At 51.7% G+C, this 54,539-nt stretch overlaps 1 protein-coding gene across 1 annotated transcript; it reads right to left on the bottom strand.

Moving 5' to 3' along the window:
• Nucleotides 1–999: 999 nt before the first annotated feature.
• Nucleotides 1,000–32,698, bottom strand: FAM83F (family with sequence similarity 83 member F). The gene is made up of 5 exons (XM_012741677.3): nucleotides 32,141–32,698; nucleotides 10,175–10,342; nucleotides 9,476–9,597; nucleotides 7,765–8,450; nucleotides 1,000–1,297 (listed from the first exon to the last, which is right to left on the bottom strand). Exons 1-5 carry the CDS (start codon nucleotides 32,630–32,632, stop codon nucleotides 1,251–1,253), a joined length of 1,515 nt encoding a protein of 504 aa, XP_012597131.2. The 5' UTR covers nucleotides 32,633–32,698; the 3' UTR covers nucleotides 1,000–1,250.
• Between the last annotated feature and the right edge of the window lie 21,841 nt (nucleotides 32,699–54,539).

Here is a 54,539-nt window from a genome sequence, read left to right on the forward strand (position 1 = left end):
CCTGCAGATGTTGGTGCCCCTCCCCCAGGTGCTGGTGGTGTCCCAGGGATTTTCAGAAGAAAATAAAGAGGACAAGAGTTTAGTTCAGAGGTCAGAGGCCAAGGCCCTTTCACGGGAGCTTCAGCCCTTTGCTTCCCGAGGCTCTGACCTGTCCTCACCCTGCCCACAGCCCCCCCCCCCAGTCTGCAGCTGGCGGTTTCTCTCCTCAGCCCGCTCCAGTCACGGGGTAGGCGGCAGTGTGGGAGCGTCTACTTGTCGGCCTGGGGAGGCCACGGCTCCTAAACATGGCTGACTTTTCACAGGAGCTAAAGCTAGTCTGTGGCTGAGATGTAACGGGGGATACCCTGGCTGGTGAAGGGGACTGAGGACCATCTGGGGGGGGGGAGGGCAACTGCCCTTGTCCCACAATCCCCCTTGGCCAAGCCCTCCGCTGCGTTGGGCTGCAAACCAAGACACGCTGAGGGAGGTGGTCCAGGTAAAGGCACTACGGGAGCCCACACGGGCTTGCAGCAGGCAAAGCCAAGAGGCCTGGGCTGCTCAGGCCGAGACTGCGAGGATGGCGCAGAGGGAAAGGAGACTTCAGTAGGAAGGCTCTCAGAACAGCAGTGTCAAATTCTGCCACTGGCAGCAGGAGGCTGAGGCCTAGTCCCCTCGTTCCATTCAGAGTCTAGTACAGGAGCCTGCAGGGACTGGGCCACAAAGGCCACAGCAACCAGTGCCCCCCGCTGTCCCAGCTGCCTCTTAGTTCAGAGGCTAGAGCAAGGATGGGACTCTGGCACCTGGCTCAGAGCCCTGTCCTCTTTCCTTTTATTTCACCAGTCTCTTGGGGGACCAGAAGCACCAGGAAGCTCAAGTAAGGAGAAGCCAGGGTGCTGGGGTTGCCCTCGAGACCCCCTCCTGATGAGGCACAGAGACATTCCCTCGCCCCATACGGGGACCTGTGGGACGAGGTTAGCCCAGTGGAGGGAGGGTCGGGCATAAAGGAGAACGGACACCAGGCAGGCTTCCGCGTCATGTAAACAAGGCAGCAGTGACCCTGCCCAGCCAGTGGCAGTCCGGTGTGATTATCTTGAGATGCTTCAGACCCTCCCATCTGGGATTCAGGGTCCCTGAGGCCAGGGTGGAGGCTGCAGGGCAGGAGGTCAGTGGAGTCTGATGTGCAAACTGGTACAGGGTGTGCGCTGTGCTCTAGACAGCCCAGGACAGGACAGGTAGGCATCCACAGGTCTTGCCCACCACCGTCCTGCGGCTCAGGAAATCACGCAGTTGCTGGGCTTGGCACCAGGACTTGTTTTACCTGTGGAGGCAAGGGACACCGGTGAAGAAGGAGGTGAGTGAAGCGCTGAGTGGATCTGCCTCCGGCCCCACCCTGTGCACCATCCATACCTCAGATTTGGGGGCTGGGGTTACTGTCTCCCTCCCAAGCTGCTGGTCTGGCAGCCGGGTCAACAGGGCATCCAGGAAAGCAAAAGGAAAGGCCTCGCCGTGCTGGAAGCCTCAGCTGGACCCCACTGGTTGGGACGAAAAGGGGTCTGCCTTCCCCTAACCAGAGGGGTGAGGCTGGGGGAGGATCCAGACTCCAGAATCAATGACAATCGGCGACTTAGTCTTGCCAAGAGGCCCTTCACTGGCAGCCAGTGTCACAGGCAGCATCACAGCTCACAAAGCGCAACCACAGTCCTCTCCCGTGCTCTGCACGGTGGCCATGCCCTGAGCCAGGTGCCATTTGCCCTTTTCCACACCCAGAGCGGTGGGGCCCGCAGCCCCCAGAGCCAGTGAGCGACAGTGCCAGAGCCGGTCTCCCCAACCCAGTTCCAGCTCCTTCTGTTCCAGCCCCTACGCTGGAAGAAGACAAGCCTGCGCCCCGGGAAGGGTGGGTGGCGCTGACCAGGAAGAGCCAGGCCCCAAGGGGGTGGGGGGAACCGCACAGCATAGGGGACGGTTTCAAGGGAGAGAGTGGAGAGGAGCACACTGCACGGAAAGGAGGGGCGGGGAGAGAGCTGCTCTCTTCCAGGCCTCCATTCCCACTTCCTGTATGACCCCAAAGTGAGGCCTTGACCCGACACCTCCCGCCCTGCCAGTTGGCTTGGCGTCCTCGACTGCCGCCTGCCTTCGCTGGGTGGGAGCCGCGCGGCGTGCTATTTCCCGCCAGTCGCCTCCGCACGGCAAGGCTGTCTCCCTGGCGCCTACACCACCTCCCACATGCCTTCAGGTGTGAGTTGAGTTAAGGTGTGGCGTGGGCCTCCTCTCCTGGGCTAAGAGCAAGAGAGACACGAACAGAGCCGGACCTGGAGCCAGGGTCCCGGCAGCACCTGGCCCGCTACGCCCCACTCGCGCCCTCGCTGGCGCTCAGTCCCCATGGCCTGGTCTGGGCCGGACTGATAACTCCTCAGGACAAGCCCAGCCCAGCCCTCGCTAGCGGTGCTGCCCCAGACCCGGGCAGGAGGCTGCCCAGGAGGCGGGAGGGGAGATGGATGACTGTGCCCTGAGGGCTTGGGGGACCCAGGATCTGGGGTTCGCCTTCCACAGTGCTGCTGAGGCCCTTTCCGGTGTGGCTCTGCTGACGTGACTAAATTCTGCCGTCCCAGAGCCCCCTCCCTGCTGCAGTGCTCACCTCTGTCCCTGTTTCCTCTCCTCGGGGGCCTGTTTTACTTGCTCGGCCTACTAAGCAGATGTCTGGTTCCTCCCCAGAGGCAGCGGCGTTTTGGAGCAGGTAAGCAAATCAGTCCCTGGATCTCAGCGCAGGAGGAGAAGCCGGGAAGCAGCACGGCTCTGGGGGGCGGAGGAGCCTACTTCCAAGGCCTGCACTGTGCTCGCCCCCTCCCTGGAGAGGCCTGGGTAGAGCCTGTCCTCACCAGGACGTGCTGCCGCTATTTTACAGGGCTAGATGAAAGCCGGGAGAGAGAACCTACACTCAGAATTCATCCCCATGCCTCTGACAGAGAACGTGGTTTGAGGAAAAATTCTTTGTGCTCCAACATTCCTTCAGTGCTCATGTACTGGGAGACTACCATGTGCAGGCGAATCAGGCCTGCTAAGATCAATGGGGAAAAAAACGTTAATAGCAAAAAAAAATATTTTTTTTTACAGAGTATGTGTGGCACATGGTGGTCTGAAGAAGGCTAATGAAGGAGTCAAGCTTCAAAGTGGAGTGACCAGCCTGGGCAATATTGAGACCCTGTCTCTATGAAAAAAATAACCCAATGTGGTGGTGTACACCTGTAGTCCCAGCTCCTCAGGAGGCTGGGGTGGGAGGATCTCGTGAGCCCAGGAGTTCAAGCCTGCAGTGAGTTACGATTCCACTAGCCTGGACAATGAAGTGAGACCCTGTCTCTAAAAACAAAAACCAAAGGGGGATAACTGGAACAACTGGAGGTGAGGCTGAAAACAGAGACACCAGTGGGAGGAGGGGGCCATGCAATGTAGTGGAGCAGCATGACGTAGGTGCCAGGCTGGAGGGGACAGCTTGGGGCACCCGGGACCTGCAGTTAGTCTGGTTTACTGGCCAGCAAAGTGGTACAGCCGAGAGGGGGGCAGGGGACACCCACACAGAAGGCCATGACCAGGACAATGGGTTCCATTTTCCCATAGGTTTTAGGGCTTCACATTCCCTTCATCTGGAAGATTCTCCCCTGATGTCCACATGGCACTGTCCCTCCATTCCAGTCTCTGCTGCAGTGCCCCTATGCCAGAGAGGCCTTCCTCGAGCGCCCTCCAGAAAACAGCCACTCCCTGCCTCTCCCGAGTGTAACATGCTCCACGGAGCAGGGACTTGTCCATTCTGTTCCTGCTGTACCAGGAACTTAGAACAGTGCCCAGCACAGAGCAGACACTGCACAAGTGTGTATTTGTTGAACAAAACGAATGAGTGGGCAATGGCAAAGTACTCAAGGGTTTGGAGCACTACCAATAACAACAGTACCAACGGCAGCAACGGCAGATGTGGGTCGGGTGACACACACACCCTCACTCACCCAGGACTCCCTGGGGTGGCGATGTGTGCCCTGGCCAGGCCCAAGAGAAACTAGAAGGACAGAGGGATTATGACGCCTGCCAGTAAGAATGAGCACAGCTGCCTCTTTCCTAGAGCTCGGTGGGACTGGTCCCTCAGAAGACACTCACTCTGCTCCCCTCGCCCACACTGTGAGCAGAACCCCCCGCCCCCTGCGGGGAAGGGTACTGGGTTCATCAGATCAGACTGCAGTCTCCAAACACCAGCTGGGGCCTGGCCCCTGCTTCTCAGGGCTGCACTGCATTTTGAAACCCTGCCTTGACAAGACAGCACCGAGCAGGCTGACCCTAGACCTGGAGTGTCCTTACGACACTCTGAAGCCAGGAAGCACTCCCCCAACATTCTATTCCTGACTGGGACCCAGATTTCCAGGAGAGAGATCTGAGTCCCCCAGCCCCCAGCGATGACACAGGAGAGCCTGAAGTCCCCAAATCGAGGAGCCCAGTGGTCACAGCTCTACAGAACATGCTAGAACATGCTGCCAGCCAGGGTAGCCCATCCACACATGAATGAGGGGAAGCCAGGAGAGTTCTGGAAAGGCACTGTGACCGCAGGTCACCTCACAGAACCATGGCCCAGGGGCTCTGGGTAAGGTAATGACCGAGAGGCACTCTGGAAGTTACTCCTCTCCTCTGCTTCTCAGCTGGAGAAGGGCCAGTGGCCCTTCCCAAAGTCTTTAAGGACGTAGGGAAATGGTGGCAATCCTAGCCTTCTGGAGACGGCCATGATGCTCTGCAGAAGGCCCTGGAGGCAGGAGACCACACTGCCCTGTCCTCACTGTGTGGCCATGGACACAGGGGTGTGCCTCTCCGTACCTCAGGGGTCTCGTGTGTGAGACGCTGTTATCGGGCAGGATGGCTGGGAGGACAACAGCACACAGTGAGGGCATCTCCCCGAGGGGACCGCGTGGGGTCTCAGGCACAGCGCCTGGGACCTCCTCCCCCGCCTGGTGTCACCTTGGGAGCAGGGTCTTGTCTGAGTGTCCTTCGCATCACCACAAAGTCTCTGGCCTGAGGACCCCTACATTGGAGAACTACACTGGAACGTCGGAGCCCGCGTCTAAGGTAAGGTAAGGACTGTATTCGTGGCCTTTTTAACGAAGCTCTCCACCGACTGCTGCTCCCAGGGGGTTGGGATCTCTGCCGCACAGAGCTGGGGCAGAGCTCCAGAGGGGCGCAGAGGCCAGCCCCGGGAAAGGCCGAGCGCAGGTGCGGAAAGGAGCAAGGCCCGGCTGAGGCGAGGCGCCCGGCTTCGGCCGCTAGAGGGGGCCGCGAGCCTGCAGACCACTGGGCAGCCCCCGCCCCGCTGCCTCCACGGCCCCACAGGTTCTCCCGAGGGCCACACCTGGGGCTGCAAAAATCTGCATGCCGTTTGACAACTCTATACTTCTTATCAAGCAATTTTACAGGCTGTCAGTTCTTAGCTTTTCCTATTTTTCTCTGCGATGACAGAATCTGTCACCAACCCAGGTTCTCCCTTGACAAGAGGGCAGCAGAGACAGAAAGAAGACTGGGAATCTGAACTCCAGGGGACCCCGGAAACCTCTCCTGGCTCACCCCTCCACTGGGAGATGAGGGGCGGCCCTGCGGGGAGGGGGCAGCATGTGCCCCGAAGCGGGCGGTGGTGGCTGTGCTGGGGGAAGGGGAGCCCCACTCTGTTGGGCGCCACCCCCTCACATGCCCGGTCCTAGCTGCTGAGCCGCTGTCACAGGAGGGGAGGCACTAAAACAGCCGCTCAGGCCAAGGTCGGGGGGCTGAAGGCCAGCAGCCCACCGCTGCCCCTGCCTTTGGGTGGGAGGAGAAGCAGGGAGACGAAAGGTCTCGCCAGAGAGCGTGGATTTCAGGGCCCAGGGTATGAGATGCCCAGCCAGGCGGGCAGGGGCTGGGCGGGAGGGGGCTGCTCTGTGTTTCTCCTGAAGGGTGGAGAGGGGGAGGGGATGGCTCCGGGCATCTGCCGCTCTGCGAGGAGCTTCCCAGGGGCACAGCCAGGGTCTGCCTGGCCTGCTGGGGCACTGTGTGCAAACACTAGAGAGCAGCAGCAGCAGCCACCGCAGGAGTCGTCCACGCAGGGGACCCCGCTGAAGGCAGAAGGAAGGGACAAGACAATGGGCCTTGCGTTTCCATGGAAACAACACCTTGGGGTGAGGGGCTGAAGGAAGGGAAAGCTCCCACTCCACTTCCAGTCAGGACCTGGGAAGCAGTCCTTGTTGCAGGCCTGCCCCTCCCCCCTTTCCTGCCAGGTGTTCGCCATGGCAACCCTCCTCCACACCAGAGGTGCAGAGCAGTAGCAGCATCTGGTGCTGGGGGGCCAGGCAGCCCAGAAAGAATGGGGACACGCCAGCCACCCTTCTGCTGACAAGAAATGGCCCCAGGCCCAGGCCTGGGTTTGAATCCTGTCTCTACTACCACTTCCTGTGCCCTGGGACCATTTAATTCACCTCTCTGAGCTTCCACCTGCCACTGCTGTGCTTCCGCCTGCTACTGCTGTGCTTGAAGGTTGCTGTGAGGGTGGAGGGCAAGAGAGCACCTACGCAGGACCCAGCAGGTGGAGGTCTTAGCTGGTGTTTCCAGGCCAAGTGGAGGTAAAGCCCTGGCGCCCCTGCTGTGCCCACAGTCACAGAGATGCCCAAGCCTGTTCTAACTCTAAAGAGCAAATTTATCTGACACCTCCTGAGCACAGACTGAGTGTGTCAGGGTCTGTAGCAGGTGCTGGGGAACCAGCAGAGGGGAAGACGGCTGTGGTCCCTGCTCTGAAGCTACTTGACATCGGGTCAAAGCTGGGGCTTCTGGGAACATGTGGGCCCCAGGAGCCCTCAGGCTGTGCAGGACGAGACCTCAGTCCCAGCCATCACCTACATCGCCAGCCAGGGAGCCTAGTTCTCACTGCTGCAAAGCCCCACAGCCACAGAGGGAGAAATCCACCACAGAAACCCCTCGGACTCAGGGGTGCCAAGATGAGAAAGGCACCACCACAGCCCTGGTTGTCACCACCAGCCTCCTGAAAGGCCACACAGAGACTGCTCCAGAGAAAAAGATAAAGACCAAGGCTCCTGGGGATCACAGAGAGACAGGCTTTCTAGAATGATCTCTCCCAGAGGGTGAGCAGCAGGGCAAATACCACTCATCAGATAGACACATGGATAAAACAAACCATTTACAACAGAGACAGGAAAGTGGGTCAGGGCACTGGTAGGCCACAGGTGAGGGTGGGGTGTGTTTAACCAGGTGAGATCCTGACAACAGGAGATCCGGCAGGGAATGAGGTTTGTAGAAACAGCCCTAGACTGCAAGCCAGGGGTGGAGCCTTAGCCCTGCCACCAGCTGTGCTGAGCCTCCATTTCTTCATTTATAAAGGAGAATCTTTCCAAGCTTACTTTATTTACTAGAGTTATCCTGAGTGTCCGATCTGAATATCCTCTAGGAGTAGTAATGAAAGCTCTCAGACTACTCCATGGCCAGCATTATACAGGGCACTTTATAGCCACAGAACAGCTGGGCAAGGCAGGCATCATTCTCCTCTTTCAGAGAAGAGGAAACAAACTCAGAACTGCAGTGACTGGCCCAAGGCCAGAAAGCAGACACAGGCCAGAGCCAGAATGGGAAGCAAGGCCCTCTGACCCCAGAGCTCCTGCTCTCCCTGTGCTGGCAGGTGGCCGGCTGCCCCTCTGCAGACACGAGGCCCTGCCCCTTGATGGGGCCAGATGCAGGGCTAGAGGCCTGGGGAGGCACTGGCCCCGAGGGAAGAGGGCTCACCTGGGACAATGGTGCTGGAAACCTCATTGGGCCTCCTTGGCATCACAATCTCCACTTCGGCAGAGGTCTCGGTGGAGAGGGAGCTGGCCACGCCATTGGGCGCTGCAGGCCTCTTGGCCCGTCGACTGTTGAAGAGCCTGCTGCCAAAGCGCTTGCCCTCCTTGGCTGGGGCAGCCTCCCTGTTGGCAGCTTCTCCCATGCCATTTCGGTTAAGTGGCTCTCGGGATTTGGGCTTCAGGTCTGTGTGCGTGTGAGAGACCATCCTGCCATCCTTCCGGCTCAGCTCTCCTGAGGGAAAGGGCTCCACGGGGGGCAGCACCTGCTCCAGGGTAGCCAGGTCATTCAGGAAGCTCTCCAGGCGCCGAGCTGACTCGCCACCTCCGCCACCCTCCTCCTGCCCATCTGTGTGGCCGCCAGCCTCCTGCCGTTGCCGGGCGGCCCAGCGCATCATCTCTCCCGGCGGGTGGCGGCTGCCTGACACCAAGGCGTACTTGGGGTTGATAAGCTTGCGAGCCACAGTGGACGAGTAGTGGCTAAGCCTGCCTGCCAGGCCCAGCTGCCGGTACAGGTCCACCTCCTCGGAGATGGCGTACAGCTCCCGGAACTCTACGTCGAAGGGCTCCACGTTCTGCCCTGTCAGGAGGAGGAGAAGGTTCCTGTCCACGTAGGAGGAGCTCCATGTAAACCTGGGAGCATGGGGACAGAAAAACAGGACACGTGTGCTCGAGCCTCTCTTGCCCTGCTAGTAGCCACCTCACACCCGCTTGCCCCACCCCAGCTTCATGTTGTGCTGTCGCCAGACCCCTTGCTGCCCAGTGGAAGGTGCATCTGGGCCTCCACGCTGGACTGTTCTCTCTCCACTGACCCAAACCCTTCCTTTCCTTTCTCCAGATCTTGGCCTCAGATGCAGAGAGCGAGCAGCAGGGGCAGGGAAAGGTTGAGACATCAGGCCTGGACTCACACCAGCTTACACCCTGGCGCGCCTTATAAAGCAGAGCTCACAGGACACTGCTCAGAGTTGTTGGGTGGCTCACATGAAATAACTTACATAAAACATTTAGGCACAAACACACATTTAATAAAAAGTAACTGCTCCTGCCACTGTTATTAATATCATCCCATTCTTTATTGGTCCTTCTCTGAATTTTTAGAGCACTTGAGTGTGTGCAAAAATCCATCCTTTAAAGAAAAAAACAAAAACAAAACTCATCCTTTAACCACATAAGAGAACTTACGCCATTTATTACTTGTTTCAGGTGCTTGGGTATCTCTTCTCCTCACCTAGATTTGAATTTACTTGAAGGGCAGAGACTGCACACACGTAGTCTCTCATGTTCCTGGTAATTCACTTTCAAATCAAAATTCTTGAGACGTTCCTGCCACACCGCACCCTCACATTTCTTTCCCAGGTCTGGTCCATTCTACTTCCTGCTTGTCCCACCCACCAACAAGCTTCAAAATGCAACTGGTTGCAACTGGACCATGAAAGGCAGGCAAGTGCTTAATGCCCAGGAAGAGTTGACTCTCTTTCTAAAATAACTCATCAACCAGAAAGTTTGAGGGAAGGGACTAGGCAGGAGGCTGTTTTTTGCCATTCAATCAGAGAGTACTTCTTAAAACTCATGACTATAGAGGCCCCAGTCTAGCACTTTTCTGAATGGTTACCAAGAATAAGGCCTCCTGGGCCCTTCTCTGACCTGGCCCAACTCACCTGTAAGATCCAGTGACTACTTTGTCACCATCCACCATCAGGAACCTTGATGACAGGGTCCCCTTGATCTTCCCCATGGGCATGTAGAAGCCGATGCCTGTCACGGAGCGGACACGGATGTTCTGTTGAGAAGAGGAGAAGGGCCCCGACACCCAGTTTGGGTGGGCCTAGGAGGCTCTGCGCCAAGTCTTTGCCTCGGCCGGGGAAGAGCCAGCCAGCTTGTCCACGGACCACCTGCTGGCTCCTGCTGCCTTTACGAGAGTCTCTGCTTCCTACAGCCTTACACATGAACCCCTCTTTGGAGAGCAGGAGGAAGTCCCCAAGTCTCGCTTTGGGCATGAACAAGCCCAGAATGGATCCTACCCATTCCCATAGCTGACCAGGAGAGAACCACTGCCCTCACTTTGAATCTGACAGTGAGCCAGTGATTCTGCAGGCTGAGCACCCCAGGACTGGGCCAGAGCTGCCTTCTACAGCCTCAGCAGCCTTGGGATAACATTTAAGCTGGGCATGCAATTTAGTGGTTATCAGTTCATGAGTCAAGGCTTTAGACAGAAGGGAAGGAGTTGCGATCTTGAAGTTCACCTGAGTGTCTGAACTGGGGAAGAGACAGAAACGGAGCCAGAGGAAGGGGCAGAGGGCATCTCTGACTCCTTCCTGCCCACCCTCCTACACCCCCGCTCCAGTGGCACAACTCACCCGAATACGGAAGTCAGCTAGTTGCAGGCCCTGGCACATCTCCAGGAAATACTTCACTCCTGCCTCGTCCAGGATGATGTACACGGGGACGCAGCGCTTAGAGGCGGCATCCACAATGTCTTGGAAGATATCACCGTCAGTGAAGAGGTCCATGACCACAGCAATAACCTGGACAGGGAAGGGCACTGGTGAGACACACTGTGACTAAACACCTACAGACACACACCGCACCACAAAGGACCGGCGCACCCTGGGATAACAGCAGCAAGGAGTCAAAAACTCCATCACTCCTGGGTCTCCATGCCCCCACCCACCTCTGAGCAGATCTGAGCCCAGGAGATGGGCCTGGGGGTGCAGGCCATGTAGCTTGCACTTCGTCCGGGACAAATCCCCACCCCCCACCCTGGGGATTTTCCAGCAGCTCTTCAGAAGCCCTATCAGGGGAGATCTAGAAGGCTGAGTAAAGTTGCTCCTGGTGCCCTAGGGAAACAAACAAGGGTAAGGAGATGCCATCCGCTGAGATGCAAGGCATGGGCTCGTTTCCACAAGTTACAGATCTGCTCAGACATCACTTTCTCAGCAGGCCTGGGTGCTTTGATCTCCCTGCAGCTGTGCGAAGCCCTGTGCTTCCCCAAGCACAGATCTCGGCAGAGCTCCAGTCAGCTTGGATTCCCTGGCCTCCAGGTGTCCATCCCAACCCACCCTGTCCTCAAATCGAGGTCACTGCTCAGGACCCCTCATGTACAAAGGTCAGTCCTGATCACCCAACCTGGAAGGTGAGGCTTTTTGCAGCCTGGGACAGATCCACCTTTCTGACCATAGCTGCCTCCGATTTCCTACACACACCACCCTCTGCTCCAGCCACAAGGGCTTTCTCATCGGCCCCAAACATTGTGCACATGATACAGAGGAAAGGGCCTTGGCTTGGGGTCAGATCCGGTTTTAACCCTGGATCCACCACTTTCTATTTACGTGACCTTAGGCAAGTCACTGAACTATAATGAGCCCCTGTTTCCTCATCTGGAAAGTGGGGATACTGGGACTTTGCTGTGAGCGTTAGGGACAACATCTGTAACGCACTAAACACAATGCCTGGAGTGTGATAAGTCCTCAGTAAATGGTGGCTGTTTGCATAGTTCAGGGAGCCTGCTTGCCGTGGAAACTGAAAGCGCAGACTCTGAAGTCCGGCAGACGGGCCTGGGATACCAGCCTCTATGGCTGGTCTGGGCTTCCTGGCAGCAAGATAGAGCCAACACCTGCACCTGTCTCAGAGGGTTGTTGTAAAGGACTTGGTGAGACGAATCGCGAAAGCACGGAATGCAGGAACTGCACGTGGTTAAGCTCGACGAGCCGAGTCACCATCACCAGCGCCACCTACATATGTGCTCTGCCATTACCCTGCCTCTAAAGCCTCCCCGCCCCCACATTCATCAGGTAACAGGGAAAGCGCTTCACAGTTCTTACATTTTGAGAAAGAAAAAAACAACACCTTTTTATCTGAGGAATCCAAGATAAAATCCCTTTAAATTACTGGACCCAAAGATGCACTGATATGTGACAGGTCACTTCTACTCCCCCTTGAGCTAAGTAACCACCTCTTGAAGCCACTTGTTGTATAGATTCTAGCCTGAACAACACCAAGTAGCCATATAACGCTGTACAGTGAGAATTCCTGACCGACGACGTTGCCCCTCTCTCCTGATTGATCCTCTTTCCTTTAGAAACCTGAGCCTCTCCTCTGTTCCCCAGAGCACTCTCCAAGGCAACCTGGAAGTGTGTCCCAGGCTGCAGTCCTAAATCTCAGGCCAAATAAACTCTCCGTATTAATTTTGCCTCTGCTTCTTCCTCTTAGGCCAACATACTGACAGTCACCCACTCGAGCAGTGTGAATGACTGCTGACCCCAAGGCAGAGTGAGGATCTAAAAACAGATAAGCTACCATCGATAACGATAACCTCCAGGTGTAATGATAAGGTCTTTACACAAAATACCTGCACATCAGGTAAAGGAGTTAAGTGCCTTAGGAGTTGCACAAAGGACATGTGATGTGGGTTAGAGTTGGATGGGGGAGAGAGAGATCACTTGCAGTCAGGGGAGAACAAGAAAGACTTCACTAAGGAAGCCCAAGCTTAAAGAAGGAAGCTGGAAGGACGGGAAGCCTCTGGGCAGTGTGAGACATGGGCGGGCAGGAGACCCAGGCAGGGAAGCCGGCTCAACTCCAGAGAAGGAGTGTGCCCCGCACACGGGCACCCGGTGGGGGACCTGGTGGGAGCTTCACCTGACCCAGGAAGGGTCACCTTTTTCTTACCTACACACAGATGCAACATGGCCTCGCCGACGAGGGGAACATTTCAGGCAAAGGGCACAGAACGAACTTGGCTGGGCCATGGCACCCACATATTTGGTCAACATTAGTCTGGATGTTTCTGTGAAGGTGATTTTTGGATGACCAATCAGTGGACTGGTCAAGCAGATTAACCTACATAATGTGGGAGGGCTTTATACAATCAGTTGAAAGCCTTACCAGAACAAAGACCGACTTCCTGGAGCAAGTAAGAATTCTGTCGGAAGACTGCCTTTGAACTCGGTCTGCAACTGTTCCTTGGGTCTCTAGCCTGCTAGCCTGTCCTGGAGATTTGGGAGTTGACTCTCCACAGTCCCATAATTCCTTAGGCTTGATCAATCTGTCTGTCTGTCTGTCTGTCTGTCTGTCTGTCTGTCTCTCTCTCTCTCTCACACACACACACACACACACCCCTCCCACTGGTTCTCTTTCCCTGGAGAACCCTGACTAATACAGATACCCGAAGATGGGAATTAACCTGTCCCAGATACGCTCAGTACCCCATGATGTTGCATGTGCTTTAGGTAATTTTCTAATCTGGTCCTCACAACTATGCTACAAGGCAGGGTTGTTATTCTCGCTTCCCAATCAAGGAAGTAAACACACAGAGGGGCAGAGTAACGTGTCCAAGGTTATAAAGCCGGCAAGCAGCAGAGCAAGGCGCTCAGATCAAACTGCCTCATAGAGAAGGGACCTCTGCGAGGTATTTTAGAAACACCGAATCCAAAACTGGTTCTTTAAAAAGACTAAACGAAATAGACAAAATTCTGGGAAGACTGACAAAATGAGAGAAGATGTAAATAAAATACTGAATGAAAAAGGAGAAATAACTACAGACATAATAGTTTTGTGTTTTTTTTTTTTTTTTTGAGACAGTCTCATTCTGTCACCGGGCTAGAATGCCATGGCATCTGCCTAGCTCACAGTAACCTCAAACTCCTGGGCTCAAGTGTTTCTCCTGCCTCAGCCTCCCAAGTAGCTGGGACTACAGGCACACACCACTATACCCAGTTAACTTTTTCTATTTTTGGTAGAGATGGGGGTCTCACTCTTGCTCAGGCTGGTCTAGAACTCCTGAGTTCAAGCAATCCTCCCACCTCAGCCTCCCAGAGTGCTAGGATTACAGGCATGAGCCACCACAGCCAGCCCATAATAGATATTTTTAAGAAATAGTAAAAATGGTAAAAAAAATATATTATATATTATACATTAGTGAATCTGAAAAGGCAAATGACAGGGCTAATACACTAGAAAGGCAAACTAAACATAATATGCCATAATCGAGTAAAGTTTACCCTAGGAATGAATGCAAAGATGATTCAACATCAGAAAATGTATCATTTTAATTTAAAACATTTATGGGGTCAAGGAGGAGAAAATCATGTATTATCTTAATCATTTAAAAAGTATTTAATAAAGCTAAATCCAGATTGGTGATTACAATTCTCATAAAACTAAAAACAGAAGGGATCTTCCTTAACTTGGTAAAATTTATCTACCAAAACCCACAGGAAACATTTTAGTTAACAGAGAAACTTGAGATGCATTCCCTTTAAGTCTCAAGAAAGTCAAAGATACTCACTATTGCTACTACTGTTCAGCATTGTATTGTCCTAACCAATGCAGTAAGACACCAAAAAGAAATAAGAGATACAGGATTAGAGGAGACAAAACTACCAGTATTTAGAAATGATATAATTTTCATAGATAATCCAGTAGAATCAAGAGAAAAGCCATTAGAATAAGAGAATTTGGCAAGATTGCCAGAAACAAGAAAAACTTACAAAAATCAATAGCCTTCTTATACTGCAGTAATAACCAACTTGAAAGAAAGAGAAAGAGAGAAAGACCCATTCACAATTGCAACCTAAGCACATAGTATCTAGGAATTAATATCTTGAGGGAGAAATTTTCAAAGCCCTATTAAAGGACATTTAAAAATACATGAATAAATGAAGAGATAAAACATGAAAAGATACTATGATTTACTATTTTAAAAATCCAATACTCCCCATACTAATGAAAGTCAAAGTAATCCCAATAAAAGTTCAGTAAATGTTTTTGAAAAATTCAAATGCTTCAAGGACATGAAGAATAAAGATCCACAAACATCAATTTTGAAAAAGGAAAAGCTAAAAGAGGACACTTGTCCAACAGAGAGTAATATATACTACAGAGCCATAGTAATAAGAATTGTAGTACTCAGGTAGGAAGTGAAAAATAGACCAGTGGAACAGAATGGTGAGACCAGAAACACACACACACACACACACACACACACACACACACACACACACACACTCTTTATGTATAACAGGGGTAGAATCACAATTCAGTGAAGAAAAAAACGCTGTTTGGCAGATGTTATTGGGAAAATTGGCTTACTATAATATACAGAGAAAACTAAAGGTGGATTCATCCCTACCTCACACCATACATAAAGGTGAATTTCAGGTAGGCTAAATACCTAAATGTGGAAGATAAAACTAATAAGAGAATTTGTGAAATGCAGAAAAATATCTTCATGACATAGGGTGAGAAAGGATTTAATGTTCCAAAAGCACAAACCATAATGCAAATAAAATAAAATTTAAAATTAGGAATTTTTCTGTTCATATAAAGAAGTCATAGACAGATGTAACCGATAGGTGACAGGAAGTACAGTGTCTACAACCAAAAAGAATATTACACATGGGATCCCCGCACACCAGCAAGAAAAAGACAGGAAACTAATTAGAAAAACGGGCGAAGGATATGAAGAGCCAACTCCCAGGAGGAGATACTTGAATGGCTAACAAGTACATAAAAAGCAGCAGATCTCATTAGTAATCAGAAAATTCAAACTAAAACAAAGAGATGACAGAAGAACAGAGAGAGAAAGAATGCTTTATAAGATTAACTAAAAATTAGAAAGTTGGATAATCCTAACTTGATAGGAATGAGGGGAACCCTCATACACTGCTGGTGGGAAGGAACAATGGTGCATCTATTCTATAGAGCAACAGGCAGAACTTAGTGGATTTAAGTATGTGCATAACTACAGGCTAGCAAAACCACTCTTGGCCAGTCACCCTGGGAACCTCTTGGATCTCTGCACGGGTCTACAAGGGGGCAGGCACAAAGATGCTCACTGTAGCTTTCGTGGAGACAGCAAGCAGTTGGCAACAACTTAGATGCCTATCTCTAGAAGACTGGATAAGGGAAATGTGAGGAATGTGATCGAATGTTTTATAGCAGACAGAAGCAACGAATTAGTTCCACATGAAGTAACTTGTGTAGTTCTTTTTAAAATGGATATTCCAGGTGGGCATAGGGGCTCAGGCCTGTAATCTCAGCACTTTGGGAGGCTGAGGCAGGATGATCAATCACTTGAGGACAGGAGTTTGAGACCAGCCTGGCAACATAGTGAGACCCCTTCTCTACAAAAAAATAAAAAAACTTGGCTAGGTGTGGTGGCATGTGTCTGTCATCCCAGCTACTTGGGAGGCTGAGGCAGGATGATTGCTTGAGTCCAGGAGTTCAAGGCTGTAGTGAGCCAGGATCGTGCCACTGCATTCCAGCCTGAGTGGCAGAGCAAGACCCTATCTCTTAAATAAATAAAATGGATATTCTATTTGATGGCATGGTGAAAAAAAATATGGGAAAAAGGAAAAACAGATCATTCAATTCAAAATGTTAGAGAATGAGATCTCCGATACCATTTATATAAATAAAAACACAGTACATAAACTAATACTGCATGCTTTTCAAGGATACAAACATGCCCAGGAATATATGCTGAACACATGAAGGTGGCTGCCTACAGAAGGAGAAAGGAGAGGAGGGAAGAAGACGAAAGGTGAAATTAAGAGGGACCTTCCACAGATTGATGATGGCAGAGGACTAGGAACTGAGGTCCATAGATAGCTGTTTGCACTTGAGGTCCCCAAAAGCCAGCCAACCGAACACACAAAAACCACATTCAAGTCCTCCAGCTGGGCTGGCACAGTTCAGGGTAGGTACAGGGTCGGTACGAGAGGGCTGGGCTGGATCACAGAGGGTTTTGACATGATGCTGCAGCGTTTAGGCTTCGTTTTATCAGAAATGCAGTTCCTGGAGCAGATACATGACACCATCTCATGGTGCTCCTGAGAGTTTATCTCCCAAGTGTTGTCCAGGCTAGAGTTCACTGTCTTCTCATTTCTGAACTCTCGCAGTCGACTGGTGTCCTTGACTGACTGGTTCACAGAAGCACTTCTCGGATTCACACTCTTCCTTTTGTTTTGTAATTGAAAAATAAGCAGTGGCCAGCCTAAGGATGTTGGAGAGGCAGCAGTCCCCAGGGCCTGGCTTTCAGGAGGCTTGGTCTGCAACACCCTGGTGAGAGCCAGCCATCTGTGTCACTACCAATTAAACAATGACATATCTGTAGTAGGAAAAGAATCAATTGCTCACGGACTCCTGCAATCTACTTGTGGAGAAGTGATAATTACCCTCCTCCGCTTTGGCCTCTGAGGGCCCTGCCTGACATCCAGGCCCAGGAAAACCAGCTCCCCACTCCCTCTGCCGGGAAAATCACTGCCCACGTGATTTTCCATGCCACGCCGAACGTCGAGGCTCCCGGTGTAGATCCAAAATCGGGTTTTGAAAAAGGACGTCACTGGCTCAGAACGCAGGGAAACAGAGTTGGTCAGGAGAGAAAATCAACCCTTCCTCCTGGCTGGCTCCCTACCCACAGCGTCCTTTACCTGGTCACCTGCTGATATGAGACACCGGGGAGAGAGGTTAATTTGAGGTGGCAGTAGTTTTTATAAGCTGTCGCAGGCGTGCTGGCACAGAGGCTCTGATGTTGCGAGACTTCTCATCGGGTGTTTTGTGAGCTCGACATCTCCTCATTTGATGTCCCGCCTAGGCAGCAGGGTGGGGAGGGAGGGGGGTTAGGGAGGCTCAGAAAGTCCCTCTATCTGCCATTCGACTTTAATTAAACTGCCAGCTTTTCCAATTCTCCTTCTGGACACTTTAATAACCATTAGATAACAAAAATGACAAAAAGGGCTCTACCTTGCCTACACCCCCCCCCCCGGTGTGTTTGGATGACCCAGGCTGCAGAAGGCCCCGCTCTGCCAGGTGTCCACGTGCACAGAGCTCACTGACGCTTGGACATGTCCACCAGCCTGCCCCACAGGCACTCCCAAAACCAACATCCTCTCAGGCACCCTGGCCAGAAGCCCACACCTACCAGCCTCCTCCTCCTCCCCACTGACCAAATCCCATGGGTTGCCGAGTCCAGTGGCCCCCCCACTTTGGGGACCTTCTCCAGGTCAACTCCTTTCTGCTTCCGCTAGAAACGCCGCCCTAGCTCAGACCATCCTCATTTCCTCATTCCAACTTCTGGAACAGCTTCCTAACTGCTCTCTCTTGCTCCATCTCCACCGTTCCATTCATTCTCCGCCGCAGTAATCCCCCTAAAACAGACTCATGAACCACTGGGTCCTGCAGCCCTCAGGAGTGGTCCCAACTCCTTGACTTGGCATTTGCGGGGCCCTATGATGGGCTCCTTTCCTCCTTCCAGCTTCGTCTTGGGCCACATCTCACCTCTGCCCCAGTTCTCAGCCGCACAAGATGACCTGCAGTTACCTTCACATGGTGTCTCACTGTGGCACCACCCACTTTTGGGGCTCTCTGGTGTTGTGGGATGTTTAGCAGCATTCCTGGACTCTACCCACCGGATGCCAGTAGCATCACCCCCAGTCATGACAACCCAAAATGCCTCTAGACATTGATCTCGTAAGAGGCAAAATTGTGCCCCCCCCAAGAACCTTGTACATATCAGTTTCAAGTCCTTTGTTTCTACTCCTTCCGTGCCCCTGTAAAACATCTATGCATTTTTTCAAGACTCAGCTAAGAATTTCCTGAACTTCTCCCCATCTAATAGTGTGAACCACTCCCTGCTTCCTGCCCACATTGTATTCCAGGCAGATAACAGCTCCTTGACACTTTACTGGAATGTCTACTCAGTGTCTTTGTCCCTTACTAGGATCCGGGCTCCTGGATGGCAGGAACCATCTGATTCTTTCAGAGTTTCCACCCTCAGCACAGAGCTTAACACAAAGTCAGTTTTCCGTGTTTGTGGAATAAATGGCTAAATGAAGGGAGTTTCAGGTCTACTGCTTTATTTGTTGGGTGTAGGTGTAACTTTGCAGTTTTCTCCTTTATTTCATTAACGGCAAGGCACTGAGCTGAAGGGAAGAAAGAATGCTGAGCAAGACTCCCGGTTAGATCATTTTGCTGGAAGTTGAAGTTCTCCCGCAAGGGTACAGAGAAGGGGAAAGAAGTTAGCACCTTTTGGAACAGTTGCCTGAGTGACAGCTCAAAAGTCTGGTCTCTGTCTTCACTCCACCCAAGATCCTGAAGGAGCAGCCAGCCCTGACTGAGGACAGTATTTAACCAAGGCATAGAAGTCCATGCCGAGGAAACCAGACCAGGAGGCAGGGCTGCCACCAGCACATATAGCAAGTCCCTTTCTGTACATTATTACAAAGAAGTACCCGCCTCCCTGTGATGCAGTGCAAGGCCAGGAAGTAGAGCACGGCTGCACGTTAGCCCCGACAAAGTTCCCGGGCTGTGCCCACCATTGTTTTTGACTCCTAAACTCAAGACATTCCAGGCTCAACAAATCTCAGAGCTAGGAAGAAACTCAGACAGCATCTGTCCCAGCCCAGAGATTAAAGTCACCCAGCTGAGTCTTGGGAGAGCTGAACTAAAGCCTAGGCTTCTGACCCCAGTCCTGACCTTTTCTACAACACCAAGTTATCACCCCCAGACATTGTGGACATGCCAGGCTCTGGGGACAGATCTATTCTGGCTAGGACCCCAGGCCACCTCTGGTCATACAAAACCAGGATGCAAACTGAGCTGCACGGTTAGAGACAGACAGTGCCATCCTTCCCCTTGCTGGCTGCCCCAGCCCTGCTGATGTAGAGCTCGAGACTCTGGGGCCGTTACCTGCAAAGCTCCCAAACTCTACTCCTTCCTTACTGAGCTCCGTGGTATGAAAAAGAAAAGGCCGCAGGGTGAGCTTGCTGACCTCAGGGGCCTGCTGCTGGTGGTCACTTTTCCTGGGGGAGGAAGGGAAGAAGCCAGGGACACTTTCTCACTTATTACCCATGTGAACCTGGGGCCCCACTTTGCACCCTGTGCCTCCCTGCCCGCCTCCCAGGGCTGCGGGAAGGTCCTGATGGGATCATGCCCAGGAACTCCCAGGAAAATGCTGTGCAGTTAAGAGGGATCATTAAATTCCCATTCTGCAAGGCAATGGGGCTAACTACCCACACCTGAAGCCCCAAGGTCTCTCAGGGTAGGGAAGGCAGTGATTAGACAAACAGGCCAAGCAGCCTGGAGATGGCCTCCCAGAATGGCTGGCCTCCATCTGGCAGCCCAGGGGAGTTTGCCAGAGTCCCTCCCTTTCCCATGGAGGCCAGTGCTGGGTCTGCCCAACCAGCCTCCTCCTCAGACAGCTCTGACTGTGGAATCTCCTCTGATCTCCCCAAAGAGAGGGATCAAGGCCGACAGGCCAGAAGACAACCTTCAGTGCATGAAGAATCACCTGGGAGTGGGGCAGGGTGTGTGTTCACACACACTGTCAAAATGCAGAACCCAGGGCCCCATCCCCAAAGATTGATTCAGCAGGCCCAAGAAAGTGCATTTTAACAACACCCCTTCTCCACCTCCATCCCAGGTGACTAAATGCAGGAGGTAGAGGGATCATACTTTGAGTGAAGGCTGGTGTTTGGAAAATAATATATAGTCTGGAAGCAGAAAGTCTCACTGGTTGTGCTGCCTTGAGTGAGTCATTTACTAGGCAGTCTCCTCATTTTAGAATGGGGAGGCGAACCCTTCACAGGGTTGTTCTGTGTTTTATTTACTTATTTTTTATGTAAGAGATGGGGTTTCACTACGTTGCCCAGGCTGGTCTCAAACTCCTGGCCTTGGGTGATCCTTCTGCCTTGGCTTCCCCAAACGCTAGGATTACAGGCATGAGCCACCATGCCCAGGTTGCTCCGAGTTTTGAATGAGACAATGCGGGCGGAACAACAGCATGTACTTGGCCTGTTGTGAGTGACAGGTAAATGCCGGTGCCCTCTTCTGTCCTCAGAGATGGCACCTAGAACAAAGGGGCCATCGCTTGAGAGGAGGGGGCAAGAGGGAAGGAGCCAGCCAGTGGGGACCTGCTCAGCTCCTGGGGAGCCAGCCAGCCAGCGTCCCCTGCGGCACAGACACCGAGGTGGAGAAGTTGTTGTTCTGCTGCACGCCACCCAGCCCAGCAGGCCCAGCCCGGAGTGGTGATTAAAGCCAGGGCAACACTGTGCGCTCACAAAGGTCACAATGAACTAATTGAGGGGAAGGGCAGCCCGAGTAAGGAAGAGTCTGCAGGATGCACTGTTAGTCAAGTGATGCTTGGTGTCTACGCCAGCACACCCACTAGTGCAATCGCAACACACTGCTTGGAAAACCACTGTCAGGGAGGATTGCTCCAGCCCAGGAGCTCAAGGTTGCAAGCAGGGAGCTATGATCGCGCCACTGCACTCCAGCCTGGGTGACAGAAGGAGGCCTTGTCTCTTTGAAAAAGAAAAGAAACTGTTACCTAAGTACCTGGAGGCGGGCTCCAGAGAACGAAGGTGACTCCTTATAACCTTATAACCGGTGTAGCCATTAACTGGAGCACAGAAAGCTGCTGCTGGAGTATGGAAGCGATTCACTTGGGGGTGGGGGGCGCTATAAGTACTCCGGGTACACTGCCAAGACCTTCCGTGTCATCAAGACTGCAGCAGGCCCCCTCTGAATTATCACCTGTTTTTACACCAGTGGGGTGTGAACCACTGAATAACAAAGTTTTACCTTAAGTTCCCCACATAGGTACTGGGGACGGAGAGGAGAGGAGAGCCCAGGAGAGGAGGTCTGCACAACTGCCCATGGCTCACAATCACGAACGACCCCCACAAAGCACTGCCTGCTCCCCACTCCTGGACCCTACATTCATTTCACTAAATCCCACAGTCCAAATGTGTATTGCAGTGTGGAAAGTGTCAGAGATTCCACACTGGCTGTGAGACCTTGGACAAGTTACTTAAGCTCTCTGAGTTCCATTTGTAAAACGAGGCTACTTTACCGTTCTTATGAGGGCGAAAAGAAATGTGATAAAGCCCGTGTTGCACCTGCTGCAGATGGCCGAGCTCTGGCCTTCCTCTGGGACAGTGCTTGGTGCGCAGGTGCTCGGTGTCAGCTTCGTGCAATACTAGCTTACTCTGTTCTGATCATTCCCCTCTCGGCAGATGTATCCCGTAACACAACCTCAAGCACATCACTTCCCTGCTCAAACACTCTGTGGCTCCCGATTGCCACAGAATCAAGTCAAAGGCCCTCAGCCTGGCAGAAGACCCTCATGTGCTTCCAGCCCAAAGATGCATTCTTCCCCTCCTCCCCTGCCAGCCGGCTCACACCCCATGAGATGACTCTATGTTCTCCAAACACACCCAGCAGGCTCCAGCTCTGGTCTTAACTCATACTACCACCACCCTACCCCTATAGTGACAGGAATGCTCTACCTCTGTGGAGGCCCTTGTTTCACTCTTCCCAAGACTGTCTCAGGACCATTCTCTGTCTCTGGTCCCTAGCGCAGTGTGTGTCCTCTCTAGGATGCATGTCTGCTAAGCACACGGGAACGTTCCCCATCTACCCACGAGGGATGGGGGACAGAGATCTGTCATTCCTTCATGCACAAAGACTGGCACATAGCAAACATTCTGAACAGAACACCTCCACACAGGTGAGCTGCGGATGCAGTTTGGGGCTGAGCTCTTACCCACAAAGAGGGCAGAGCCTAATCCAGAGCTCCAGCGGGTCCTCTTGCCGGTGTGGAGACCAGGCTGCCGCCACCCCACCAGCAGGGCATCTGTGCTTTGTCAGCTGCGGCTTCCCAGCTGTCTGCAGCCGTGTTACAGTGTTTCAGCTCACTAATTAGACATCATTAAACGCCAGTTCCCTCTGCACTGGCAGCAATGGAGCCCAATTCTGCCCAGCCAGGACACATGCTGTCCCAGGCCCCTCAACCTCAGTGTGGGGCTGTTCCCGACCCTGTGGGTCACGTCTCCCTGCTGCACCCACTGGGGGTTCACTCCCTGTTGAGCTGACCCTCTGAGGCCATCACTGTTGACACACATTCCCTAAACAAGGTTGAATGAGAGGGAGCATACAAAGGAGACCCGGCTAGCTCTGCAGGGAAAGAAAACAGACTGCACCCACGTGAGCAAGGTCAACTAATGCAGCCATGAAGAGCCACACACAGTGCCCTGCCAGGGAGGAAGCATCGCAATTCTTTCTGAGATCTTAGGCCGGGCCAGCTTTTCCCTGCCCCGCGGCATGCTTCTGGGATGACTTCCCCGGCACTAAGTTGGTGTTAATTAGTGAAAATTATCTAATGCAAGCTCATTTTAACATTAGCTTAAAGCCAAACATAATTACAAAGATAAATCAACTGCTAAAAAAAAATTCCAGTGAAGATACACAAATGATTTTTAGGATCATCTGCTGGTTTGGGTTACGAGGCTTGAGCTCTCAGCACCATGCAGCACGTGGGCAGAGCGAGGCAGGACTCAAGGCATTTGACTGATCCACCAGGGTAAGACAATCGGAGCTGGCAGTTTGCCTGGGAGGTTCTGAGAAGCAGCAAGGATAACTGTGTGGCTGCAGCCAGGTGGTGTTACCTGAGAGGGCTTACCCAGAGAGGCAAGTTGAGACTGCAGGGAAAGGTGTGGTGGTGAAGGTGATGAGGGCATTCTGTTGATGGGAACAGGGTGAGTCCACGTGCCTCCAGCCTCGCCTCTGCCTGCCCTGCCCTTCCCCAACTGGCTGACTCAGCCGTCAGTTCCCAGGAAGCCTCTGTTCACCTGGAACTCAGGGCAAGTACGCAAGCCTGGGAATCAGCCCCATCACAGTTCCCATCCGGCTTCACTACTTACTGGTAGTGCGACCTTATCCTCTCTGAACCTCAGTTCCTCGTCTGTAAAATGGAAAGTTGCTGGATTGTTGTAAAAATGAAATGAAATAATATATTCTAAAAGGGCTGCACATGTCTGGCACGTAAATGCTCAATAAATAATAGCTATTGGGGCCAGGCACAGGGGCTTATGCCTGTAAGCCCAGCACTTTGGGAGGCAGAAGCCAGGAGTTTGAGGGTCCACATTTGATTCATCTGTAAGTTTCTGATGCTTGGCACAGGGCAGGTTCTCAGGAAAACATGTTGAGTGAATGAGCAAATGGGAATCTCCAGGCAGTCCAGGGACCCTCCTAGGTGAGGGAGTTAAGGACACTCGAAGTCTGTCCTCAAAGACTCACTGAAAGGTAAAGAGTCCTGGTCCCCACCTCCACCCCACCATCTCCTAGCTAACTGCTAAAAAACAAAACAAAAAGAACCCGTATCACGAGGAGCCTCCTACATGCCCAGCCAGTACTGCAAAGAGCCCAACAGAATGATGGCCAGTGTGTACAAGCTGTGCCAGGGATGTTTCCAGATTATTAGAAACCTGGGCCAGAGAGACTAATAATTAGAAGAGCCATAGGCTCTCTTCCAGGACTAAGATTCTGGGATCATTAGCAAGTCCACACACTCCACGGATTTTAGAGAAGGAAAAAGAAAACCAGGGAAGGCAGCAGCCCCAGCTGAGGCTGACTCTCACGGCACCTGGGAGGTGGAGGGGGAGTGGTGGGGGAGGGGGAGGGATCTCTAGAGTGACTCGGCCTGGGGGGCGGCTCACGGAAGCAAAAGCCAAAAGCCGGGAACAGAAGCTGGTGGTCAGCCAGGACCCAGCCCTGGGCTCCTTTGTTCTCTGCCTTGCTCCCCACCCCTACCCCCAGCTCAGGTGGGAAGCCTGCCCCAAACAGCCTCTGCTTTGTACCTTCTAAGACAATGGGGGTGGATCTGGCCACCAGGTGAGGCAGCATCCCAGGGGCTGAGAACATGGAGGGACTGTGAGTTGCTGGGCTGGGAATCCCCTCAAGGCCTCCGCCTGTCAGGGAGGGGCACAAGTCCAAGGGGGCCAGCAAGTGGCCATGAAGAAGTCAAATAGGTTTCTAGAAGCTACTAACACCAGGAAGAAAGAACCTTCCTCCCTGCCACGTGGCACAGATTGGAGCAGCTAGCAGTTGTGAATTTGTCTCCAGAACCAGTCTGAAAGCCTTCCAATAAACTTTGAATGTTTCTGGAAGTTTCAGAGAGAAGAAATGGCCCCAGAGGGAAATTTCCAAGGGTAACCTGCATTGGCAGTGGAAGGACACAGCCTTGAACTCAGACTGGATGGAATCCCAGCTAGCCTCTTGTGAGTTCTATGACCTATGCTTTCCCTGACCTTCAGGGAAAATACCACCTCCCTTGCAAGGTGCTGAGGATTGGGTTAAAGGAAATAGCATGCAAGCCACCCATCTCAGCTTAAGAGAAGTCCCTTTTACCTGCATACATTCATTAGGTTCTTAGGACAATCTTGTGCAAGAAAGCAAGAATCATCCCCATTTTACAGATGTGGAAATATAGAGACCCAGCAAAGTCAACTCGTTTGCCGAAGGCCGTCCAGTGAGCTAGGAAAGAGACAGCCAGAGCAAGAGTGAGGATTCCCAGGCTGGCTCCCTTCAGGGGACCCCCTCCCCTGGCAGCAGCCTGTGCCTTCTGAGATCTCTGCCCATCAGACCTGGCTTTGCTACCAAGAAACCAAGAGAAGGCCATAAAGTTTGCTGAAGCCCCATCTTCTACTTTTGAACTCTCCCAGAAACATCCATCCACACAGTTTTCGGAACCCAAAGTGTCAGATTTCAAAGGAGTCAACCCTCCTCTCCCTCTTCTCCAAAGAGAAACACAGCCCAAGGCTGTGATTACATCATAGTTAACCCCTACATACACCCGCCACACCCCAATCTACCTGGGCCTCTTCTCCCAAAGAAAGCTTGAATTCTCCAGAGTAAAAGAACTTGGGGTATTCCCAGACCGCCCTGGGCTCTTTGGGATGGACCTGGGCAGCCAGCCAGGCCCTTCAGATGACTGTGTGCAGGGAACATCCTCAGGCGAGTCCTGGTTTAGAGTCAGGGGATCCTCTGGCACCTGCCTGTCTTCTCTCTCTCTGCCCATCACAGATCCCAGAGAAGATCCAGGGCTGAGGATTCAGATGCCACAGCCTCCAGCAGGCAGGCCACCCTCACCACCCCCAACCCCACCAAATCAAGGCCAACAGATAAATTCGAGGAGAGGAGGGGGTGGAGCTGCTCCCATCTCACTCAAAGGAGGAGCCACTCCTAACTCTCCTAACTCTAATCTCCTGGGTGGGGTACTCTGACTTCCTGGGAGAAAATTCGGCTACACTGCTGCAAGAAGAAGGAGAAGGCAACAGTGACTTTCCAGGATGATGAACATTTGTATGACACTTTCTAGTATCCTCAGCTTTCACTCACCAGTTTCTCTAGTTTTTTTTTTTTTTTAAACCATTCAGAAACCTAGATATTATCTTCCCCATTTTATCAGTCAGGAGCCTCAGAAAGGGTGGTGAGTTGCCCAAAGGAACACAGCCAGTAAATGGCCAGATAGGACAGAACCCAAGATCTTTCAACTTCAGAGCCTGTCTTCTGTTCTAGACACGAAGCTGGGTCTCCATTGCTCAGGAATCCCAGCGCCTGAGATCAGTGAGTAAGCATAAAGGAGAGAGACACAGAACCCAATAGCCAAAGTGCCCCGAGCTTGCCAGGGATGCCTGGGCAGGCTGGGGCGAGATCCCGGAAGGGCTGCAAAGTGCTTACTCCCTGGAGCTGCAGCTGTCCACTGCCCACCAGCCTTCCTGGACCAGGGTTGTGGAACTGCCCGGCGCCTCTGAAACAAAGCTCGTGTGGAACGGTCACTTCAGGAAGGGTAGAAGGGTTAGGAGAGGGGACAGCGTTGTGGGGCCTGTGGGGCCCTGGACTGCCTGAGAGGCCTCCTCTTGCTCTGTGCATTTGAATCTGGCTTCCAAAAGGCAGCTCAGAAGCTCCTGGGTAAAGTCACTGGCCGTCTGACATGCAGCGGGGGAGGAGGGGAAAGGAGGGAGGTATGGAGGTATTATTAGGACCAAGTCAAGAACTGGGACCAGCATGAGAACTACGTGGTGAGGTAGCTAATGAATGCATTATCAATCTGACTCTTGCGATTCAAAAACCAGTAACATTTTTAAAAAATTATGTACGTACACTGGGTTTTTTGTGGCATCTGCCTCATCTCTGTCTCTCAATGCCCAGCATAGCAGCTGGTATGGAGAAGGTGATTGGTGCTATTTGCTGGATGTAGCTGAATGAGAGAAGTGTTAGCTGAGGTTAGGGCAGAAAGACAGTGGCCTCGATTCAGGGCAGAGGCTGCCATCTGCAAAGCTGAAGCCCATGGTGACGTGAGCTGATGACTCCAAGACTTTGCCGCACCCCCTGGACATCTGTATCCCAGCTGTTCACTAACCTGCTGACCAGCTGCATAGACCTCTAACCAAGGCTGCTAACCTGGCCAATTGTGCCTCGTGCTCTGCATCTTTCCCCAAATCCCTCTGACCCACCCTTTTCCCTGTCCCCCCACCGCTCTAATTTAGAGTATTCTTCTGTCTGCTGCCAGACAGCTTGTTTCAATGAGGATTAAAGGAGTCCCCTGAGTAATGTGTGAGTCAACGTGGATGTCTCCAGACACTTCCCTAGAGGGACAGGTGGCCAATAGAAGACAGTTTTCAATTCTTAATTTTTAATTTTTTAAATTTTTTTTTGTTTTTTGAGACAGAGTCTCGCTTTGTTGCCCAGGCTAGAGTGCGTGCCGTGGCGTCAGCCTAGCTCATAGCAACCTCAAACTCCTGGGCTCAAGCAATCCTGCTGCCTCAGCCTCCCGAGTAGCTGGGACTACAGGCATGCGCCACCATGCCCGGCTAATTTTTTCTATATATATTAGTTGGCCAATTAATTTCTTTCTATTTATAGTAGAGACAGGGTCCCGCTCTTGCTCAGGCTGGTTATGAACTCCTGACCTCCAGCAATCCGCCTGCCTCAGCCTCCCAGAGTGCTAGGATTACAGGCGTGAGCCACCACGGCCGGCCTAGTTTTCAATTCTTTAAACAGATCGTTGACCACCTCTGACAGTCAGGGCACCACTGGGGTCCTGCAAAGGAGACTGAGGGATTGAGACAGAGTCCCTGCTCTTCTAAAGCACCCAGGCCGGCAGGATAGGATGGGCTCTCCCACAGCAAGCTGTGCGGAACTTTTGCATTGAAAATTTGACAGAATGCCAAGGAAGAGGCGGCCTTTCAGCCAGGCCTTGCAGGAAGGGGGACAAACCCATCAACAGGCAGAGACGGGGTAGGACTAGCCTGGTTACCCACTCCTCGCTCCTCAATCCACCTGGCAGGACTATTCCACTAATTACAACAGGAATGAGAGGAGCAGCTCCTAGTTAATCACAGTTACCTATTCCAGCGGCCTCCCTCTCCTGGGTTACGTTTATAATCTTCGTGGGGCCATTGGTATTCCTGACCGAGGGCCTGGGGATGCTGTGTAATTCCTTGTCCTTGGTCTAAAGACAAATCATTTCACCTCTTTGGACCTCAGAGGGATCCTCTATGCAATGAAGACAGCACCCTGCCTTACACAGTTATTGAGGCTCCAAGGAAACAGGGCAGTTTGTGTTAAATTGAGAAGAATTGGGTAGCTGGTGCATTTGGGGGGAGGGCCTAAGAATGCAGGGTCAAGGTCAATCTTCAAGGTAGGGGTTAGTGCGTTTTCCTCTGTTTCTGTAGCATAAGGCAGTATTCTCCAAACCTGTCCAGCAGCCTCAAAAATGGATGCAGCCCGTCACAAGGGAGCCTGGGTGGACGGCTAAGCACCACCTCATCCTTCCTGCTGCATTCGGACGTGCCGTAGACAGCTCCTCAGCATCAGAGGGCCTCCTTAACCCGGTGCAGGGGCTGGGCTAGTACCCTTCCTGCCACGTCCCTGCCAAGCACTCCTCATACTATATTAGGATGATGGATCAGTGGAAGATTAGGCTATTTAAGAGCAGAGGAGTGTTTTACGTGTTTTCCACTAATGTATGCTTAATACACAGTAGACCTCCGAATATTTGTCCTATGACCAAATGGATGCATAATCCTTCCAAGTTGACCACCCACCCAGATTGCAATTGTCTGCTTCTCTTACTCCGGCTTTGCGAGTGACAACCCAGAGTTGCCCTGTCTGTGCACAGTCCTGCCGGAGTCCACTCCCCGGCAGTTACAATGATCTGAACAGCCTACGCAGCAGCGACTGCTTCTGGTATTCTCTGCTAGCATGGCACTGGCCAGGGCTCATTTCTGAGTCCCTAAAGGTACCCTTTCTGCCTGTGGTTTAAGCAAAGTACATCATAAGCAGATTACTCAAGGGGGAAAAAAAACAGCAGGAAAAAACCCACCCCACAAGTAAATAGCCCTTTGTTTGAATGTGGTAGCCCAGCGCAGCTTAGGAAGGGCTTTCCACCATGTGCAGAGGCCCAGGGAGCAGAGGGCTTAGGCTGACTTCAAAGGCCTTCCTCCCATTCCACATGGCCCCACCCAACACCTGCTGGGCTGCTTCCCCACTGGCCACCGCCCTCTGCCACTCCTTCCCAACCATATTTTCAAAGTGTCCCCTCACTAGGCTCCTTTCTCCATATACCTGAAGACCAGATACAGAATTCCTCACTGGCCTGTGACCATGGGCAAGTCATGGCAACTCCTTAGTTTCCTATTTGTCATTTGGGGAAAAAAAACAAACGATAGCACCTTACAAGGTTATTCTGAGGATTAAATGAAATAAAATACAAAACTCTCCGGTGCAAATTGGACGTGAGCATGTCCTTCTGCTGGCCCTCCATGTTACCCGTGTCTCTGCACATAAACCATCTCAGCCTGCCCCACCCGGCTTCTGGGCACTCAGACTCTCACTGGAAACAAAGGAAACTCCCTCCCTCAGGGTGAAAAGGAAGGAGGAAGGATCTAGTTTAATGGCCATGGAAGGTTCCTTGCCAGCTGGACAAGCTGGTGTGGGGGTGGGGGACAGGCAGGTGTAAGATGGTGCAACCTTTAGAGCAGAAGCTAGGGACTGGGGTTCTTTCATAACCAGCCACATGACCTACGGGCAGGCCCCTTTCCTTGTCTGTGCCTCAGTTTCCTCACCTGTGAGACAGGGTCGACCTCTCTGTCCTACCTACTTCACAGAGTGTTTGAGAAGAAGTGGCTATATAGACAGGAGGGACAGTGATTAAGGGTGGGGGCCCAGAGAGCCTGGGAGTTGAGTGGGCACAGACACGGTCAGAAGCTGGTGCTTCCAGGGCGGCAGTCACCTATCTTGGGCCCAGTTTTAAGGTCCCTACTCCAGGCCTCACACAGCACTAAGCTTCCACCATGACGGCTCTTTTTTTCCTGCCGATCAAACTGCCTTGCTTTTTTCAAGGGAAAATCTCTCATTCCTGCTCTGGAGTCTTACTGAGAAACTGCCCGTTCCAGTTTACTTCCTTCTCCCCTTCCAACTCTGCAACTCATCTCCCCCAGGGAGCTTTCCCAGCTTGGGCACATCCAGCCTCAAACTCTATCCCTTGTAGCAGAACCCCAGCATTTGAGTAAACTCTTACAAGGTTACAGCTTGTATTTTCTTTATGGCTAGTGCCTGGCACATGGTAGGCACACAGGAAATAGCTACTGATTGAATCTGTACATATTGGATTGGTTCACAATTGTTAAAGTTTTTGTTAAATATTTAAAAAGTTAAGAACATCCCACTATGCAGGACTAGAAGCTTCGGTGGCCAGGGGCCCTGTCCCTCCCTTCTTGTAACAGGGGTACACAGCCTGTACCCCATGTTGTGACCAGCTTAGCTCCATTCAAACTCCTTGCTTAATCTTACTGCACCATTATTCAGACAGTGGCGCAGGGTAGCACGGTGGTTAAGAGCAAAGGCTTTGGTGTTTGGAGCCTGGCTCAGCCACTTACTAGCTATGGGACCTCCAGCAAGAAACTTAACTGTTCTGAATCCTGATTTCTTTTTCTCCAAAAATAAGGAGAATACATATCTCACCCAGTCGTTGTGAAAAGCAAATGAGAAAATGCACAGAGGCTGGCACACATTAAGTGCTAAATAGAGGCTTTGTTAGTGTTACATCATGAGCCTTGACCTTTGACCCCAGCTGCAGCCTGCTGCCCAGTATTGCTGCTCACTTCCCTTATCCCTCCTCTGTGTTCAATCTTGCCTTTTTCTTCTGCAGAATGCAATATATAAAGAAAGCTCAGTCAGACAAAGAGGAATTATTTAGAAAAGGAGGGCGGAAACATGGACAATGAAAAGTTAACTCTTCCTTCTGGAAGCCAGTCTAGCCAACTACTTAGATCAACCCTCCAGGAAGAGGAGCCCTGCCACTGGTCTTTCTAGCTTACTTTTTCCTTCTCAGGCCTCTGGCTTCCTGATCAGTGTCCAGGGAAAATAAAATTTCAACCACACTCACTGAGTGGAATTAGCACGCTGAACCCAAGCCACTCCTGTTGTGTATTCTGAATTATGCACCAACAGCTGCTGGTGTTTCTTAACAAATCTCAGGGTAGGGAAGCCAGATTTAGCAAATAAAAATACAGACTGCCCCATTCAATTTGAATTTCAGATAAGCAATGAATAACTTTTCAGTATCAATGTCAGTATCAGTAATATTTGGGATAAATTGATACTCAAAAGTTATGTGCTATTTATTTGAAGTTCAAATTTAACGGAGCATCCTGTATTTTACTTGGAAGCTACCCAGGTAGTCCTACCCAAAGGCATGGAGTGAAGATTAAAGTCGTTCCCTTGCTCCACAACCTACTGGCCCCACCAGTATTCTTAAGCAGCCACTCTGGAAACACTCTTCCTCCCAGCTCCCCAGCAGAGCAGATGTGCTAAGTAGGAGCTTTCCCCCGGGGTGACGCTGAGTCCAGTGACTTGCCTTGCCAAAGTCTCCAGGACAGGGCCAAGGACATAGTAGGTGCTCAAAATACATCCCCTCATTCATTCCAGGCTGCTTGAGCTCTAGTACTGGTCCCAGGAGAGGGTGTGAAAGGGAGGGGGACAGGCCAGCTTTGACTGTGCGCGGGGTTGCTCCCAAGAGCAACATGGCTGGTTGGGGGTGGGGAGGTCACCACTGGCCACTTCCTGGAGTAGTTTTGAAGATAACATGAGAAAATGGTAAGGGATATGTTCTGTAAGTCCCTGGGCAGCAGATGGGTTATTGTCAAGACCTTTGAGTGGCCCTTTTCCCACATTTTCCTTCATGGCAGCCACTCTTCCCTAGGGAGAGGGACACGACAAGTTAATTTCAGAAGTACAGAGCAAAGCCAGCGCCTCTGGACACTGTAATAACGACGACTGACATCTGTCCAGCACCTTCTAGTTTGCTAAACACGTTCACGTCCATCCTCCCTACACAGAGGCCTCCCCAGAGCCCCGGGAGGGCGGGTTGGGGCCCACTGCACAGCGGGCGGCCTGCTCCAGGCCCTGCCTCGGAGGTGGGGCCTGGTACAAGGGACCGGTGTTGGGGTCCCCCCGGTGTGGGGGGCCAGGGCAGGGCCTACCTTCTGGGCCTGTTGGATCATCTGCCTGACCACCTCCTTGAGGTGCGGCGCCTTCTCCTCCTTGGGGGGGTGGGTGAAGAGGGTGACGCGGCTCACGCCGCGGTAGAAACCGGTGTCCGTCCAGCCCAGGTCCAGAGGGGGCACCTCGGTGTCCGAACGGTCGGGCCAGTAGGCCAGGGACTCGCCGGGCTCGTCCCGGGGTTGCGCGGGGGCCTTGTCCTTGGCCTTGCCCTTGCTCTTGCCCCGGGCAGCGGCGAGGGCGGCGTCCTCGTAGGGGCTCCAGGCGGCGCGGAGGTCCTGGCGCTCCCGGCTGGAGAGGAAGCCCCGCAGCCCGTCCTTCGAGACCCGCTCGTGGTAGGCCTGCTCGCCGCCGCCCAGCAGCGCCTCCAGCGCGGCCCGCCGCCGCTCGCAGTAGTAGAAGGCGGCCTGCGCCTCGGTCACCCTCTCGTTCACGTGCGCCTCGTCCAGGCAGCTCAGCTGGGACTCGGCCATGGCGCCCCGGCCCGCCGCGGCCCGAGCTCCCGCCGCCGCACCTGGCGCCGCCGAGGGGCGGGGCGCCTCACCTGGCCGCGGGGTCGGCCTCCGCCCGCCCGCCGCCGCGGGCCGGCCAATCCGCGCGGGCCGGAGCGCGGGCGCGGCCGTCGGGCGGGGAGGGGCCGCCGCGCCCGCCGCCCCTGCAGCCTCGCCCGGCCTGGGGCCTTCCCCAAGGCCGCGGTCTGGCGTCGGCCTGCGGGGCCGCGCGGGTCGGGAGCCCCAGAGCGCAGACTGACTCGGAGCCCGGGGTGGTCAGGCCCGCGTGCCGCCTCTGGCCCACGTCTGCCTCCCGGCCCCGACTCTCGCGTGGGGCCAAGGTCGGCGACCTGACCTTTGCTGCCGCCAGCCCCCGCCGGACGCGGCGCCGTGGGCCTTCATTGTCGGAGCAGGTAGGGCCCGGAGCACGTGTTCTGGCCGGGCGCCCCTGGGGCCGCCGATCTGACCCCTCCCTAGTAGAGGGTCCAGCCCCGCTGCTGGACAGGATTGTGACGGCTGAGGAGGGGGCAGTTGGCGTGCAAGGCGGAATGCTAATGAGATCTCCGGCTCCCTCCCACGAGACCCAGTTCTGAGATCAGAGGCCTCCAGGGGCTGTCAATCCAACACCTTCACGATAAAAATGTCTTTAAAAAATCCATCCAAACACAGAAGGGATGTAAGCAGCAGCAGTGGAATCCACCCCCCCCCCATTTTTATTTGAAGTGGGCTGTGTGTATGTGTGTGTGTGTTTGGGTAAGATAGGCTGCCAGAGGCCTGATTACTATATTAGTGAATCAAAATATATGTTTGAGCTCAAGGAAGGGAAGCCACATGTGCGCGCGCGTGCACACACACACACACACACACACACACACACAGCAGCAGTTCTGCTGTTTCCCATTGGATTAAATACAATCTTCTTAGTCATTACCATATTATTTTGTTCATGCACTGCTGTACAATTTGATTCTCCACATTCAAAATATTTTCAGATCATAGCAACCAAAGGTTCACATTTCTCTCATTTTATAGCGCAGCGTCTTAGAGCTGGAAGGAGCTTTTAAATTAGTTCAACCCCCTCATTTTACAGATGAGGAAATTGAGGCCTAGAAACGTGCTTTGCCGGGGTCTCCTGCAAAGGAGAGGCAGATCGTGGGAACTGCTAGGTTCTCTGCATCTCGGAGGTCTTCCCTCTACATCATAGCCACCTTTGCCTTTTTTCTTTTTCTTGCGAAATGACAGGTTACTGGGGACCTGGTTTTAACTCTAGGGGATTTGAAGAGGTTGCTTACCATTTCTAAGGCCTTCCTTTGATGGTCTGGAAAAAGGCTTAGATTTTTCAAATACCTGCAAATTTTGTGACCATCATCGGTTCTGGCATCCTGTGCCCAAAGACTGGGGGTGGTGAGCAGCCATGTGTCCTCACTTGTCCTTTGCCCATCTTGGGAATTGGAAGGTTTCACTCCTGGTCATACTCTTAAGCACCCACTCTTAAGTACCCATAGACAAATTATATCTTTAGGTGGGAGAGCATTTAGTTTGTTACCTAATGACTTGAGACCCTATAAGATGCCAGACTCTGTGCCCTGGGCACACAGAGGAGCTCAGGGCAGTGGGAGGGACAATCAAACGCAGAGAAGAGTAACAGAAGTGTGATGAAAGTGCTTTAATAAACGCAGTCAGAAATGCTTTGGGAGCAAATTGTTTCCACAGACATTTAATCAATGCCTACTATGTGCCTGATACACAATTTGTGTTCAATGTGCCTGATACACAATTTGTGTTTAATATGTATTTCTTAAAGAAAAAAATTAGAGAAAGAAAAGAGAGAGAGAAAGGTATGTGCAGGGAGTTTATGGGCACTATGAAGGAAGAAGCAATTAATCTGCCCAGTGGGATATGGCTTTGCCTAGTGGGAAGGGATTTTGAGTGGAGCCTAAGAAGATGAGAAGAATTCAAAGAGAGAGGTATGAAGACATTCAGGTGAAGGGAGAGGAGTTTGGGTACAGTCAGAGCATCATGCTGGCATCAGGCTCACATGGGTTCAGTCTAAGATTCTTGGAACCTTAGTGTCCTCATCTGTGAAATGGGATAATAATGCTGACCTTTCCTGGCCTTCCAAATTGTTGTAGGGATTAAAATGAGATCACATTTTTTTAGTTAATTAGCACTTGGGTCTAAGTGATAGAAAGCACAATAGTGCTTCTAAAACTTTACTGTGCCTAGTAAATGTGTGGGGGAGGGTGCTGAAATGCAGATTCTTTTTTTTTTTTTTTTTTTTTGTGGCAGAGTCTCACTCTGTTGCCCGGGCTAGAGTGCCATGGCGTCAGCCTAGCTCACAGCAACCTCAAACTCCTGGGCTCATGCGATCCTTCTGCCTCAGCCTCCCAAGTAGCTGAGACTACAGGCACACACCACCGCGCCCAGCTAATTTTTTGTATATATTTTTAGTTGGCCAATTAATTTGTTTCTATTTTTAGTAGAGACGGGGTCTCACTCTTGCTCAGGCTAGTCTTGAACTCCCGACCTTGAGCAATCCTCCCACCTTGGCCTCCCAGAGTGCTAGGATTACAGGTGTGAGCCACCAAGCCTGGCTGAAATGAAGATTCTGATTCAGGAGCTCTAGGGTGAAGCCTGAGATTCTGCATTTCTAACAAGCTCCCCGGTAATGCTAGCAGTGCTGCTCCACCTACAACAGAACGCAGCACGGCAGGGATTTCTGAGACGGGTCAATGACAGCGTGAACTTCCATGTCAGAGAGTCCTGGGATGAAATCCAGCTTTCCTGGTATTAGCTATGTATCCCCGGGAAAGTTATTTCTCCTTTCTGGGCCTTGGTCTTCTCATCAGTGAAATATGGGCAATAATAGGCCCTACCTCACTGGGTTGTTTGAGAAGGAAAATAAGTTAAAGGCTGTACACCACTTAGTGCATGGCTGGCACAGGTGTAGCCAGTAAAGGGTTGCTAGCGTTAAAGTGTGGGAAGATGGGACTGGAAAGAGAGGGACATCGGGCCAAATTGTGGGGACCTTGACTTTAGATCTTATTCCAAAATAGCAGCAATTACTGTGTACCAGGCACTGTGCTCAATATTTCATGTACATTTAAATGAACTCTGTAATCCTATTAGAAAAACTGTTATCCCCATTTCACAGGTGAGAAAACTGAAGCACAGGGAGGCTCAGTAGCTCACTCTAGGTCACCCAGCTAGTAAGTAAAAGAGTCAAAATCCAAACCCAGCCCATTTGACTCCAGAGCCTCCCTACGCACCCACTTTGCTATACTGACTCAGTTGGGAATGTTAGAAAGGGACCTTAAAAAGAGAAAGTGTTCCCCTTGTTTAATAATTCATTCGACAAGTATTTGCTGAATTCCTAGCATCGTGCTAAGGGTTGGAAACCATTCCTTCATTTCCCAGATCCTTATGGAGCCTCACTGAGCACAAGGCCCTGTTCTAGGTGCCAGGGATGCAGCTCTGAGCAAAACCGAGTCCTTGCCCACCTAGAGAGCTTCCATTGAAATAGAATGAGTAAGAGATGATTTTTGCTCTCACGGAGCACAGATGTTATGTGATGTGAGTTGCGATTGGATGGAAGGTTAGAAGCAGAGCAGAAAATTTTAGTAATAAACAGTTGATATTGGAAAAGGTCTTTCCTAGATCTGAGATGAAACACACTGTGGTCTTTTTGTAATATTCACCTTAACATACCAATGACTTTATTTATTCAACCAACGTTTTTGAGCAGTTAATGTGTACTAGATAACATGCTTGACACTGAGAATAATAAAAAAAGAGAGAGAGAGAGAGGAGTTGGACATAATAACTAGCTGCCCTGGTGGGTCCCTTAGTTTAGCTGGGAGTCAAATTCTCACAGCAGTCTTTACAAGGCAGGGTGCTAAGTGATACAATGGCATTCACAGAGAGGTTGCAGGCTATGGAGGCATTTTAATGTACAGTTATCTAATTTGATTTGTCCCCTCCACCTGAATCTGCTGAAGTAGACTGTGAAAGGGATCACTGTTGGGTGTCACAGATGAATAAACTGTGGCTCGAGGAGATGTCCCATTCAAGTTTGTCAGCTGTGCATTGGAAATGCTGGGGTACATATCCACACAGCCTGGTCCCCAGGCCCTCCACCCTACCCACACCTAAGCACTCTGTGCATTGCTCTTGAGGTTTTTAAAAAGCCTTACTCCCAGGGAAAGTGCTTTCTTTTAGGTGCCGGCCCTACAGATCAAGCTGTGTATCTTCTCATCCAGGGACATCTGTGGGGCGCTGGGCCCCTAGGAAAGCCCCTGGTCCTCTACTGGTCCTTCTGGCCCTGGGTCTGGAGTTTCCCTGAGCTAGGTGGGGCTTGGTTATGCATGGTTGCATTTCCAACTTCAGAGGCAGCCTTGCCCAAGGTGACTGCCACCTTCCTGAGAAATCCTGCCTCCTCCAGCGATGCACCTCCCACTCAGCTCCCTTTCCTAGCTCGGGCAGACACCCACTGTGCCCTTGTGGGTACTTGGCTCCAATTCACCTCCCTCTTGCCTGCCGCTGCACACCTCGGGCTGTGTGTGCTCAGGATGAAGATATGACACCTTATAGTTAACGTTAATTGCGGCTGTGTTCGTCCCCGCACACGTCTATTTTCCCAAGCCCTCCTGTGTAATTTGAGTCCCCAAATAGCCCACCTCATGATATATTTTTAGGTAAGTTTTTCAGGGGTGACTTTTTTCCTCCATAGCAATTTGTGTCATCAGTGCCTCTTGTAATACTTCGGGGACTCTCTTGTGCCTCTGTAAAGTTCTCGCTCACTCCTATCGCCAGAGAGGGTGAGAGAATAAGGGGAAGAGGTTCTGCTGGCCAGCAGGGAGGAGAGGCAGAGGTCCTAGGCCTGAACAAGCTGAGCAAGCCTTCCCCTCTGACCCACTTTCCTGCCCCAAGAAATGAATACACTGAGGCCTGGCACCTGCGGCCACTTGCCTAAGGCTTTCATACAGTGATTTAGTGATTGCTTATTGAGCACTAATTGTGTACAAGGCAAGTTCGTGCCCCCACAGATCTTCCAGACTCGGGGACTTTGTTAAACCTGCTGCCTTTGTTGAACTCCTGGCCAGGAGTTCGAGACGTCTCTACAAAATTAGAAAAATTAGCCAGGCATGGTGGTGTGTGGCTGTACTCCCAGCAACTTGGGAGGCTGAGGTGGGAGGATTGCTTGAGTCCAGGAGTTTGAGGTTGCAGTGGGCTGTGATGACACCACTGCACTCTAGCCCAGGTGACAGAGCAAGACCTTATCTCAAAAAAACAAAATGAAAAGCAAAAAGATAAAAATAAAACCAAAAAAACTGGGTAGGATTTTCCCTCTTCCCCTGCCATAGATAAAGTAGGAACATCCAAGTAAGAACCTGGAGTGCAAAAGACAACTCAATGAATATGAGTTTTTTCAGCTATTCAGTTGCACAGTGTGACTGTGTGTATGTGTGCATGACAGAGAGAGAGAGAGAAAGTGCCTATGTGTGGTAGGATACTTTACCCAGTGGACATTCTTGTTCATCTTTAAAGATGACGAAGGATTTCAGTATCCACGCCTTCTTGGGAGGCATGGATCCAAGGAGGCCCTTTCTCTAGCTGAGGCATGGGAGACCAGGACCAGGAAGGGGCAGAGTTCAACTGAAGCCTGCCTAGGAATAGGCCCAGGTGTTTGGTGCTTCTTCCGGCCTGGAGACTCCTTCCCCCGCCTCCCCGGGTCATTTATCAGCCCGTTGTGTGTTCCTGGTGTGCATTGACCCAGAGCAAGAGCTGGTCACCCAGAGGTGACTATGGCAGATTAACCTGAGTTCTGCTTTCTGGTCTTCAATGCCTCTTGCTCGAACTATTTCCCCTGGTTTAGCACCAGCAGGAGAGGATTCCTGAAGGAGATGGGCCAAGACAACCTTAGGACCCAAACCAGGGTTTAGTCCCTCCCTTCTCCCATTGCCCTGTCTGATGTGTACTGCCTGACCAGAGAGGTCCCACTCTGAGGGCATCACCCCCCCCCAAGTGAGAGGGCAGCACAGTCATTAGCATACATGTTGCCTCCACTGTTAGCTTAGGTTTCTAGGCTCAGGAACCAACTGTGTTTGCCTTTGTGTTTCTCCGCTTTCTTCCCTTTGTATCTGTGTGCTCATTGAATACTTATTACACTGAATTTTGAGTATTATTCTCAATGAAAACCATCATTCTATCAGCAAACATACATGGAGCACTATGCTGTAGGGGATTTAAGGAAAAACATGAGCCCACGCTCCCTGCTCAGTGGAGCTCAGAAAACAAAGGGGTTTCCAGAGACCTCCTGTCTCCTGTGCTGTCTGCCCTTCCCAAAGCTGCCATGGAGGCAGGAATTCCACTCTTAGGGAGGCGATGCCAGTGCACGCGGGTTTCGAGAAAAATTTCTCCAGACAGGGGTTAGGAGAGAAAGAAAGGTTCATTTACTTTTCCCTGGGGGAAGGGAAAAGGACCAGCACAGAGGTGGAAAGAGGAAGAATGTGCCGAAAAGCAGCTATGGTAGTTTTTTTTTTTTTTTTTTTTGAGACAGAGTCTCGCTTTGTTGCCTAGGCTAGAGTGAGTGCCGTGGCGTCAGCCTAGCTCACAGCAACCTCAAACTCCTGGGCTCAAGCGATCCTTCTGTCTCAGCCTCCCAAGTAGCTGGGACTACAGGCATGAGCCACCATGCCCGGCTAATTTTTTTAATATATGTTAGTTGGCCAATTAGTTTCTTTCTATTTATAGTAGAGACGGGGTCTCGCTCTTGCTGGTTTCGAACTCCCGACCTCGAGCAATCCACCCGCCTCAGCCTCCCAGAGAGCTAGGATTACAGGCGTGAGCCACCGCGCCCGGCTTATGGTAGCTTTTTAAGGGTGGTTGTAAAGATGGCTCTCCTGCCTTTCCTTGGAGGAGGGATTATCACAGGAGGTGTGACTCTGTCCTTGAGATTCGGTTGAGGCTGTCGCTGCTGTTTACTCAGGAATTTTGTAAAAGCAGGTTCTCAAAAAAACAATTTTGGAAAAGAGAGATGTACATCTCCTTTCGGTGCATTCAGCTTTTTTAGAAGTTGTGCAAAACAAAACTTTTGCAGAGTGGCAACGAGAGAACCCATAGGATTGATCTTTAATCGTTACTGGGGAAATTGTGGGATTAGGTATTTTCCTGTTATCTTTGCAAGGCTTCCCTCCTCTCTCTGATTAAAATTTAATTTCTTTTTAAAATAAACTCAGAAAATTGGGGATGGGGTCTCTTCTTCTGAAACTGTTTCCTGCTTGTTATGGATAGAGTGATGGCCTTGCTGGGCAGAGTCCATTTGGATCATTAAGGGGGAGGGATTGAAAATGGACGGTCTTGAATGCCAGGTTAGAGGTGGAATGGGGGTTTCGCTGGAGAGAAGCAGCTATAGGGCCTGACTTCGGTTTTGTATGAGTGTTATCAGACAGCGGAGAATGCAGGGTCGGAAAATGAGAGCCAAAACCAGAAATGCAACGGGCCCTAATAAAGGCGCTAACCAAGAGAACCAGGACCACACGTGGATTTTAAATCCCACCAGTCAAAGCCGCCAGACGTTGCGTGCTCATGAAGTGTATTTGCCTGCTTTAGAGTGTTTCGAAGGTTGGTTTGTATTTCCTCTGACTGGTTAACAAAGAAACAACAGTCTTCTCCCAGCACAGCGCATGTGCCTCCCTCATGGCAGCTAAGAGCTGGAGAGCTCCCTGTGCCAGGGAGTTTATTTGTTGCAAGAGAGTAATTCGTTGGGCTGATTCTATGGCGAATTGGCTTACTTCTAAAGACAGTGTTTGTGCCGAAAAGATTGAATTAAGTAAATCAGCGGTACCAGCAGCAAGTCCAGCTGTTATCCTGATAATTGCAAGGATGCCAAAGGCCTCACGGTTGTCCTGGTGGCATGAGGAGTAAATGGGAAGATACATAGTATCATTGACCAGGGTGGGGTTGGGAAGTATGTATGATAGAGGTCAAGTTCCAGTCCAGTTGGCTGGGAGGCAGAGATAAGCATTGGATCCCCAAAGAAAATAAGATCGATTTGGGGGATCTAGGCAAGTATCAATGGTTATATTGAAATAAGACTTCGTAAGGTGGTCTCTAAAGTGTTCTATGCCTTGATAAGTGGAAGCTAAAGTCATTCCAGACAATGGAGGTGTATTAGGAGCAGTGGAGAGGTTATACGCCCAGTTGAAAGAAGGAATAGTAGAGTTCCATCCTACTTCACATGCCTGGGAGGTTTTTTAGTTTCTGGCACTCCTGATGGCTGATATTATCAGGTTGGAACTAAAAGTTATGTCCCTTAAAGGGGCACAATCTCAGAGGTTTGGGTCCAATTGGTGGTAACATTATGGGGTTTAGGAAAGTATGTATTGTGAAAGGAATTCGGGTAGGCACTGCGACCCAGACTCGGTTAATAGATAACTGGAAAGTGCAATTGCAAGCCTGGGAGCCATCAGAGAACTTTCTCACCAAAGGGCCTGGGCGAGAAGAACTGATTAGGCACAGGGGAGCTCGCTGTTCCAGTGGGACTGGGGTGAGTATTGCTCCCTGGAGATCGAGGTTAGCTCCGTCGTACAGGTGGCTTAGCAGGACCTGGTCTATCTCGAGTCGAGATATTGGGTTCAGAGTCCACCCCATGTTATCAGAGTAGGAGGGATTACACAGGGCTCTAGCTGACTCTGCTCACGAGGTGAGATGGGAATAGCGACAAGCCCCTTTTGTGGAGAAATACTGGCACATATCCAACAGTTTGCATGGGATTGAGAAGGGTCAGCAGTTTTAAGAAGGTGGAGGGCCTTTGGACTGTAGGCAAATAAGGATGCTGTATTTTGCCTGCAGTGGGGGGTGCGAAAAGTCAGACTATTATTGTGGCCCTCGGCATGGGCAAAAGGGGAATAAGCTTGGTACGTGGGTTGTAGAAGTACGAGAACAGCAAGATGTCCTGTATGCCACTGCATAGGTGTCCGTGACGGGCTGGCAGGTATAAGCCAGGGGGCTCTCAGGGTGTTCGTCATGGGGGAGGCAGGTTTTAGAGGTTCTGCAGGTTTGAGCCGAGAGATGCGAATCCAGGAGTGGGTTCCCAGGAGCTTAGCTGCAGTGGGGGGTGGCAAGAATAACTTGAAACGGACCTTTCCACTGGGTTGTAAGAGGCCTGTTTGTCCTAGAGGATCTTTAAGCAAAACCAATCACCAGGCTGCAAAGGTTGCAGCTCCTTTAAATCAAAAGGTTGAGGTTGGCCAGGCGCGGTGGCTCACGCCTGTAATCCTAGCTCTCTGGGAGGCCGAGGCGGGTGGATTGCTCAAGGTCAGGAGTTCAAAACCAGCCTTAGCAAGAGCGAGACCCCGTCTCTACTATAAATAGAAAGAAATTAATTGGCCAACTAATATATATATATAAAATTAGCCGGGCATGGTGGCGCATGCCTGTAGTCCCAGCTACTCGGGAGGCTGAGGCAGAAGGATTGCTCGAGCCCAGGAGTTTGAGGTTGCTGTGAGCTTGGCTGACGCCACAGCACTCACTCTAGCCTGGGCAACAAAGTGAGACTCTGTCTCAAAAAAAAAAAAAAAAAAGGTTGAGGTTGGGGAAGGTGTGCATTTGCATACTCTCCAAGAAGTTGTGGCCTTAACTCCACTGCTGGGGGTGGGGACATTGAGGTGAAAGATGTTAGGAGGACTGAGTGCCCACACAGCAGCTCAAAGGGACTTAGAAACAAAGGTGCTCAAGGAGAGACAGGGAGTCTTAAGAGAGCATAAGGGAGGAGATTTAGCCGCCAAATGGTAGGATAAAAAGCTCAGTAGGTGCTCATGGCATGGGTGGAGAAAGATTTCTCATGCAGAAATTAAGATATATAAAAGTAAAAATAGTTTATTTTATCATTTTAGAGGAGAAGGGGAGGGAGAGAGAGAGAAAGGGGGAGAGAGAAAGAAGGGAAACGGGCAGAAGAGAGCAGGGAGGCGGCGTGGCATCCCAAAGAAGAGAAGGGGGTGCCAGCAGTGAGGCCAAGTGGCTGGCTGATTTTAAGGGGGACAAAGAGAAGAAAAAACCAGTGATGGTTGTCAGTTGATAACGAACACGCGGTAGCAGGTAGGTAATAGAAACTGCAAGGATGTCAAAGTCCGAGACTGGGTTTGCCGCCCTTCCTTGGAGGAGGGATTATCACGGGAGATAAACTCTGTCCTTGAGATAGAGTCGAGGCTGTGGCTGGCTCTTCCGCCGTTCACTCAGGAACTCTGTCAAAGCAGATTCTCAAAAAACAATTCTGAAGGAGAGACATGTATATCTCCTCTCCGTCCGTTCAGCTCTCTTCAGAAGTGGTGAAAAACAGAACGGTGGAGTGTCTGTTAGTAAGAGAGCTCGTAGGATTGATCTTCCACCGTTACGGGGGAATGGTGGGATTCGGTATTTTCCTGTCGTTTCTGCAAGGCCGGCCCTCTCAGCCGTTATCACTTTGGGAGAGGAGCTGGGAGCCCAACGCGGGGAATGGGGGAATTATTTCCGGGAGAACTTGGGTGACTTCAGAGGCTCCTTCCGTTTTAGTAGGGGAAGCTTCCAACCAACCCGGAAACGTCTGTATCAGAGTCGAAAGTTATTTGTGTCCCTGCAGGAAGAGAAAGCAGGGGGCTTAAGGCGGCCCGAGGGCTGACTTGCCGACACATGGAACAATCCTTAGTAAATTTTAAAATTTTTCTTCTGAGTTCCGGCGATGAAGGAGTGAGGACAGGAGGGTTTTCACAGGTCCACTCCCTGTGTGAACTGAGCTGTGAATGCGGTGGAGGATGGAGTCCTCCTGCTGAGTGGGCAAGACAAATTTCCCTTCATGGAAAAGCCAGGGTCCGTTCCACACAGCCCCTGCTTGTGTGAGTTGGGCAGTTTCTTTAGCAGAGTAGTTTGGGGACAGTGGTTGGAGGGAAGGGGCTTGAGTAGCTGGAAAGGGAAGCATGGCTGCTCGTTTTAGCTTCTTTATCTGCCCAGTCGTTCCCCAGGGCCTCGAGGGACTGTTGCTGTGCCCTGCCGTGCCCTGCAGCTCCTTGCCTGGATAACTGAGCTGCCTGTGTGAGTCGTGTGAGGAAGGTGGCATGTTTGACAGAAGTGCCTTGCGCAGTGAGAAGTCCTCGTTCTTTCCGGGTAGCTGTGTGAGAGTGTAGACTGTGACAGGCATACTTAGAGTCAGTGTAAATGTTAAGTCTTTGATCTTTACCTAATTGTAAGGCCCTAATCAGGGCGATTAGCTCTGCCTTTTGAACAGAGGAGACAGGTGGTAGAGGAGCTCTCTCTAATGTATGAGTAGTAGTGACAATAGCGTGTCCTGCCTTGTGATGGACATCTGGAGCACAGCTACTCCCATCGATGTACCAACTACGATCTGGAGAAGGCAGTGGGGAATCAGAGAGCTCTAGTCTAACTGCAGTGGATGCCTCCAAAATTTCTAAGCAGAAGTGTTCTGGGGGCTCAGGAGAAATGGGAAGCAGGGTAGCAGGGTTTAAGGCCGAACATGGGAGAAGAGTGATGGAAGGGTTATGTATAAGTAGGATTTGGTACTGAGGAAGACGGCCAGAGGTTAGGAAGTAATGAGCTCTGTTGTTTAAGACAAGAACCTGATGAGGGGTAGAAACCTGAGTTGGCTGTCCATAAGTTAGTTTATTAGCTTCTTGGACAAGAAGGGCAGTGGCTGCCAGGGCTCTTAGACACGGTTTCCATCCCTTAGTAGTGTTATCCAAATTCTTCGAGAAAAAAGCAACAGCCGTGGAATCGGGCCCTGACTTTTGTCCTAATACTCCAAAAGCCAGTGGCCCCCGTTCATGTACATACAGACAGAAAGGCTTGTTCGGGTTAGGAAGCTGGAGCAGGGGCTTCTACTAGTGCAGCTTTCAGGCTCTTAAAGGCTTGCAGGAGAGGGGACTTCCAGTCTAAGGGGTCCTGCTTTGGGCCTCGGAGGGCCTCACATAGGGGTTTAGCAATGTGCCCATATTGGGGAATCCATATGCGAAAATAGCTTGTTAACCTCAGGAAAGCTCTAAGATCCCTTTTGGCTGCCGAGGGATCCATAGCGGAAATAAGTTGCTTGCACTGGGTGGTAATAGCTTGCTTTCCTGCAGATAACTGGAACCCCAAGTGACTGTGGGTTGATTAATCTGAGCCTTTCCTGGTGAAACTCCATATCCTTTGTGAGCTAAGTGTGTGAGGAGAGGATAGTGTTATGAAGCGAGTAGAGTGGGCAGGACAGCAAAGGAGGCCATCGGCATACCGGAGCGGTGAGCTGCCGCGTTAGAGAAGGCGCAGACAGGGCCTGGGCTGAAGCCTGTGCAGAGAGGTGGGGCCGTCTCGGAACCCCTGGGGCCAAGAGGTCCAGGAGAGCTGTTGTGAATGGTTTGTGTCAGGACTGTTCCAGGTAAAAGCAAATATGTCTTGGGAGTCAGGAGAGAGAGGTAGAGTGAAGAAGGCATCTTTGAGGTCAAGGACAGCGAAAACCTGTGTGTGGGGTGGTACAGTGCTGAGCAGAGTGTAAGGATTGGGGACCCCTGGACAGAGGCGGATGACGGCTTCGTTCATAATGCACAGGTCCTGGAAGAGGTGGTGGGAGCTGTCAGGCTTCCTCACTGGAAGGACAGGGGTGTTATAGGGAGAGTGGGTGGGGAGGAGGAGACCAGACTGGAGAAACTCAGTAATGAGGGGCTTGGTGATGAGTCACCTAAGGTCATCTAGCTTAAGGGGATATTATTGAGTCCTGCAGGGGAAGTGAGTAGGGTCTTTGAGGGAGATGGAAATGGGGTGTACATATTGTGCCTTTCCTGCTAATGTCCCACACCTTAGGTGGCACCTTTTGAGATGCCTCAATAAGAACAAGAATGGGGGCCGGGCGCGGTGGCTCACGCCTGTAATCCTAGCTCTCTGGGAGGCCGAGGCGGGCGGATTGCTCAAGGTCAGGAGTTCAAAACCAGCCTGAGCAAGAGCGAGACCCCGTCTCTACTATAAAAATAGAAAGAAATTAATTGGCCAACTGATATATATATAAAAAATTAGCCGGGCATGGTGGCACATGCCTGTAGTCCCAGCTACTCGGGAGGCTGAGGCAGAAGGATCGCTCGAGCCCAGGAGTTTGAGGTTGCTGTGAGCTAGGCTGATGCCATGGCACTCACTCTAGCCTGGACAACAAAACGAGACTCTGTCTCAAAAAAAAAAAAAAAAAAAAAAAAAAAAAAAAGAACAAGAATGGGGAGGCTCTGATAACGCCTTTCCAAAAAACCCAAGGACAGGAACCGGAGAAGTCAAGAGGAGTTGGGTGCTTAATTTAACTCTCCGATCTCTTCCCAGCAGTGGGGTGGGATACCTGGGGAGCGCCAGGAAGGGGTGTGTAAAAACTTGATCTCCCAGGGAGCAAAGCAGCGGAGAAGGGGGGAAGCAAGAAAATTGTGCCCCGGCTCTAAATCAGGCCTGGTGCTGAGCCAATGCTAAACGGGTGAGCGAGTGAATGGGCGAGCAATGGGACAAATGCAATGCCAAGGCAAATGCAGACGAAGCCAACCAATTAGTTTGGGTCCTGGTGTGTGTACATTTATGTGCATTTGTGTGTGCCTAAGTGCATGCATGTGTATGCATGTACGCATGTGAATATGTATGTACGTGTGTTTCAAGGACAGGAGAAGGCCAGGCAGAAGGATCGGGCTGGAAATATAGGCTGCCACATGGAAGTTCTTGAATCCTTGAATTCCAGGCTGGGTTTAAACTTCGTTGGCAGTGAGGAGCCATGGAAGACGCGTGAGCTGGGAAATGGCGGGATAAAAATGTGTCTGAGCCAGCACAGAAGCAGGGAGTCCTGGAGCGCAGTCCCGGCGAGGCCGTGCAGACAGCCCGGGCTGCCTGGGCGAGCATCCCCCCCCATCCCCCCATGGCAGAGGCTGCTGCTGGTGGAGCACCCTCCCGCCACCCCCACCCCCCGCCTCAATTGCTGGCAACACCAGGAATGTTTTTAGACAAATTTTAAACAGCTCTGCCCCCAGCCAAGATCCTGGGCTGGAATTACTTATTTCCTTAGTGTCTGCTCATCCCTGCCCTTGAGGCCTATAACCTGGATGTCGCAGGGCTCAGGCCCTGAGTACACACGCCGCTCTAGGACAAGGCTGGCGGAGCGCCCGTCAGAGGAGCCGGTCAGAGGGACCAGCAATGGCTGGTCCCTCTAGGGTGAGCAAGACAGCTGCTGCTGACGCCCCTGCCTAGCCTGGGATTCTCCCTTTAAGAATTATTCCTTTGCTTGGCCAACACCCCCAGCACCTTGTCCTTTGCAGGTGGCCATTGCAGGGCAGGCATGGCCTGGAAGAGGTGAGGTGAGGGAGGAGCGCTCTCCCGGAGTTGATGTGCTCCGTTTGCAAGTTATCAGTTTGGTGGGTGCAGGGAGATTATTGCCCCGAGGAGGAAAGAATACAGGACAGGCAAGTTTCAAAGGAAAGGAGGCCTTTGCACCAACATGTCCTCGCTGGGGATGGGGCGGGGCGGGGCAGGTGAAGAAGGCTGTTTCGGCCAAAAATGGAAGATGGCTATTGAGGGGTTAGGGGGGTAGGTGACCACAGAAGGCAAGACTCCTGCAGGGGTCAGGGAGGTCAAAAGCCAGCAGGAACCTAAGAGTTCAACTGGATTCCTTTTTCTCCATGCCCTGTTGCTTGGCCTGGGCCATAGAAGTGAAAAGAATGAAGAAAGCAAATAGTCGCCACCTACCCACCATTTGCCAGGCCCTTACCAAGTAGTTCCTACAATTTTGTTTACTTCTCTTGACAACCCAGTGCCCTTATCCCCAGTTCTCTAGATTAGCTCTGAGAGGTCAAGTAACTTGTTCAGGTTCATGCATTAAGTGGCAGAGTCTGGACTGGGGCCCGGGTACATCTGACTCAAAGCTTGTGCTTTTTCCATTTTTTCATATTGCCTGGAGGAGAGAGTAGAGGATAGTTAGAAAGAAAGGGAGGGAGTAGGGTGTATAGCTCAAGGACAGGGCGGGCCTTTCCTAACAGGGCTGGAAGGTTCTAGAATGCCCCAGAACAAAGCTGTCAGCTGAGAGACTGTTACCATTGGATCACTCACCCTGACACCCCAGTAGTTCTCACTCCCTGTGTGCAAGGTACGAATTCCTCTTTCTGCTCTCAGCCAAAGGGAACCTCAGCTTTTGAGGTGGGGTGGAGAAAGTTCCCTGATGTATGACTCTAGCATCCTGGGCCACACTCAGACATTGCCCTGTTTGTCATGTTCATATGGCGGTGGGGAGGGATCAGGAGTGGCCAAGATGTAGGACCAGACCCCGCCTCCAGGAGGAGGAAGGGGGAGGACAGACCCACTGCTGGGGCTGTGACAGGGGCCGACCTGCCTTCTGGGCTTACAAGAGGCACTGGTGACTGTGGGCACAGATGGCGGTGGTGGTGCTGTGCAGCCAGTGACATCAGGGGCTCTAGCACAAGGTCATCAGAGTCCTGAGGGATGAAGTGCATGGCGAGAAAGGGAGCAGTGGCCTCCAGAATGTGGAGGTTCAGGTGGGCTGACAGGAGGATGGCAGCCAGCATTAGGACGTGTCATCTGGATTCTGGGAAGGGGGTTGGCATGTACAAAGCAGGGGAGGGAGGAGCTGGGTACTGCAGAGGTCCCAGTATCTGGGCCGGGCAGGGATCTTATTGCAGGAATGAGGGAAGAAGGTGGAGCTGGGTCTCAGGAGGAAGGCAGGGACAAGGAGCAGACCCAAGAGGCTTGTGCAGAGGTTATACCGGAGGTGTTTGATGAGTCCCAGCCACCTAGAGAGGGCTGGGCTAGTGCCACGGCCCCACCTGGGGCAGAAGGGCCAGCAGAGCCCAAGAACTGGTAGACCTCGTCAGACAGGACATGGGGCTTTAGCAAGCTGGTGTTTGGGGGCCCACATTGTGATTTATTACTTAGGGTGTCTAGGTTCTACAAGGACCTAGGGAGCCCCAGGGACTTGTGAATATTAATTCCAGAAACTAAATTTCTGTTAACAGAAGGGAGAATCTCCCTAACTTTCATTTGTCCTAATGGAGACACATGCTTGCTGGTTTCTCTATTTTTTAAAAGACAAATAAACGTAATGCATTCCTTTTCTGCATCCATCTTGAGTCATTCCTTGCCTAAGAGGGGGCTTAGGATCAGTGTTTATTTAGTTTATGCCATCCGCATGCATTGGTGGTTTAAAGCCAGAACAGACCCAGCTCTCCATTTTACTGATGAGGAAACTGAGGCCCAGAGGGATTTCCCTAAGGTCCAGTGGCTCAGGAGAGAGAGGACAGAGTCCCAGCACTAACGCCAGGCCATTGCTCCCTCTCCCCTGCGCCCCCACCCGCATGGACTTGCCATGGTAACTAAGGCTCCTCCAGTGTGGGAAGCCGTTGCCTGGCAACTCCCCATAACCAGGTCAGAGCCTGGGGAGTGAGATGCCACTCGATGCCCACCCTGGGGAATTCAGATGTGTATAAATGGGATGGGCCACGTCACAACGCGGCCACTAATGACCTTGCATAGAGCCATGCCTGGAAGGCCCTGTGGGGGAGAATCTCACGCCAGGATCAGAGAGTCGCTGGGACTGTGGCACAGCCCCGAGCTGGTGGAGACACAGAGCCCCACTATGTACAGGGCCGATGGCTTTGAACAGCATGGAACCTGTCCCCATGGATTTGCTGGCTCAGTGTGGATGTGGGGTCCACAGGGGAAGGTTGATGGATGGGGCTGTGTGTGTGTGTGCAAGAGTGTGTGAGTGCATGTCAGTGCATGTGAGTGTATGTGCGTGTATGTGTGTGTGTGACAGCGTGTGTATATCAGTGTATGTGTGTGTGAGTGTACGTGCGTGTGTATGTGTATGTGTGTGTGTGCGTGCGTAGGCATTTCACCTTACTCCAGGAAAGCTGGGGAGCTGTGCTCCCTTGTGCTACCTTCTTGTTCCATAATTATCTCTAGAAATGTTTAGGAAATGACCTGCTTGTAGAATAAATGACTCTTCCCCTAACACTCCCTGTACGTGGGGTCTTGACAGCCGTCCCCACCACCACTCCCCAAGTCGGCTTCTTCCTGTGGGCAGACCCCACCTGGGGCCCCAGCTGCTGCCTCCTGCCCGGGCCTACCAGCCAGGTCTGGCGGGCTCATCCTCTTGGAAATGGTCAGTCTAGGAAGGCCGTGGTCCAGCCTGGCCCCTGGGGTCTGAGGAATGGCTGCCGAAGGACTCCTGGGCAAGGTGTCCCTCACTAATTAAAACCGGGAGGGACCGCACCCCTTCTGCACCGGACGTCGCCGTGTGTGCGCGTGGTGTCGGGAGGCGTCACACTGGTGCAGGCCTGGAGCGCCCGGCCTCTGCATTCTCGTGGTGAGAGATTGGAAGCCCCTTTTTGTTTGGGATACTTTTGGTCGGGCCCCTATTTTCTGGCTGCAGACTCAATGACTTTCCACTCTTCTGAGTGGGCCACTGGGTAGACGCCTGGCCACGTCCTGGTATTAATGGTAAAGGACCCAAAGGAGAACAAGGTGCCTCTTACTGAGTAAATCAAAGACATGATCCTGGATCCTCCATCTCCTGGCAGGGAACTGAAATGGGACCCGCGGCCTCAGTCCCAGCTTCTTGCAGGTCTGAATAGGCTGCTCCCGAAGGAGCCCAGGGCTGCTCTCGCAGCCCGGCGTCTGGCACATCCATTCATGCGCTCGTTCGTGCGGCGGCGTCTGGAGCCGACTCCTGTCTGCTCGTGACAGCCGATTGTGCACGTCTCTTCCCACCTCTGAGTTCAGTGATGTCACGTTGGTAGCTTGAAATCAGCCATGGTGGGAGTTGTTCTTTTTAAAGTAGACTGTTTTTGTTTTGTTTTGTTTTGTTTTTACAGCAGTTTTAGGTTCACAGCGAAATGGAGCAGAAGGTACAGGGAGCTCTCATACGCTCCCTGTCCCCACACATGTGTAGCTTCCGCCACTGTCCACATCTTCCAGCATGGTGATGCATTCGTTACAATTGTTGGAACTGCACTGACACACCATCATCACCCGAAGTGCATAGTTTGCATTGGGGTTCACTTTGGTGCACATTCGACAGTTTTGAAAAATGTATAATGACACGTGTCTGCTGGGGTGGTAGCACAGAGAGCAGTGTCCCTGCCCTAGAATCCTCTGCCTCTGCCTAGTCACCCCTCACTCTCGACTAACCCTCAGCAACCTTTGGTCCTTTCACCGTCTCTCTAGCCCTCCCTTTTCCAGCCTGTCATCTAGCTGGAATCAGACATGCTTAAGTTTCCTCCACATCTTTTCATGGCTTGCCAGCTCCTCTCTCTTCAGTGCTGAGTAGTACTCTGTTGTTTGGATGCACCAGTTTATTTATCCATTCATCCACTGAAGGACGTCTGGGTTGTTTCCAAGTTTGGGCAGTTACAGACAAAGCTGCTATCAACATCCGTGTGCAGGTTTTTGTGTGGATATAAGTTTTCCACTCCTTTGGGTAAATAATAAGGAATGTGATTGTTGGATCGTATGGTAAGAGTAGGTTCAGTTTTGTAAGAAACCACCAAACTGTCTTCCAAAGTGGCTGTACCATTTTGCGTTCCCACCAGCAATGAATGAATTCCTGTTCCACATTTTTACCAGCATCTGTGCTGTCGGTGTTTTGGATTTTGGGCATTCCAGTAGGTGTGCCCATGATATCCCATTGTTTTAATGTGCAATTCCCTAACAACGTATGGGGATCATCTTTTCCTATCCTTACTTGCCATCTGTGCCTTTTCCAGTGAGGTGTCTGTTCATGTCTTTTGCCCATGGAAAAAAAAATCAGGTTGTTCATTTTCTTATTGTTGAATTTTGAGAGTTCTTTGTATGTTTTGGATAAGAGTCCTTTATCAGATATGTCTTTTGCAAATATTTCCTCCCAGTCTGTGGCTTGTCTTCTTAGTCTCTCGACACATGGTGGGAGTATTTACACCATGGAATTGGCCAGTGCTACCTACAAATTTGGCTTTCTCTCAGAGAGCCGATTGTTAACCCTTCACCAGCACAGCATCGTGTTCATGCGGCAACCATTTGTTGAGCGAACTGCTCGCCTTTGTTCTCAAAAATCTTAAGTCTAGTGGGGAAAACAGATCAATGAAGCCCTGACGGTAGCACAGTGTTCTGAGCATTGGGGTAGAGGCAGAACGAGGCACTACAGGAACATAAAGAGGGGGTGTATGTGTCGGCCTCAATGTTGAGATGATTTCCCAGTGGAGACCCTGAGCCCTGAGCTAAGTGTTTGGAAGTGACAGTTGCCCGGACCCATACGCCCAGTGAGGTAGCCGCTTGCCACACGTGGCTGTTTCACTCACATGCACTGGCCACATTTCAAGTGTTCAAGAGCCATGTGTGGCCGGTGCCTACCACATTGGACAGAGCAGACATAGAACTTTTGCATCATTGCAGAAAGTCCTATAATACAGCGTGGGTCTAGACAAAAAAGAGGGAGAAAGGCATTCCAGGCCAAAGGAACAGAATTTGGGAAGCTCAGAGGTCTGAGACAACACAACTGAGTCTGGGGACCACAAATAGTTCTGTGGTACTTAAGTGAGAGTATCTGGGAGTGGAGAGGTGGGAAGAAAACAGGCAGCTGTCAGATCACAAAAGGCCTTTAATGTGAAGCTAAGGAGGTTAAACTCCAGCCTGAAAGCTATGGAAAGTTCCTAGAGGATTTGAGCAGAAGCCTGATGTCATCAACTTGCATGTTCACAAGATCTCTCTGGCAGAAGAGGCTGGATTGGGGGGGGGGAGCTAGCCACGATGCAGGGAGACTATGGCAGTCACCTGGGAGAGAATTGAGAGAGGTTTGACATAAGGCAGTGGCCGTGGCATGGACACAGAGAGGACAGAACTGAGAGACGCGAAGGACCCAGTGACTGATTGTGTCTGACCCCTAAGGAGGTGCTTTGTAAACATTTGTTGATTTAGTGGATGAATTATAGCTGCGCCCAGACTGTACAACTGGGCGCACATGCGTGTGGCCCTGGGTGGCACCTACTGCACAAATGGAGAGGCGCCGGGCACTTCTTTTCAGCTGAAGGAGAAAGGGGCGGCAGAGAGAGAGGAGAGACGGAGGGAAGGGTTGGCAGCCTTGTCCTGTCTGACGGGGAGAGAGGCCAGGTGAGAAGGGAACAAGCTGTGTTCATGGAGGACTGTGAGGGACCCTGGGCCCAAGCAGGGCCTCTCAGAATAGGCCACCCTCCACCACACCCATTGCCCAGCTGCCATGCCGCATGGACTACAGGGAAGATTTGGCACCTGAGGGATCAGGACACTTCACCCGCAGACAAGTGCGATGCACAGCGGATCCGCGGCATCGGGGAAGGCGACGTCAGCAGAGGACGTGTTCTGTGGGGCAAGAGACCACAGCCCGAGTAGGAAGCCTGAGCAGACTAGTGCCTGAGCACATGGGCTCTCTTGGGCTCTCCGAGGTCACTGGAGGAGAATCTGAGGACAGTGGCTAAAGCTGCTGTAACTTGGGCATAACGTTAATATGACCTTGTTTGCTTCTACAGGTCTGGAAGGCCTGAGATATCTGGGTTATGGGTGGGATGAGGCAGGTCCACTTGCCCATCCATTGGACAAATGTCTGTGGAGCCTCTGTGTGGCATGCACGCTGCCGGATGCTGGGCATGCGACGGTTCACAGAACAGGGGTGATCCCGCCCCACGGAGCTCACCGTCTGCGTATGTGCGGGACAGGCATTCCAGGCACTGGGGATAGCAGGTGGAAAGATTTGGGGACAAATCCGTGGCCACCTGGAGGTTCAAAGGTCAGTGGGGCAGCATCGTGAAAGCAAGTAGGGGTGCCGGGGAGGGGCAGAAGAGGAGGCTGGAGAGAGACAGGGGCCAGGCCTCCAGGGCCACATTGGGATTTCAAATTTAAGCCTAACTCCAATGGGAAGGGGAGTGATGTGATCAGACTGATTTTTGCCAAAACTGCCCTAGGGTCTGTGTGGAGAATGAATTTGGGGGCAAAGGGGCAGGGAGGAAAGTATGGGCGCTAAGACAGTTTCCAAAGGCAGAGATGATGGTGGCATGGCTGTGGTGATGGAGTGAATGGAGGAACTTGAGAAGTATTTTTTTTTAAAGAATTGAGACAAGCCAGGTGCGGCAGCTCACACCTGTAATCTTGCACCCTGAGAGGCTGAGGCGGGAGGATCGCTTGAGCTCAGGAGTTCAGCTTGAGCAAGAGCAAGACCCTGTCTCTACTAAAAATTGAAAAATTAGCTGGGCATGGTGGCGTACACCTGTAGTCCCAGCTGCTCAGTAGGCTGAGGCAGGAGGATCACTTGAGCCCAGGAGTTTGAGGTTGCAGTGAGCTATGATGACACCACTGTACTCTACCCTGGGGCAACAGAATGAGACTCTGTTTCAAAAAAAAAAAAAAGAATTGAGACAATAAAGGCTTTTCTCACACCCTTGCCTTGGAACAGACAGGCTGAAATGTTGACTTTAGACAAGGCAAACAGCAAGTATTTCGACCATGACCATGCCATCTGTCCCCAGTATGGGCCGTTGTGCTGTAGGTTAGCTGAGAGCTAATGCTGTCACGCAGGCCCATTCTCCTGCCTTAGCCAGGGCCACATCCAGTGGGGGTCAGTTTTATATTTAAAGGTTTCTTGAGAAAGCTTTCACAGCTTTTTCTACAACCTCTGCTCGTGTTTAAAATAATAATTATTAGGAGATTCCTGTTCATATTTCATGTGAATGCCTCTTGCTTTAAAGTGTTTCGATTGCTGATGAAGATGAAGATGCTAAAATAATACGAACGATGTCATAATGACAGTTCCGAATTGCATGTGTTCCAAAGCAAAGAAAAACAACTGCATATCCTCAGAAAAAGAATTGAATTAGATTTTTGTTGCTGTTGAGCT

The sequence above is a fragment of the Microcebus murinus genome, chromosome 10 (genome assembly GCF_040939455.1).
Source record: "Microcebus murinus isolate Inina chromosome 10, M.murinus_Inina_mat1.0, whole genome shotgun sequence".
Lineage (NCBI taxonomy): Eukaryota > Metazoa > Chordata > Mammalia > Primates > Cheirogaleidae > Microcebus > Microcebus murinus.

Excerpts from the sequence above, each read along its gene's own strand:
- FAM83F (XM_012741677.3), bottom strand. The coding sequence starts at position 32,632 with ATGGCCGAGTCCCAGCTGAGCTGCCTGGACGAGGCGCACGTGAACGAG. Across the intron at positions 9,598-10,174 it reads TAGCTGACTTCCGTATTCGG|AACATCCGTGTCCGCTCCGT; the intron begins GTGAGTTGTGCC and ends TCTTCTCAACAG. Across the intron at positions 1,298-7,764 it reads TTCCAGCACCATTGTCCCAG|GTAAAACAAGTCCTGGTGCC; the intron begins GTGAGCCCTCTT and ends TTGCCTCCACAG.